Below are 72,089 nucleotides of genomic sequence, written 5' to 3' on the forward strand. Positions count from 1 at the left end.
TTCCTTCAGTTTATGATGAAGACTAAATACCAAATTTCAGCAATTTCGAAATACCGAAATTCGGGAGGTACCGTTCTATGGGGGCTATATCAAAATTTCGATCTATACCGACAAATGTCTGTTTAGACTCAAAGAAGACTAAATATAAAACTTTGAATATTTCCATATGATAATGTGGCTAAAACCTTCAAAATACCGAAAATCCAGAGGTACGCTTCTATGGGGTATATTGGAAAACGTGGACCTATACTGATAATACTCTTCGAAAATCGCTATATCGAAACGTGGAAAGGTTTTTACATTTAACGTAGACTAAATACCAAATTTCAGCCCTCCGAATTACGAAAATCGGAATGTACCGTTCTATGGGGGCTATATCGAAACCTGGACCATTTCGGTGGCTGATTTTCGATATTTTGAAAATTGTGGCCACAAACCTTCAAAATACCGAAAATCGGGATATACCGTTCTATAAGGGCAATATGAAGGCGTGGACCTATACCTAAAAATTTCAGGTGGAACGTTTTGTACCCCCAACGAAGATTAAATCCAAATTTCAGCCATTTCTATGGCGGAGATACCGTTCTATGGTGGATTTATGACGGCGTGGCCTATACCGACAATATTCTGTGGGAAAGTTCTATACCCCAACGAAGACTAAGTACCAAATTTCAGGCATTTCGAAATACGGAAAATCGGGAGGTTCTATGGGGGCTATTTGAAGGCGTGGACCTATACAGAAAAATTTCATATGGAAAATGTTATACCCCAAATGAAGACTAAATACCAATTTTCAACAATTTCCGTGGAATATTGATGCCACAAACTTTACAATAGCGCAAATCCGGAGGTGCCATTCTATGGGGGATATATACCGACAAATGTCATATGAAAAGTTTTGTACCGCAAATGAAGCTTCAATACCAAATTTCAGCCATTTCAGTGGATTATTGTGATCACAACCTCCAAAATACCGAAAATCGGAGATACCGTTCAATGGGCGTAGACCTATACGTACAAAATTCTGGGGGAAAGTTCTATACCCCCAACAAGGACTAACAAATTTCAGCCATTTCGGTGTGATAATTAATCTAAAACCTTCAAAATACCGAAAATCGGGTGGTACCGATATGGCCCATTTGCAATGCGAAACATCCTAGGAGTAATAGAAACTTCTGTAACAAATTACAAAGCTCTATCTTAAAAATTGCGAGCTGTATCTTGATTTCAAAAGATGGACGAACGTCTTAATATTTTTTATATACTATATAGGGTCTCCGATTAATATTTCGATGTGTTACAAACGGAATGACAAATTTAATTATACACTCCATAGTCTATATTGCAACCTCATCTATATCTGGTAGACATTTTACGATATGGAAAGTTTGGACCAAATCGATTGCTTCCTTCGAGTGTTATCGTTTAGACCATTTTAAATAAAAATTTTGAATTTTGTAGGGAAGGTACCCAAAGGAGTGGACCGATATGGTACATCTTCGAACTTAAGTTTGGGACAAATATTACGAAGTGCAAGAATTGGTTCGAATAGGTTGAGCCATTCGAGAGCTATCGCGCGCACCAGCCAGATAGGCAGACGAACGGACATGGCTAAATCGACTCGAAATTGTCTGAAACTGATTTCGTCCAAACGTATTTGGGATGAGACACATTTTTGGTCGTATCACAGTGTATGTGGGAAATGTTGCCAATTCCTTCGTATTCCATTTCCAAAAAATTTAAAAACTCCCCAGTACAAATCAGCTGGTGAGCATATTTTTGATTGGGTAACAAAAAATAAATGTTCCCAGTAGAAAGTGTCTTTAAGACAACATTAATGACTCGTGCACGACATTTCCAATTCGTTCACGACTCTTTGCAGACAGCCCTTTGGGATCGTTGACGACTTTTTCACACAAGTGTCCCAGTATTCATGCACGACAACATGGGCGACAAGGTAAGCGAAGCTGTCGTCGACGACGACTTCGAAGACAAAACCCCTACATTTCGTTAACGACCCTTTGCAGACAGTGTCTTGCAATTTGTCACCAACGACCCACAAAAGATAATTTCATTTACATATGTATGTTTTTCAAATTTTATTAACATAAAAAATATAAATTTTATGTACATATAAAAATAAACTACATAATATAAAAGCATTTCCGCGGCTGTGTAGTCTATAATCCAGAACGGCCCAAGACTCTCTTGAACAACAACTCCTAGGACGACAAGACTTTTAAGCGAATTCTACAAAGAATAAAACATTATGCACAATCATGTGAAATATAAATATACATATGTATATATGTCATTTATACACTTCCCTTTAATTGCTTCCAGGATCGCGTTCCAATATATGAGACTCCAAATAAAAATTCCAATTCTGATTGTTCCATCCTGTGTTAAAGAAACAAACAAAAAGCATTGTTTTAAAGATAATATGTATGTCAGCCATACTATTTTTCACTTACCTCCCGCTATTTAGAAAAATGTCGCGAATTTTTATTCAAAACATAATGTTTGAACGATTTCAGTCGTATTAAAATATTAACAATTTCTAGATATATGTACAAATATTTCATAGCATATTTCGTTTGAGTATTTTTAGTTTTTTTCTGGTGACACATTGCAAGAAATTGTCATGCATAGTGTCGTGCACGACAATTTCGGAAATTTCATCAACGAATCGTCGACGAAAATGTCATCGAAGACTCGATTTTCTATTGGGTTGGTTTCATAAAATAGTTTTCACATGCATTCTAGAGTTGAAAGTATTGGAAAAAATCTGTAGGAGTACTTCTTTTATTTTTCTTGAAACTCCCAAGAAAACGGGCGGATTTTGCATTATCTACATTTACATTGAAGGTTTCCCATTGAGGAAAGTTGTCTGGCTGTTGAGATAAATCATTAAGCTTCTTAAGCGGAAACAGAGTTCAAATAATGCATTATTAAAATATATGTAAACCAAAATCATTTTTTGGAATTATAATTTGGACGCTAAGATGTATCATCGGCTGCATCTTAGCATTAAAAAACCTATAAAACATCGCTAATTAGCGCACAGTGCATACAATTTTTGTCCGCATCCACTGTCAGTGTCACCATGAAAATCTACATCGATATACATATATCTATTTAAAAGCAATCAAGAACCGTGGATGTAGCATCACATACTATTTTTTCGGATAAAATTAATGTAGCCCCTTTATCAGTGAAGTTTTCAATCTCTGCTTACACAAAAACGAAGATGCTGTAACAGTTTTTCATTGCAGTGGAAAGGACCCGCAGAAAACGCGATAAAATACAAGATATTTTCAAAAACAATTTTAGGCGATTTTCCTGCTTTGGAATTTCTCGTATCTCGCTTTTTTGTAGATGTATTTTCACGAGTAATGATTTATTTGATCCGAAATAAAGTACGAGGAAATCGAATGACAATTGTAAAAATTAGGCCCAACACATATATCAAATAAATCAAAATCGCGAGTTCTACTATCCTATATATGATTTTTTGAAAACCCTGTTCGTGGAATGAAATCAGAAGAAAATTTCAAAAAACATCTAAAATCTGGCTTTAAAATGTCTGCATCATTTAATGGTAGACGCAGATCAAATTTTGAAAAGTTATACATTGGTGAGATCGTCCTTATTTAGTTGGCTTCTATTTTTACTTCGACAGGAAAAAATGAAAAGTGTGGTTTACTCACAAATCGGGAGAAAACAAGAAAAGACAAGTTGGCTTCAACCCATTTTTACCCATTTTTTAACATAAATATAGCCACAGCTTCTACGCAAATTAACTTTTAAGGTCGATATTTTTTGCCAAGTCTAAAAACATTTTATTTTATCCAAAAGCATTTAATTTTATAATATACAACCACAATTCGCGAGTTATAAAATGGTAAACTTTGGCTTCAACCTAGTAAAATTTTCAAAAATATTGGCCATATTCCCTATTTAGCCTAAAGGCTGAGAGTGGTACAATAACAGCTCACTACTTAAATTTATAATCAACGACGTCTAACGTCAATATTTCTTTTTTATTATTTTAAATGAATACATTTCTTGCTAATTTTTGCCTAATTGTTAATAATATAGCAAAAAGATATTCATTTTGAAAAATATTATTAGTTTTGCAAAAGTGATACAATTATGAGTTTTCAAAATACTTTGGCTCGTTAATTGCCTTTTTGCCGAGAACTAAACGCAACAACCTCAAATGTTAGTTTACCATTACCTTTTACAGGAAAAAAAGTTCTTGACAGAACAATTATGCCGAAGACTATACTTATGACATAAACATTCCAACTGTTTTATACAGACTGTACAAGAACATTATTTATGCACATATACCAACCAATACCCTCATCAATACCAAATTGCCCAACAATGATACCCGGCTTCCAATCAACCACCTAAATGTAGAGCAATGCTTTGAAATTTATTATGCTGTTGCTTCTACAGTCCATAATTCATTCCTGGCAATGAGGATGTACATATTGCCCGGAAAACAAATGAACATATTTTAGTTTACATTTATTTCCCAACCGAGCGAGCAGGCAGTCAAGCATTTTATTGAGTGCTACTTTTATTAAGTAAGCTCTCCGTTGCTAAGATCTGCCGTTTCTACTTTGCCTCACCTCTGTCGTTGCTGACCAAAATATGTCATTTACCTTTTGGTTCCAAGCAACCAAAACACATTTTGGAATGGGGCGCACACTCCAGCAATTTGTTGGCCAATGACCATTATTGGTCTAGTTCAAGGTCTATGTTTATGTTCATTGAGTGTTATGGTATATTATTTATTTTTAAACAATACGCATATAAATACACTCACAAAAAATTAAACACATAAACAGTAAGCATAGGGCTGTGGAAAAATTTGAGTTTTTGAGTTTTTGTTACAATTTTAATTTGTTAAGTATAATTTTGCAAGCCTGTCATTTTGAGAATGTTGTTAAAAGTTAGACTATAAATACAGGAAAAAAGGCCTGTCCAACATACGTAGGTCCCAAACATATATATGTTTGCAACAGTCCCAAACATAACATATGTTTGTGTCCTCAAACAAATATATGTTTGTTTGCAAACAAACATTTGTTTGGGTGTAAACAAACATTTGTTTGGGTGTAAACAAACATTTGTTTGGGTGCAAATAAATATATTTTTGGGTGCAAACAAACATTTCTTTAGGTGAAATGTAAATACAAACCCAAAATCCACAAAAACCTACATATACACACATTTATAAATGGTGGTGGTTTTTCTTTTATTGAAATGCATAGAAATACTAAACACAAAAGCAACAACAGACGCGTAGATACACGCAGAAAAATTTATGTTAGAAATATGTTTGGATCCAAACAAATATATGTTTGGGACCGGTTGTTTGGGTCCAAACAAATATATGTTTGCAACATTTTGTAACATATCTAAATTTGATATGTTTGGGTAAAACATACTTTTTATGTTAGAACATTTTTTTCATGGGTGGAGAGAGGATGTTTGTCAACGAGAGTAATAACAGTGCTCTCGCGGCTGTGGAATGCTGCTTTATAATAAAGAGTTGTGTGTATTGTATAATAGAAGACGTAGAAGCGAAGAAGGGGGCTTTGGTGGCATGTATGCGTCAAACTCGTGTGTTTCTTGTTTTGTTGTTGTTAACCAACGAAGAAGAAAAGAAGAAATGATATGAATTATATTTTTTTTCTTTCTTCAGTGTTTTAGTTGCCTTTGCAGAGTCAAGACGGTAAAGTGCGTGAATAAATCAGTGTTTTGTGTTTTCTTAAAGAAATTGTGTTTTTATTAAATTAAATGCCCAATACATTTTATAATTGAATCGGAAAGTTGAATGATATTATTTTATTGGACAAGGAAGAAATCGCATTTAATATTGGTAATTACATACATACTTATGTATATTTGAAATATGGCACATCCATATTTATTTATTACATTACATAATCATTTGATTCTAGATGCCGATTCCCCGCTGATGATTTCAACTAAGAGGACAATTTGTTTTATTTCACAACTAAGGAGAAGCGTTCAACTACGTTTCTATATATTTTTCCTTTTTAAAAGTGTGACTAGAAATTATTTCAATCAGTTTTCTTTTATTAAAGTGTGTTATGTATTTCTTTGGAATTTTGTATGTACCTATGTGTTTGTTGTTCTTTTGCCTTTTAATAAAAAACCACAACATTTGTGTGTATACTATAGAGATAGCCAGTGAGCTCTTACTGAGAGCAAGTGAGCACACATTTTAAAGTGTTTTACATTGAATTTTACGCTCCCTTGCTCTCAGTAAGCGCCCACTGGTGCATGTGTTTGTTTTTTTTTGTGCCTATTGGGTTTGTATTTTTTTGCACCCAAACATATAAAATGTTTGCACCCAAACATACAATTGTTTCCACCCAAACATATCTTTGTTTGCACCCAAACATATATATCTTTGCACCCAAACATAAATATCTTTGCACCCAAACATATATATGTTTGCACCCAAACATATATATGTTTGCACCCAAACATATATTTGTTTCCACCCAAATATATATATGTTTGCAGACCCAAACATATATTATGTTTGGGACTGTTGCAAACATATTTATTGTTTCGAAAAATATGACAAAATATTTTATACATATTAAAACTCAATCGAAATGAAAACTGGGCTGCCCATTCATTTTTTACGTTTTTAGTTAATGATCCAACAAATCAAATAAACAGTAAACCTATTGCATATTTATTTATAGTAATTCTGAAAGAAAAAGCAAATACACCCAGCCCTTGTTTTTCACTATTTTTTCGAACCTGATCTACCTTCATTATTGTACCATGATAATACTCCAAGTGTAAAAAATGCTCGGATTATCGAGACTATACTGCATACACTTTACGGATTATCAAACAAATATTTTGGGTAAGCTTAAAAATGCCTAAGATCGGGGCTACCTCTTCTATTGGGGGCTTCATCATAACAAAGATCTGTACCGACCATTCTTAGCGAGAATATTTCGTGCACTAAAGAAGAATAAATACTGCTAAAATTCGGCCATTTCAGTTTTCATTACCGAACATTCTAGGAGTAACAGAACCTTCTCTACCAAATGATAGTGCTCTGTCTTAAATGTTGCGAGCTGTATTTTGATTTCAACGGACAGACGGGCATGGTTATGTCGACTATGGATATGCTGATCAAGAATATATGTACTTTATAGGGTATCCGTCGAATATTTATTTGCCTTACAAACGGAATAACAAAGTTAATTATACTCTTCATATTATGGGGGAGGGTATAAACATAGTAATTAAATATGCTTTTTCAACCTGGCAACGACACTCAGTTATTTGCTCGAGAGTACTAATACAAATATTTGAAAGAACTTTTTCTTTTAACACAAATTCGAGTTACATAGAATGTAAATGTGAATAAACTACCAAAAAACATGATAGACACTTTATTTTCACTTCACTACTTTTAACACACATTTAATTTTGTTGTTGTTTTGTGTCTCAGTTAGTCTTGATTGGGAGCTTCGTCGTGACATAGTCTTGCCAAGAAATGTCCCATTACCGAAAGTTAACAAAAATGAAAGAGGTATCTAATTATAGAAAAAATTAACTTTTATCTAAAAAAAAGAGTATATAAATATGTGTGCATATAGTTGTGTGAAACTAATTTGGGAGTGCCAAAGGAGCTCATCAGAAATTCGTATTTTGGAATAGCATGATAATATTCATGAATCGCGACGTTTTAATGGTATATACTTCCGTGTTAAAACAAACTACAGACTTTTCCTTCGTCCATATGTGGGTTGGCCTTTTATTGTGAATTGCGTGAATATCATGTGCGTGCGTCTGTTCGCTGGCGTTATTTAAATTTTAATATCTCTTATAAAAGTCGTAATTAAAGTCATATTGCTTTTAATTGCTATTTTCTCTTACTGGATTAATTTTTTCATACTATCGCCTGAAACCAACCGATTCGAATGCAGTTCAATGTCATCAACATCAAAGGAGAACTTTTGTCGTTTCCCTCAAATTTATGAATCCGTTAAGTGCATGACCAAAAGTATGTAATAAATAAAGTGAAAATATTTGTAGCTGCGATAGCTTTATACGCTCATGCATATGTGTATACAGACATACATATGTATAAGTACATACGTGGAAATTAAAATACCAGTGCACCAGAGAGTTGTGGAAGTTGTTGTTTTAAAGGACAAAAAAATATACTGACAAGTATGATATACTTTTTATAAGTATGACAATGTCATGAACGAACATACTAACATGCTTTTAATACCTCTGCTTGAAACTAATCAAATGAGAAATAACAGTGATGAGATGCAATGACTTCTCTGATTCATTTCATTAATTCAAAAAATCGAAAAAAGTATTGTTGCTTATTTTAAAATATAACCAACAAAATTGACTGAGATATGAGAGTATAAAGTGAAAAGATCATTATGATTTGTATGTAGCATGTTTCTCGAAATAGCATTTTTTGATGTCGATGTCCATAAAGTTCGTAAACGGCTCTAGCGATCATCATATATTTTTGTGAACTTATTAGATACCCAAAAATGATGAAAAAACGCCTCTTTCAAAACAATGTTTCGTAAACTGCCATTTGTCACACAACTATGCTATAATTGTCAAAAGAAAAATTACCAAAATTAGATCCAGATGTGCCTTTCCATATCCATTTTTAAAAGCTTGTAAAGCAAAACGACCTTCTGATACCACCGAATACAGGTATTGGCTTCTCGAATATTTGGTTTGGTGACTTTTAGCTGTTGTTTTTTCTTCGATACGATTTGTACCAAATAAAACAAAGGTTCGTTTTGGATTACGATTCTACAATGCTTTATTTACGTTATTCTCAACTAAGCACAAAGCTTATCTCTAGTAACTAGTAAGCACACAACTGATTACTTCTTTACTCTTTAGATTACACTGACGATTTTAAGTCGCGCTCCGATATACTACTCCATCGCCCAGCCGTTCCTTTCCCGTATTTATACTTGCCCCCCTGAAAGGTAGACTGCACGCAGAGAAAAAATATGATTGATCCAACAATATTCGAACAGAAAAATATGTATTGCAAAGAAATTGTTATATTCCGCACGTAGTATTGTGAGTCCAACAATCGTTTTTGTTAACTACAACAATTGTTTTTGTCATATCCAACAATAGTTGTTGTCATATTCAACAATAGTTTTTGTCATATCCAACAATAGTTTTTGCTGCTGGACAATATTATTCTCTTCTCTCGGCATTCGATGCCGTGGTGAAAAAAAAAAACAATTTTGGTGAGTTATCTTTGTTTTTTATTTTATCCTTGTTCTTTTTTTGTGTATCTACACCATGCGATTTTTGTTTATTTGTTTCTTCCCTCTAGTTCTTCATTCTGTTTTGATAGTTGAGTAAGACCACAATCTGAGAAGCGTTTTTGGTCGTAATTTGTGCTTTCTTTTCATATTTGTTGTGTTTTTCAGGCCAGTTTTTTTCACGACTCCGGGTCGAATCCGAGTGTAAATTCCTATACCACTAATATCCATTTTTAAAAGCTTGTAAAGCAAAACGACCTTCTGATACCACCGAATACAGGTATTGGCTTCTCGAATATTTGGTTTGGTGACTTTTAGCTGTTGTTTTTTCTTCGATACGATTTGTACCAAATAAAACAAAGGTTCGTTTTGGATTACGATTCTACAATGCTTTATTTACGTTATTCTCAACTAAGCACAAAGCTTATCTCTAGTAACTAGTAAGCACACAACTGATTACTTCTTTACTCTTTAGATTACACTGACGATTTTAAGTCGCGCTCCGATATACTACTCCATCGCCCAGCCGTTCCTTTCCCGTATTTATACTTGCCCCCCTGAAAGGTAGACTGCACGCAGAGAAAAAATATGATTGATCCAACAATATTCGAACAGAAAAATATGTATTGCAAAGAAATTGTTATATTCCGCACGTAGTATTGTGAGTCCAACAATCGTTTTTGTTAACTACAACAATTGTTTTTGTCATATCCAACAATAGTTGTTGTCATATTCAACAATAGTTTTTGTCATATCCAACAATAGTTTTTGCTGCTGGACAATATTATTCTCTTCTCTCGGCATTCGATGCCGTGGTGAAAAAAAAAACAATTTTGGTGAGTTATCTTTGTTTTTTATTTTATCCTTGTTCTTTTTTTGTGTATCTACACCATGCGATTTTTGTTTATTTGTTTCTTCCCTCTAGTTCTTCATTCTGTTTTGATAGTTGAGTAAGACCACAATCTGAGAAGCGTTTTTGGTCGTAATTTGTGCTTTCTTTTCATATTTGTTGTGTTTTTCAGGCCAGTTTTTTTCACGACTCCGGGTCGAATCCGAGTGTAAATTCCTATACCACTAAAAATGAATAAAATGTGTACAAATTTTTAACATTTTCCTATGTTTGGGTTTATTTAGGCTAATCTGTTGGGTTTTCCCAACATATTCCTTAGAAAGGGCAATCGTTCGAATCATGGCAAAATTACCAAGGTAGTGGCATCGTAAAATTTTGAATATGTTATGTCAAAACTTTCTTTAAGTTGTTGGGGAAATTACAACAAAAATAATTTTTTTATAAAGGGATTTAACTTTTCATATTCGATCAGCTGTTGTGATATCACTACCTGGGTAATTGTGCCATGGTTCGAATATAATATATATTTTTGTGGGCTTATCAAGGACAGCAAAGACTAGTTCTTCATCGATCGATTGTGTAAAAAGTAGTCGATTATTCATTATTCCGATGGATAGAAAAAGTCGAATTTTCAATTGTCTAATCACCTAATAATTAAGATTTTATCTAATCTTATGCAAACGCTCTACTGTGTTATGACCTTCCTAATTTCCTAGTTAGTTAACTTATACGAAATGTACCAAAATACATAAACATACGGTTTTTTGAGAAAGAAACGGTTTAAACTGGGAAGTACAATAAAAACGTGACAATATCGATATCTTGGATGTGGGGAACCTACATAAAATTTTCGGAAGAAAAATTTTTTCAGAATTTTTTTCCTGTAGTAAATCTGATCTTGTGTTACTTTTTCAATTCAAGAAAAAAAGGACATGGAAGGAACTGAGCTAGAATGACAAAAGAAAGATTCCTTATTCTATTTAGCCGAAAACATGTTATCTTCAAATTATGAAACAATATCGCCAAACAAAGATATCTAAAAAGCATTACGTCATAACTCAGAACCATCAGCTATGGGATCCTTTGGGGTTCTTAATATTCTCAATAGGGGCATTCGTTCCCAAAGAGAATTTTACACCACCAGACGTAGACTTTCATTTTGTGTCACAGTGTAATCAGTAGGACTTCCCATAGATACCACAATGTCATTCATAAGAGTCCAACAGGTCCTTTAGAGAAGTCATCCTTGAGGTCTCTATGAGAATATGACACAAAATGGAAGTCAACGTCTTTGTGAGAAGATTAGTATGTCTTCTGGCAGAAGACTTGTTGGACGTATATTGATGGCCTTAACTGTCCAATTATTATTCTTCAGTTATGCTTCAGTTCCTCAGTCACACTTCAGTGCCCGAACAATGCCGAGCAGCGCACATTCTCATAGCTCCGACACACACAATTAAGGAATGCGGCCAACCCTTTCTGCGGGGAGAACAAGACCGCCATACACCTTTACTTTTGCTTGCAAAAAATTAAGGGATCAGTTGGACCAAAAATATTCTCGACATGCATTTGGTGATGAAAAGACTAGTATACTATATGTACCGTTTTTTATAGCTTTCTTTTAAAATAAGTAATGATTCGAAAAAGTGTACCGAATTTAATGTTATATTCCTATAATATAGAAAAAATTTTTCCTGGAGTCGAATAATTTGTTTTCGACACAGACTCCGACTCCAGCAAAATTGCTCCACTCCGACTAGAAACCCTGGTGGTTTTATGGCAGGGGTGAGCACTCCTGTGTGCTAGCACACAGGCAAATTGTGAAAACGTACTGTTAGTTTTTTGTGATCCATAAACAATTAAAAGTTTATGCAATTTTTATTTATATTTTTTAATAATTTGCATTGTGGACGATTTTAGACAACATTAATGTTTAAAAAATGTTGAAATAATTAATGAAACATCAAGAAAAAGTAAATATTAATTCTCTCTTAAATTTGCCTCTCTCTCGATTTTGCTCAGATCTGTATTAGAAACATTGTGGCGTTTTTATTTTGGGATAGCGTTTGCAATTTTGTTTTTTCAAAATAGTCTGGCTTAATCCCATTGTTGTTGTTTCAATATTTTAAAACAACTAGTTTATTAGTGGACAAGATTTAGCATTGTTCGCCAAGGGGTAAGGCAGGGAATACTATAGTTTCGATTCTCGCCACAGAATCTCATCAGTTCCCTTATTTTTTGTTTGTGGATATTCTCCACCGAAGTTATTTTTCAATAACTTCTTCAACAAAAAACTTGTTATACCCAAACATCAATCGTCAGTTCGAAGTATAAAGGTAAGCAAAGAAAAAAGTTCAAGAAACTAGTTGTTTTAAAATATTAAAACAACAACAATGGGATTAAGCCAGACTACTTACTTACTTACTTAGTTGGCCCATTACAGAACATTTGTTCCATAGACCGAACTAAGAAAAGATCTCCATTCCTCTCTGTTTTTCGCTTGACTTTTTGGAATACCGCGCCTTTCCATTTCTTCATCCACTTGTATGCGCCATCGAAGCTTAGGCCTACCGATTCTGCGTGCACCGCCATGTGGCATGCATTCATACGCCTTTTTAGCGGGTTCATCGTCGCTCATTCTCATGATATGGCCTAGCCAACGCAATCGTTGCATCTCGATACGTTTAACTATATGCATGTCTTTGTATAGCTTATATAGCTCGTGGTTCATACGACGTCGATATTCACCGTCAACGCAAATCGGCCCGTAGATCTTTCGAAGAATTTTCCTCTCAAACACACCAAGCACTGCCTTATCTGCTTGCGCAAGTACCCATGCTTCGGAGCCATACATTAGCACGGGTAGTATCAGCGTTTTGTATAGTGTTATTTTTGTTTGACGAGATGTGGCTTTGTTTTTAAATTGCTTACTTAGACCATAGTAGCATCTGTTGGCCAATACAATTCTTCTTCTTATTTCACAACTGATGTTGTTTGTTGTGTTTATGGCAGTGCCGAGGTAGACGAAGTCTTTAACTACCTCAAAATTGTAGGTACCAACTTCCACAGTTGGCCCGAGCTCTATGGACGCTTTGCGCGTCGACACCATCAATTTGGTCTTTTCGCCGTTTACCGCCAGACCCACTTTCGCAGATTCTGCTTCGACCTTCCTAAAGGTATCAGTTACTTCCTTTACTGACCGTCCCATGATGTCTATGTCATCAGCATAGGCAAGTAACATGTGGCTATTGGTGTAAATTGTGCCATTTCTTTTGACATTTGCATCTCGTATTACCTTTTCCAGCAAAATGTTGAATAGGTCACACGAAAGGCTGTCTCCTTGTCTGAAACCTCTTTTGGTACAAAATTCTTCGGAGAGGTTCTTTCCAATTTTAACTGAGGACCTAGTATCAGTTAAAGTCATCTTACAAAGCCGGATGAGCTTTGCGGGGATACCAAATTCAGACATTGCGTGGAATACCTTTGATCGGAGGGGACTGTCGAATGCTGCTTTATAATCGACAAAAAGGTGAAATGTGTCGATCTGCATCTCTTGGGTCTTCTCGAGGATTTGCCGCAGGGTAAATATCTGGTCAATGGTGGACTTGCCAGGTCTAAAGCCACATTGGTATGGTCCAATTATTTCGTTGACCATTGGCTTTAGTCGTTCGCACAATATCCCTGACACTATCTTATAGGCAATAGGGAGAAGACTTATGCCCCTATAGTTGGAGCATACAGTCTTATCTCCTTTCTTGTGGACGGGACATAGGATGCTCAGGTTCCAATCGTCGGGTACGCGTTCTTCCTGCCAGATGGTGCTAACTAGCTGATGCATACACCTTATCAGCGCGTCGCCTCCGGATTTAAACAGCTCGGCTGGTAAGCCATCGGCTCCTGCTGCTTTATTATTCTTCAGCCGGTTGATTGCTGTTTTTACCTCATCTTGGCCGGGCGGTATACATTCTATACCATCTTCTGTGATTGGATCTGTGGTATCATCGTCTTCGCTACTATTGGATACCAGCAGATTTTAGAAATGTTCCTTCCATATCCTGAGCACGCTGTCTGTATCTGTTACCAGATTACCTTGCTGGTCTCTACAGGAGGATGTGCCTGTACCAAATCCATCTGTTTGATGTTTCACTCTTTGGTAGAATTTTCGGACTTCATTCTGTCTCCTGTACATCTCGATTTTTTCACACTCCCGCTTTTCCATTTCTCTCTTTTTCTTGCGGAAAAGCCGTTTCTCTTCTCTCCTTTTCTCCCGATATCTCTCTCGTGCGCTACGCGTTGCTACTGATTGAAAAATAGCTCTATATGCAGCATTTTTCTCTTCGGTAGCAGCACGACACTCCTGGTCATACCATGAATTCCTTTGTGGAGGTCTCTGGAATCCAAGTATGGATTTTGCGGCTGTTTGCATGGAGTGGGCAATATGTTGCCATTGTGCTGTTATGTTATCGGGACAAGGAGTGCTCGCGTTAAGCAATTGGGCTAGTTGAGTGGGATATGCTGTGGCTATCTGTTGTGTTTGCAGCCTATCGATGTCCAACTTCCGCGTTGTGTCTGTTCGTGCTTTATTTGCAACGTTTAGACGGGTACTTACCTTTGCTGCAACAAGGTAGTGGTCCGAATCAATGTTTGCGCCTCGGAACGATCGTACATCCAACACGCTGGATGAATGTCTTCCATCTATTACAACATGATCAATTTGATTACTTGTTCTTTGATCTGGAGACAGCCAGGTGCCCTTATGAATATCGAGATGATTAAATCTGGTACTGCTAACTACCATGTTTTTTGCAGCTGCAAAGTCTATCAGCCTCATACCATTGTCAGATGTTTCACTGTGGAGACTGAATTTCCCGACTGTTGGGCCAAAGATATTCTCCTTTCCAATTTTGGCATTAAAATCGCCTAGAATGATTTTAATGTCATGGGCAGGGCAACGGTCGTATGTTTCTTCTAAGCGCTCGTAAAATATATCTTTGGTCTGTTCGTCCTTTTCTTCAGTGGGAGCATGAGCGCAAATAAAGCTGATGTTGAAGAATTTAGCTTTTATTCGAATTGCAGCAAGTCTTTCATTCACTGGGGTGAAGCTGGATACCAGATGTTTTAGTCTCCGACTAACTACGAATCCGCAACCAAACTCATGCTTTACGTCATGGCAGCTATAATACAGTGCGTCACCTTTAGGTGTTGTTGTGACGCCTTTCCCAATCCATCGTATTTCCTGTATGGCAGTAATATCGGCCTTGTACTTTTCAAGTACGTCTGCCAATGCGAAGACTGCACCTTCTCTATAAAGAGTGCGAACATTCCAGGTGCAGATTCGCAGATCATGGTCCTTAAAACGTTTGCGGGGTTCGTCAACTTTAGAAGGGTTTGTTTTTCTTTTCTTTCGTTTTTTTCATAGTAGGATGTTTTTTCTAGGGGAGGGTTACTAACCCGACGCCCAAACCCAAGTTTTTAACGTTCTTATGGGTGAACGCGCGGCACATGTTAGCTCACTACCTTTAACGGGTGTTAAAGGCAGTTCCCCAGGTGACACCACGGGGAGGTCAGTGTCCACTTGAGATGAAAGAGGGACCAAGATAAATCCTGGGCTTTGCCATGTTAAAGCCGGTCAAGACCGTTGCTTGGTATCATTCATCCCCTACGTCACCCTATTTTGGAAAAACAAAATAAAATTCTTATTATTATGATAGTTCCTACCATAGGTATTGTCAATGATTTTTACAATATTGAGGAATTTCACAGGTTGTTTTTGTTTTGTATGTTTGGAGCAACCGATACCTTTATGAAGGTCGAAGGAGAATCTGCTAAAAAGGGTCTGACTGTAAACGGCGAGAAGACCAAGTTGATGGTGTCGACGCTCAATGCGTCCATTGAGATCGGACCAACTGAAGTGAACAAACGACATCAATTGTGAAATTGTATTGGCCAATAGATGCTACTTTGGCTTAAGTAAGCACTTTAAAAACAAAGTCACAACTCGTCGCTTTACAAAACACTGATACTACCCGTGCTGGTAGTTTCGAAGCATGTGTACTTGCGCAAGCAGATAAGCAGTGCTTGGCGTGTTTGAGAGAAAAATTCTTCGAAAGATCTACCAATCTGCGTTAACGGTGAATATCGAAGTCGCATGAACCACCAGCTGTATCAGGTATACAACGACATAAATATAGATAAACGTATCGAGATGCAGCGGTGCACGCAGAATTGACAGGCCAAAGAATAGATGACGCAAACAAGTGGATGAAGAGATGACAAGGCGCGGTATTCCAGAAAGCGAAACACTAAACAGAGAGAATTGGAGATATTTTCTTAGTTCGGTCTATGGAACAAATGTTCTGTAATGGGCCAGCTATGTAAGTAAGTAAGTAATTGCAATGCTTGATCAAAACAAATGAATTGTTGGAACAAAAATAAATATTGTTGTTCCAACAAAAGCGTAAAATACTTTTCTCTGCGTGTGTTCTAGTCTCCTTAGCGTAGAATGTTCTACAATGATCACGCGACATGCTAGTGGATTCGCAAATACGCATACCCGTATACAAACATACGAATTAATGTAAACAACTAATGTGGCAGTGCCAATAAATCCGAGGGAGTAGGAGGGGTTACAATGAATGACCTCATAATGTAGAAGCATAACTGTATAGTCAAAATACATTTTTGATATGAAGAGCTTACCGACGAAAAATGGTTTCCACTGAATCAATCATAGTCGCCGATTCTATCGACGGAAAATACCCAAACTGATTAGCTAAACTCGAAACATCGAAAAATCCTAAGGTCGACTTTCGCCTTCGATTACATTACAGACGAAATAAATTTGACAGATTTGAATATAGCTCCAATACACATTTTCGGCCGATTTCATGTCTTTGATTCACCAAACACGCTATATACATTAGGGATATGACTTTTTGACATTTTTTCTCAAAAATGATTTCCTGTAGCAGGGATGAATGAACTTTTGCCTAATAATCACTATGCTATCGTTTATTCCATTGAAATATAAAAAAATTTCACGCACAAATCGATTTTAAAAATATAATTTTTTGAAAAAATGTATAAAATGAAAAAAAATTTAAAAAATTATTTTTTGTTGCACGAATGAATAAATATAAGCCTACTAATAACTGTAATAATGTTTATTTCATTCAAAAATTGAAAAAGGTCATGCACAAACCACTTTGAAAAAATTTTAATTTTTTTTGTTTTTTGTTAAAAAATTATATCTTTAAATAAAAGCGTTTACGACATTTTTACAATTCTCAGAATTGAAGAAAATTAGTGAGAAATAAATATTATGTCAGTTTAATTATCTAATGTGACTCTAAAGTTTATTATCAATTGTATATCTGCTTACAGTGACTTCAAAAAATTGTCCATAATTTTGATAAATTCAAATTTTAAAATCATTTTGTGCGTGAGGTTTCTTCACCGAATCACATTATAATTATGATTTTATGTAATCTTATGGCAAAACTCATCACGCTATGATACAGGGATATGAGGTTGTAAAAAAGTCATAAACCTAATATACATACATACGTCCGATTTCAGTAAAATTGGAAATGTGTAACGGATTCGTAAAATTTAGTAATAAATTCGTAAAATTATATTATTACAAAATTACATATAGTCGAACCCGCCCGACTTGGCTGGTGTTTTATCAATTAAACAAATATTGTATAGTCATACAATGGTTTAGGTTTAGACACGCGTACAAGAGGAAATAGCAAAAACTATCACAATGCTAAATTTTGGTAGAGAGCTTCTGTGAGGCCCTCGAAGAGCTAAGTCCGTGCCTTGCGTGCAGAGCTCCTTGGGGTAGACCATTTTGCCTTCGAAAGATTCCTAGCTAGGCGAGCTAGAAAGAGCTAATTAGCAGTAGATTGGTTACTTTTTTCTAATTTAGCACTTGCTGTGGGTAACCTTTGGTTAGCCACGCCATGTTAGTGTGAAGGGTATCAAAAAATGTTTCTTTATATTTTCCACAAGTTCGAGGTAGCAAATACATATTATGTTTTTGGAATGACAAACATCTTTGGGGTTGTTGGCGGATTTGATATTTCCTGAGCTAAGCACACATTCTTCCTGGGAATGCAATGCCAGGAGACTTTGTAAAATTTTCAGCAAAAATCATCCGCACGAGACTCCATCCTCCATGAGTAAATTCACATATTATTCCAAATAGGGATATGTGAATTTATTGGGAGTGGTTGGTCCTGCTCGCCAACACATAGATGATACAGGTATACAGAGAAAAAGGGAAATATATTAGTAACATCTAAATAATGTATACAACTAAGAAATAAATGTCAGTCAACGAGCTGTGAATTAGTGTCATTCACAAAGGGGGATAAGCGAAAGGGGGTGGGGTTACCAACCATGGAATTAGGGATACGGTGTTATAGGTACAGTTAAGTTCTCACTTTTTTTGAGTGAAACCATAAATGAAAATGGCTATAGAAAGAGACCACACCCAGAGAGGCGACAAGGCTAGGAAATGACCCCCTACAACACGGCATGTAATAGAGCTAGGATTTGAGATTAGAAGTAATGTCATTAAAGACTCCATCGATCCCATGTGTGCCAAAGAAGTTATTCGGGCTTAAACAATTATTCGGAGGTCTTATTCAGTTTTTTTATTGTTCTTAAAAACAGTAAGACTTATCAAAAACCTAAAATGCTAAAATTAAAGTTTAAGATTTAAAAATTATCTACAAGAATTGTCTTCATGACTCATTCATGACTCATCGAAGGGTCAAATATCACATATGAGGGAATATGCCGCGTAAATACATTTGAGGCGAACCGATTAAACTGCCTAAACCATGTGACAGATATTTCCATAAGCTACCCACTTTGTAGTAATCGGTTCAGTAGAACCGGGTCAAATAACCGGACTCGCCTTCTATGAAAATTATGCATTTCCGAAATCAGCGCAATAAACCCTACCTTTGGTCAATAATTCAAACAAATCCGGAGAGTTTTCATTGGATTCGTTTCGTTTGGGCTTGGGGTTTACACACGTGGCTTTACTGGGCTAATTTGGCATAAAATGACTCTTTCGTTGAATAACTCTACTTAACACTCTCTGATTTTGTTGGAATTTTTTAAAAGGTGGGTATAATCGCGTTTTTGAAGAAAATTTTTCCGCCTAAAAATTTACAGCGTTACCTTGTTATTTCTACAAAATGCATCAAACAATTGGACATACTCAACTTTAATTCGGTCCTTAAATTTCAGGTGCATAGATCGTTCTAAAAATAAAACAGTGTAGACCCCATTTATGATTAGTATATAACTAGACATCGGATTTTTGCATATTTTTGAAAGTTATATTGCAAATAATCCGTTAATTAAAAAATAGAAGCTGGAGCTTCGTACGTATTATTGATTATTTTCAATATGACATGGAATTTCTATCATTGGAACGATATATTTATGTATAATATCCCAGTTATAATTGGTTGAAATTTCAAAAATATGCAAAAATCCAATGTCTATAAATAACCTGCATAACGTTTTTTATCACATTTTCTGACCGATTGTGGTGATATGTGTTGATATCATTTCTCTGTATAATATTTTGTGTGACTACAAAGAATTTTGTATTGCTGAAGTTTCAAGGGCATATACAATTTAAAATTCTCTTCACAACACCTCATAGTGGTAAAGTAAATTGTTTTGTTTCTATTATTGCAACTATGTACGTAATTATGTCTGTTTAATATATTTTCATAAATGTAGTTAAAATATTAAGTTTTTTAAAACTTCAATAGGCCTATTCTTTAACTTTTATCGATTGAAAAGTTTTTAAAATTTCTTTTGTCTTTGTAGCAACTACAAAACAAACAAATGAAATTGTTGTAAAATAAACAATGAATAAAGTTGTTAAAAAGTTTCTGAATAGGGGGGAAGGTATTGCAAGAGTATGCAAAAAAATATTATAATATTAAATAAGTAGAGCAAGGACGTGGTCAGAAATGCATCTTGACACCATTTCGGGTGGACAACGGACAAAATTTGAGGTTTTGTAAGTAAAACATACCAAAAAATATCTAAAAATTTTCCACTTCGGGGCGCCCGGCCCCTTGTGTACCTATGTAGGTGCCATACAGTATTCTGAACTAAAACTGAAATCGGTCGGTACCGATGTATTATAGGTGGAGTATTTTTTTGTCCACAGTAAATGTATCTAAAAATTGTAATATATCTTAAACATGAGCCTATGCGATGAGACAAAATTGCAGTAAAAAATTGTTGGAGCCCAAATAACACCTAGACATCTTCACGTTACAACCAATGCGGTGGGCAAATTTTGTCAAGACTCTCAAATAACTTTAATCGCTTTATATGGAGCCTTTGCCAAAACGTGGAGTTATATACACAATTTGTTGTACATTTTTTAATCTCTGGAGACACGAGATCCAAATGGCAATTGTGAGTTATGCCTTTAAAATTTCTTAAAGCTGGTATTGTTCGGCTACAGGCTTAAAGCGTCAACGTTTCCCTTTATATGAGTGCTATTCCAAAACGTGGACCTATATAGTCTATTTTCAATACCAAAAGTTTTACGGACATACAATACATTTGACCAAAATTGCATCAACCTACTTCAATCCGTTCGGAAACTAGAGTTATTTCACAGACGGACATGGCTACATCGATGTAAAATTTCTCGCTGATCAAGAATATATTTAGTTTGGGGAATCTAAAACGATTATTTCGATAAGTTAATTGGCAATTGGAATGACAAACTCAATATATCCTTCATTATATAGTGGGTATAAAAAATATCCATCCTTGGGAATAATTATTGCATAACCGTATATAAACTGAAGTGTTTCGCTTTCAAACACTAATGTTACTGAATTAAAGCAGACTTGTTTATTATAAGTCAATTGTGAAGTACATTTGTCTTCAAATGTTTCGTCGGTAGAAATACATATCAAAGATATGTCATTTCTACCGATATATCGTTATAAACGATGTCGTAACAAGCAATACTCTTTTGAGTGGGCTATTACGATTTGGATTTCGTGGCTATAATCGATTCCGACCGCATTTGAATATCAACTCTCCTTAAATTAAAAAAACTATCTACATTACACCCCGTTTTCACTTAACCGTATTTAATAATCTGACTGGGTTTCAAATGCCAATTCCATTGGGCAAACGTCAAATAAATCCTCATAAAGAAGGTTAACCCGGAAAAAGCTCTAATGCAAATGTCGTTTTAAATTGATAATGGTCCCATTACACTTTTTCTAAAGCGCTCCCCAATAACATATAAATAATAATGCAACAAACAACAAAATTGTTTTGCCCAAATGACCGTATTATATCCCTATGAAAGAATGGAGTGTATATCAAGATTTTTGTTCAGTTTGCAACTCATGAAGTACAACATATGCAGTACTTCAATCCAGTTGGTTATTACCTTATAATAAATTTACATATGCCAGTCTATGGCATTCGATATACATTTTTGAAAATATTGATATAGATGAATAAGATTATTCAAATCCAATGCAATTGACTTTTTGGGAAGTCCAGAAAAATGCCACCCCATAACCAAAAGAAATGAGAATAACTTAGCATTCATGTATACAAATACATGAAGTTAAAATACTGATTTGTGTAACAGGTCAGTAGTTTATTATACTAAAGAATTTGTGCATTAGTATTATTGTCAAGTCTTAGAACACTTACACATTGGCATCTCTTTCTCTCATGTAGACATTCAACCTTACCACACACACACGAGTCACAATAACACATGTTTTAGATGGTGGACTAATTACATATTGCGAGTTTCCATTAACTACAAAAATAGGAGAGAACGTTGGCCTGCAACTTGCCCCATTATCTGATTGCAATGGCAACGATAAACAAACAAGGACACACAGTGTTTGAAGTTGGGACATGGTGACATAAATCGATACCTTAAAAAATGTATGAAGATAGATGTCTGTGATTTATGGGTCTTTCGATTACACTATCGGGTAAAAATGAAGCAATTCTCCAAAAAGTAAACAAGCGGTTTTGTATAAAACGTAAGTCCAATTATCGAAATATGGCACATTAGCAAGGACGGCTGTGGAACACTTTCGCCAAGAGTTTGTTTAAAAGAGTTTTGGTTTTAACTTCATTTTTTTTTCTTTCATGTACATGGATTTTGTTAAAGCTTTATCTTAACGTTTTCATAACAAAAAAAAAAAAATTTTGTAAGTAACAACGAATTGATTTTATAATAAAATATTATTTTTAAGATACTTACTTGCTTAGGTTGATAGATTTTCACCTTCCCCAATCTCTTCCCAGTTAGTGGGAATACCATGGCCTTCGATGCCATATGTTTTTCCATCGAAGTTTTGGCCTACCAGCTTTTAGTTTGCCGCCTTGTGGCTCATGTGCATACGCCTTTTTAGCGGGGGCATCATAGTTCATTCTTATGACATAACCAAGCCAACACAATCGTTGTAACTCAATACGTTTAACTATGTCGATGTGAGTATACATATATCTGGTATAGCTCGGGGTTCAATCGACGACGATATTCATCGCCAACGGAGATTGGGCCTTATATCTTCCGGAGAATTTCTCTCTCTAACACACCAAGTACTGCCTTATCTGCTTGCGCAAGTACCCATGCTTCGGAGCCATACATTAGTAAATTAAGTTGTTAACTACCTAAAATTGGATTCAGTGGACGCATTGCGAGTACCATCAATTTCGTCTTATCTTCGTTTACTGCAATCCCTACTCTAACAGATTATTCTTCTATTCTTACAAAGGTGTTAATTACTGCTTGTTCCGATCGACCTCTGATGTATATCGTGTCATTTCTATTTGCCTCAGCATCTGGTATGATTTTCTCCAACAGTATGTTGAACAGATCACACGAGAGACTATCTCCTTGTTTGAAATCTCTTTTGATGGTGAACCCGCGTATCCTTTAACCAGCTTTATAGTCGACAACAAATGGTAGGTGTCGATATGTTTCTCTTGAGTTTTCCGAATTTGCCGCAAGACGAAAATCTGGTCAATGTTGAATTTGCCAGGACTAAAGCCGCATTGATTTGGTCCTATTACGCCATTGACCATTGCCATTAGTCTTTCACATAATATGCGGCATATAATTTTATAAGCGTTGGGGAGCATACTTATACCTCTATAGTTGGAACACACAATCTTATCTCCTTTTTTATGTACTGAGAATAGGATACTCAAGTTCCCATAATAAGGCATGCGTTCCTCCTGCCATATGGTGTTAACGAACTGATGCATGCACATCATCTCTCGTCTCCTCCGGTTTTCAACAGCTCAGCCAGTAGCCCATTAGCTTCTGTTGCCTTATTATTTATCGATTCCGTCATCTGGGATTGGTGCTGTGGCCTCGTCATCATCGCTACTGCTTGTTAGCTATAGCTTAGAAAAATTATCTTTTCATGCCTTGAGTACGCTTTCTGTATCTGTTACCAGGTATCCATGTTTGTCTCTACAGGAGAACGTGTTTGTACCGAAGCCATCAGTTTGATGTTTCACTCTTTGTTAAAATGTTCTGTCTTCACTTTGAATACTGCACATCTCGATTTTTTCAAACATCCAGCCGCGTGCCTACCTTAGTTGAAACAAGGTAGTGATGCGAGTCATGCGCACGAAGCATGCTCTCCATCTATAATAATATGGTTAATTTGGTTTCTTGTTTTATGGCACCAGGCCTTCCACTTATCCTTGTGTATATCGGGATGTCTAAACCTGGTGCTGCTAATTACCATGTTTCTTGGCGCTGCGAAATCAATCAGCCTCATTCCGTTGTCGGATGTTTAACTGTGGAGGCTAAATTTACCGACAGTAGGGCCAAAGTTATTCTCCTGTCCAATTTGGCATTAGAATCACCTAGAATGATTTTAATGTCAAGGGCAGGGCATCGATCATATGTTTGCTCAAGTCGCTCATAAAAAATATGTCTGGTTTGCTCGTCCTTGGGGCATTGGCACAGATCAGACTAATGTTGAAGAATTTAGTTTTTATCTGAATTGTTGCTAGTCTCTCATCCAGTGGTGTGAATCAAGAGACTAGTTCTTTAAGGCTCCGGCTAACTAAAAATTCACACCCAAAATCGCGTCTGGTGTCATGGCAGCCATGGTATAATACGCCACCTTTAGGTATTGGTATTGGTTGTGTGGCTTTATGTTTTGTCTATCGTATTTCTTGTATGGCAGTGATATCGCCTTTGTACTTATGAATTTACACTGAAAGAAAAAGCTTCATAATATAAAGGAAATTTTACGTTCCATCAATGAAATTTTTCATTGATTTTGAACCAAAGTAGAGTTTCATTGAATGAACTAAAGAAGTTTCATTGAGTTTCATTGAAGTAAAATTAACGAATTTGTTTATAAAAGCAATGAAACCTCTTCATTGATGCACTGAAACTTCTTAATTGATGCAATGAAACCTCTTCATTTCATTTCATACTCACGTAATGAATAAAAATTAAGTCATTGATAAATACATTTAATTCATTTCATTGCAATTATGTTTGACCATGGATACAACACTTCATTTTTAATTCCTCAGCTGTTAGCTAACTACATTAATGATACATTGGGCGTTGTCGTCTGTAAGTAAAATTTAAAGAATAAACAATTTGTTAACAAATTAACTGGTTTTCTAAACAATAACTTACCTTCATATTTTGCCGCTGCGTCATTACTAAATTAACAACCTATAAGAAATAGTTTACCCAATATTTTTGCCTAATCGTGTTTTCTGCTTGTTAAACGCACGCACATTCACACACACAGCTGGAATTTACTTCATAACAACAATGAAATTAATAACAAAGAACAGCTGAGAATAACATACAGATAGAATAAGTCTTCCCAGCAAACCAAAATCGGAATAAACATCAGAGTTCGGACCGAATTCGATCCGAAAGTCGGATGAAACGTCCGAGTTCGGATCCGAATTCGGTCCGAACTCTGACCGAAAGTCATATGGCGTGCTTGACGTGTTCTCTGACCGAAATTCGGATGAAAATCGGATATTTTAGCCGACTTTCGGACCGAATTCGGTCCGAACTCTGATGAAATATCGTATAAATTTCTGATTTATTTACCGACTTTTGGACAGATATTCGAAAGTGTTTGCCCACTTTCGGACCGAATTTGGTCCGAAGTCAGATGAACTATCGTCTGAACTTCTGATTTATTTACCAGCATACGACTAGAATTTATTTTTAATTATTAAAAGATGTTGAAAATACATAGTTAATTCATGAAATATCCAAATCCTATTAAAGCTTATCTACTATAAACATATTAAAGGTTTCAATATCATATTATGCTGTGTTATATGCGCGACTTGGTGCAAACACGAACTGTGAAATATGTAAAACAGTTGTTACTAATATGCATATGAAAAACTACATGTCTTCACATGCAAAAAATTTTGAAACACATTAAAGTGTTAACAAACTTAACATTGGCCATATACAAATATAAAACATATGACTTTCCACGGAATAGTGGTGAAGTTTGACGAAGAAAATCTTTACTTTCATTACCTTTATAAAAATAAAGAATATGTATGCAACCGATCACTATGAATAACATTTAAACACTATCATGCATCAACATGCATAACAAAAATAAAACAAATTTTTTCTCCGATACAGAAATTAAAACCCGAGCACTCCATTTTTCATTCGTACTGCATCAACGTCGGCACATCAACAATTACACATTTACAATGTGCGAGCGAAACATGTACAATTCTTTTCTCTCAGCTTATTTACACTTAATTCTGCCAAAGCAACACAAGAGAAAATTGAAAAATTCCCTTCAGAGAGGGAGAGAGAGGACGGGAAAAGTTCGTCAGACTAGTCGGGCAGAGTTCGGACCGAAGTCGGTCAGACGCGTCTGAAAAAACTTCCGACTTTGAGCAGACGCGTCGGACGTCAGACATTGTGTTTGCTGGGTTGATACACGGGTAGACAAAATGAGACAAACATATTTTAATGAGAATGTGTATGTATATTAGGGATGTCCACCATCATTTTCTATTGCATATTTTACGGGGTGTCATTGTGTGAGTGCATGCTTTTGTAATTGGTTGGATTGTGTGTGTGGAGAGAAAAACGTTCACTGAGCGCACACGAGCGCCCAATTGTGCGACGCTGATGTTCATACATATATCAAAGCCAATCGGTGACCGTAAAGAACTTTTTACAGTTACGCTGTTAGTGACGCTTCAGCTAGGTTTTGCAAATATTCATGCATACATGTGTATGTATGTATGTATGTGATTCCATATACACATATGTATGTATGTGGCAAATTTATAAAAGTGTTCTGTTTATGAATGTGGAAAATTTAAAACATTTGTTTAATAAAGACAAAATAATTAGAAGAAAATTGATAATATAAGAGTGATAATATAGATAAGACTTCATTACAACAGACCTTATTTTCACTCCGCAAACTAGTATTAGGGACTTCAACAATGTTTCAATTATTTTATGAAACTGTTTCATTTATTTAATGAAAATTTTCAAGAGCATGTATCTTAGGCTTGTGTATTATATTCAATCAGAAAATTAATTTTGACTTTTTTGGAGATACGATTTCGGGCATTTATGGTGACAAAACAAGCTCTAAAGCTACACGGCATAACCAAAATGACATTAGCTTTTGTTTCTCACCAAATTTATCACCATATCATTACATACATATTTTATATCATATATAACATAATATCATATATCCTATCAATTGAAATTGGTTTGTTCGTGACCTTTTTCAATATTGTGAAATAAAAGTGGAATAAAAGTCATTTTTGGCATTAATTGGTAAAAGTTCAATTATTATCGTTACAGGAAATCATTTTTGAGAAAATGCGTTAAAAAGTCATAACCCTAATGTTCATCCTAACTCGTATTTACCCACTTTGAATCACCATCTTGGACCTGTTCACTAACTAAATTTGTATATGTATAATGAGTTATGGTTTAATAGAAAGTATGATCCTATCTTGTATAATATTGAGCATTTATTGACAGTTATTGCACTTTATAAAAAAAACATAGCTGACCCGGTCCGCGTTGCTGGCCCGTTTTTAGTTTTCCGTGTAAACATTTATAACCCATCTACATATTTATATATCTACACCTTTTCAGATTCAATTCGAATCATTTTAGTTGTAATTCGAGAATTCCATTTTTAATTCGTAACATTTTATTTGTAATTCGATAATTGCATTTGTAATTCGAAACATTTCAATTATAATTCGAATTATTCCATTTGTAATTCGAATTTATCTATTTGTAATTTGAATTATTATATTTGTAATTCGAATTATTCCATTTGTAATTCGACTTATTTTACTTGTAATTCGAACTATTTTATTTGTAATCCGAATTATTCCATTTATTCCTTTTTGTCCATTTGCTTTTTATAAACGGAATAATTCGAATTACAAATGGAATTACAAATATAATAGTCGAATTACAAATGGAATAATTTGAATTACAAATAGAATAATCGAATTACGAATGAAATGTTTCGATTTTCGAACCGAATTGACGTAACTTTGCATTCCTCTTGAAACTTCATAAAATAAAATTTTTAGCAAAACTCTCATGTAATTGTATCTCCAGATTTAAAATAGAAATTCTTTTAGTTATACCCTCCACCATAAGATGAAGGGTATAACTAACTTTTTGTTTCCCTTTCTAACACTTCGATTTTTTTTGATCGGAATAAAAATAAGCTGATACAGCCCACAATATTTAACATTGAACTTTGTAATAAATTTCTCCTAGGATGTTTGGTATTGAAAATGGGTTATACCACTTTTGATATAAACCCCATGGAACTGTACCACCCGATTTTCGGTATTTGCCATTAAATGGGATTTAGTCTACCTTGGGGTATAAGTATTCCCATTCTGTGTCCAGTTTTTGATAAAACACCGGATGCTGGGTATTTGCAAGATTTATGCCAAATTATTAAACTGAAATGGCTATAATTTGGTTTGTTGGGGGTGGTAAATACTTCTGCAGGGTATTGTCGCTACAGGTCCTCTTTTTGATAAGGCTCCCATAGAACGATACCTCATGAATTTCTATAGTATAGAGGTTTTGCCTAATTTTCCCACCGAAATGGTTGTTGTTGGTCTCCGTCGGGGGTCGTAAACATACCTGCAGAGACTTGTCGGTATAAGTCAACGTTCTGATATAGGTACCATGGAACAGTTTGGTGGTTTCCCACCGTCATGGCTACAATTTGGTATTTAGTCCCTACTTTCTGCATTACCAGTAAGATGAATAATAATGGTTTACTTCTTAAAATTTTTAAAAGGAAAAAATACATTGTGATTAGGGTTTCGACCTGCTCACCTAGGGACCTAGCTGACCCCGTTCCGCGTTGCTGGCCCGTCGCTTTAGATTTTCATGTAATCATTAGTAGTCTATCAACAATTTATCTATCTAATATTGATACCTCTAGATTCTCGAACCGAATTGACGATATGTCGATATTTTGGTATAACCCTCATACAATGGTATCTCCAGATGTAGAATAGAACCTATAAAGTATGTATAAATTTGTGATCAACATAAAAAATAAGTCGATATAATGTCTATCTGTTGAAATCATGATACAGCTTGCGATATTTAACATAGAACTCTTCAAATTGGTACAGAAGTTCCAATTTTTACTCGTAGCATGTTTGGTATTGAAAAGTTATTATATCAATCCACATTTTGATATAGCCGCCACACCACTGGCCGCCCGATTTGCAGTATTTTCAAGGTTTTAACAGCATTATCTTACCGAAATGACAATAATTTGGTATTTAGTCTCCCTTGGAGGCATAAAATATTTCTGTAATAAATTATCGACATAGCTCCACGTTTTGATAGAGACTCTAAAACGGTACCTCCCGAGTCTCGATATTTTGAAGGTTTTAGTCTCGTAATCCCACAGAAATGGCTACAATTTGGTAATAAGTGTACAGTGTGGGTATAAAAATATAGAATATTCAGTACAGGTCCAGGTTTTGTAAATAGTCACCGCTATATTTCTAACTTCGGTATTTGTATGTGTATAGCCACATTATTCATACGAAATGGCTATAAATGGTATTTAGTCTCCCTAGGTGGCATAAAACATTTCGGCAGAGAATTATTGGCATAGGTCCACGTTCTAATACATCTACCATAGGACTGTACCTCCGAGTTTCAATATTTTGGAGTTTTTAGAGTCATTATTCCACCGAAAAGACTACAATTTGGTGTTTAGTCTCCATTATGGGTATAAAACATTACCGGTACAAGTTGTTATGTGGCCTACATTGAACGGCACCTTCCGGTTATCGGTATTTTCGAGGTTTTAGCGGCATTCAACATTATTTGGTATGTAGTCTCCTTTAGAGGTATCAAATATTTTAGCAGAGAATTGTCGGTAAAATCCACGTTTCCATATAGCCCCCATAAAACGACACCTACCGATTTTTGGGGATTTTTTTTCAACCGAAATGTCTGAAACCTGATTTAAATATAATTTATGCTGGTGGGTAACGTCGTTTTTACTTGTTGTTAGCAAAGTGCTGTTTCATTGAGCACGTTATTATTTTACACTTTTAAACATGAAACATCGGTGATTCATAAAAAATGACTTCAAAATGCTAGTTGAATTTATCTAGACTCTGCTGTATTTCAAGCCCTAAAGTTAATGTTCTCGGCGTGTTTGCTTAGTTTATTAAATTAGTGAATCTGATCAGAAAGAAAAAAGTTTTAAAAAAATTGACGCAATTGCGATATTCTGATTCAAAAAACCTATTGTTGACAGAGGCCATAATTACAATTGTTTTTACTAATACGTCTAATAATCACTGAGTTTCGCGATTTGTTAAAACTTGTTATGGCAGAGGTCCCCCATCCGCTCCTTTTTTTTTATTCTACCACCTTATGAATCAGTCTTAAAGAATTTATATACATTTAGATAGATCATAGCATAGTTTACCCATCGCTTTAGTGACCATTTCACATTTTTAGACGTTCCAGTTATTTAACCATCTTTGAAATTACGTTTTGCCTGATTTCTCAGTCAATTTTTTTGGAATTTCGATCACGCAGCATTATACATTATCGAGGTTGTACTGTATTCCAAAATGTTGGGTTGATCGCGCTTTCCCACTTATTGAAGCCAGTGTTCGTAGGGTTTGTGTAGTCACGCTTACTAAAATTAAGGATATTATCTATAATAATAAATTTTTGAAAAATTGGGCTGACCGCGATATTCCACTTCCGAGATGACCATTCAGGATCGAGTCAGTATTTAACATAATTTTGCAAGTAATTTTTAAACAATACGTTCAAAAATGTCCTTAATTTCACGTTTTCTTAAAAAATTTTGTGGGTGAGGTACCCTGGTCACTCCACTGACCCGTATGAAAAATAGCTAAATATATATAGTTTGTGGGGTCTACAATGATTTTTGCAATATATTGGTATCCTACGTCTTTTACATTAAATGTTATTAGTAAAGTTCCACTAAAGTGCTCATATTTCGCACTGTGTGGCGCAAGTGTCCAATAAGCTGAGCAATTTTTGCCTTTTTGTTTGCTTTATAAATACTGAAAAAATATCTGCAAACTAATTCAAATTCATCTCAGTTTTGTCTTCTAAAGTTTGTTCCGGATTTCGCTAAACACCGTCATCAGTTCATTTCTATACCCTCAATCATAATATGGAGTTTGCAACACATTGTTGTAATCACCCTAGCGTTCGCAATAATTGAGCTAAAACACTATTTTCGGCAGCCGAGTGTACTTTTTCCACAGTCAGGCCAAGTTCGAATATGGGCTATATCAGTCCCCATATAAAGATACCGCTAGATTTTCAGACCAAATTAGCTACAAATTGGCACTTACGGTTAAATACAAAACTTCATCACACATTGTGAACATAGGTCCACGCCATGTAATAGCCCCCATGTAACGACGGTACCAGGTATTTTGAATGTTTAACGTTTTAAGGTACAAATTCCAGAGGTAGAAAAGAAACAACTTGGCTCAAAAACATACAGCAATGGACAGGATATCACAACACAAGCCAACTTATTAACGCATCACGAAATAGAGAACTCTTTAGTCAAATCATAAATAACAATTAACATCAATCAAATGTAAAGAAAAATATGTGATTTTAAATGAACATACAAATTATGTATTTGTAGGATTGCTAAAATTCGAAAATCAAATAAGCAAATAAAGAAGAAGACGTCTTAGCTACGTTTTTGGACCGAATGCGAAATTTAGGGTACTTAGCGGTCAAAAAAAGTAACCACAAAAAATTGTGGACACATGTAAGTCCACGTTTTGGTATAGCCCCAGTATAACCGTACCACCCGATTTCAGTTAGCTTCAAGTTTTTAGCTGACTGAATTAACTTTTTTTTAATTCAAGTTTATTCATTATTATTTCTTACAATATTTAATTGTCGCCCCGGCGCCATCAAGGCCTTATAGGAGCTAACTGTTTACAAATTTTCAAAGAACGGATGTTATGTACATAATTCGTATTTGAAAAATTTACAATTTCAAAAAATATGTGGTAGCAATTTACATCAGTAATGCGATTCTGTAACTCCTTAACGACAGAATTAACGACGAATGTCGGTAGTTAACGATAATTACCGGTAAGTGCTATTCTCTACACTTATTTTACCGATTTTTTAGGTAAGTAACGTCGTTAACTACCGTATACCGGCAGAAAATACATTCATATTTCCACAAATCAATGCAATACCAATCTTCATATCTTGGCACAAGAATGCGGTCAAACAAATTGTTTTCACGATAATGGCCGGCCAATAGTCATGAAAAAACATTTTTAGCCGATTTTGTAACTACTCTGTAGGTCGCAATAAGAGATGATGTTCAGCTAATATTTAGCGGGTTATATGGACCTGTGAAAATGTTTAATATTCTGCCTGAAAGACATATTCCCGCTAAATAAATTATCTTTTAAAGAGGAACTACCGGTCGTGTAATATAAATATGGATACACAGGGACAAAAATGTCCTTTCCTTGAAAATACGAATGTGCGACATGCTGCCTCCGTATTGAAAATTCACTTAGACAATGTCAACTTGCAAAGCTGCATGAGCTTTTCAGGGTAATCGAAAGTATCCGGCAGAAAGTAATTTTTTAGCTGGGCTCAATCAGTTGCGAATCTTTAAACCAAAGAAAAAGTAGGAGTAATCTGTACAGATGGTTGCTCCTCGGATATGACATTTCCATCCACAACATTAGTTTAGTCTCTCGCAACTCGTTCTTTGCGGCCGAAAAGTCTAACCGCTAACTATAGATGCAAATTTGAGTTATGTCAAAGATATTTCCCATTAAATTTTTCGCAATAAAATTTGCTGCATTTTAATATCATTGTCAGGACAGAGGTCTTATATCATGTCAGCCAACTCGTGATGTACTGCCGGGTGGTGCAGATAAGAAAAAAATTCCTTTCTATCCGAAATTAATTTGCCCTAAGTAATATGAAAACCAAAGATATGAGCCATAGTTGTTGCCTACTTTTAATGCGTGTTTCAAGTAGATTAACAGGTAGCACCACGGAAAGTTAGAGGACATTTGAGATGATTCTGATCAACCTGAATTTTCACATGGTATATAAAATATCCCACGTAGCTACTTTTATTTAGATCACAGCATTAATAGAAATAAAATAATACTTTATTTTCAAGATTTCATGAACAAGATACACAATCGGCCACATGTGAAATATCCTTCAAAACAGCCAAATTAAGAATGGTAAAACCGAATGTCTTGAAATTTATGCACAATATTCATCCCAGTTCTTTATCGGGACAGAGAATAATTGCAATTGCGTACACTAACTTGCTTTTCCTTTTAAGACAGTTGCGCAATAGTTTAACAAAGTCTTCATCTTTGGAAATTTTGAGGACGATACGCGATATACAATCGGGTTTGTTAGCAACTAAAAATAAGTAAATTTTAGTAAAACCTCCTGAAAGGATAAAATGTTCCATCTTACATTCTTCAGTCATTAACTAATTGAAGGGAATTCCCAGAATTCATAGAACATAATTTTTGAACAAATCCTTGGAAATATTATGGCTGTGACCGGCCTAGATATAGACAATGCCAGTGGTCCTGAAACAATCGCTATTGGGAGAGACAGGTATAACTAGCTTTCGGTCTTTCCAAATTCTTCAAAAAGGTCATATCCATGACCAAAGCATTTATACATGCATATGCATCGTCACAAACAAATAAACACATCGCGATTCTATTTATCTTTTATCTAAAATTATTAAAAATGTATTATTAGCTCTATTCGGGCTGAATACTTACCAATATTTTGCGTTTTCTCCCGAAATTATTACCATTTTTGGCAAAATGTTCTTTAATTTATTTTTTGACATTTTATATTTATACCGATATTTGTCGTTATGCCGGGCATACACTATGGGCATGCAGGACAGCATTTGTAATAGTATTAGTAATGCCGGGCATACACTATGGCCCAGTCAGCATTTTTTGAAAATTTTAATCAAATTCGAGTCTTTTTTGATCCGACTGCACGATTATAAAGCTAGAATATGAGCTAATTTTCTGATCATAAATGACTCCTTTGTCGGTAGGAAAACATAACCTCAGGCGACTCTTCTAAACAAATCACAAATGAGTCTTTTTCGAGTCGTATTTCAATCATTTATTGGTGTTTTGTTGATTAATTTCGGACCCTTTTTCGAGTCTTTTTAGAGTCATGTTTATAATCATTTATGAGTCTTTAGGGAGTCATTTATGAGTCTTTTTGTTAGACGAAATAAATTAAAAAAATTTTCTTTTTTTCTTCTTGTTGTTTCTTTCCTTTGTTTTATAGTCTTTTCTGCTTTGTTATGTCTTTCAATTATCCTTTATGTTGCTTGGTGGTTAGTATACTGCTTCTTCATTTCACTTGGCAAAACCTGTTGTGTTGTGTTTGTCTGTACCTTTAATATTATACGTTACATTTATATCAAAATTTTGTAGAAAGTGTATATGAGAATTTTATTTTTTTATTTACAACCAAATAAAAATAAAACAAAGCAATCAGTTTTTAATCACCTAACTGTTCAAAATATGATCAGAGTATACATAATTATAATCACTTTTCAAACACCTGTATGACCCTTTTTTGATTAAGCATTTTTCAATCTTCCAGATGATCAAAATGTGACAATATATAACAAAAAAATTGTCACATTTTAAACACCTCAATGATTTATTTGTGATTGCTACACATTTGTTGTTGTATTTTAAATTGAACTCTTTTTAATCATTACAGGGAGTCACTTTCGAGTCCCTTTCTGATCACAGAAGCGACTTAATCAATTTTTGATCACCAAAAGGACTCTAAAAAGACTCCTCAATGTGATTTTTGAAAAAACAGTCTTCTAAATGCTATCTGGGGGGCATGCACGACAGCATTTGTAATAGTATTAGTAAATTTTGAAGTTTTTGTCAATGTATTTGGGAGTAGTTTTGGCAGGATTGAAATCAAAATAGTTTTGATTTTGTAAATGAACCCCTTTCAATCCGATGAATTTTGTTTATTTTCCAAGTAACCAACAAATAATTTTTGAAAACAACAAATATTATTTGTGAGAAAATTAAAAAAATTGGAAAACTTCAACCCAAAATCGAGTTTTGGAGGAAAATTCATCATTTTTGGAAAATGGATTGAAGGAATGCCACACACTATTCAATCACACACGTACACAAGGGTTCATTTGGCAGTGCAGTTTGGCAGTATAGTGTATGCCCCGCATAAATTTTGAAGTTTTTGTCAATGTATTTGGGAGTAGTTTTGGCAGGATTGAAATCAAAATAGTTTTGATTTTGTAAATGAACCCCTTTTAATCCGATGAATTTTGTTTATTTTCCAAGTAACCAACAATTAATTTTTGAAAACAACAAATATTATTTGTGAGGAAATTAAAAATTTGGAAAACTTCAACCCAAAATCGAGTTCTGGAGGAAAATTCATCATTTTTGCAATATGGATTGAAGGAATGCCACACACTATTCAATCACACCCTTACACAAGGGTTCATCGGTTGCTGTTCTGCATGCCCATAGTGTATGCCCGGCATTAAGACTTACCGATTTTAACTATCGGTAAGGTAGAAATACAGAATAACAAAATCGTTATTGCAACCGAATTTTTTCGGTAGTTAACAATGTCGGTTCGGTAAATAAAAAAGTTACAGAATTCCACTACAGAAGCATTTCGATATTATGTGAAAAATATAATTTTAGTTGTCTTTTAAACGAAGAAATTAAATTCTTGGTAGAATTTTAATTTCATTGGGAATGTTGTTAAATTCTATACAACCATTATGTTCTATTCGTTGTTTAGATATTTCGAGCCGACATCTTTTTAACCTTAAATTGAGCTTAAATTAGGTATTTGGGGTTCCCAGTTGTCATAAAACTTTTCAACGTAAAATTGTGAACATTGTTATTTCGTAACAGGAAGAAAACTAATTATTCAATATTAGCTCAAAATATTTCATGGTGAAGGGTTTAAAAAGTTCGGACCAGACAAACGCTTTTTACTTCTTCTATTTTGATGGCTTATCGGGAATTCGTTTATTTCGTCTTTCAAGCCGAAATTTAAACGTGGCTTGGGTGATTTTATGTTTTTATCAGAAGCAGTCTCTACTCAACAATGACAAATATTTTCTTAATAACGAATCCTCTACTAAACTGAGGTACAAAATAATTTGTACACCACATTTCAATATGAACATGAAATCCAAGTTTTGCCACAAGTTTGCCCTATTTCTCCATTCCAGCTTTTGGGTTGCCAGCGATGATTATATCTTGCTCAAGTTTTATTTTTTATTATGGTAGAGGGCATAACAAGCTATGTATCTCTTACCTTAATGACGATTTTACTTGCTTTTATATTTTTTATTAATCGGTGGATTTGATCTGTAACAACCATACTGGAACTTAATGTACTTTGAAATTACCAACCCGAATCAAAATGAAAAAAATCACTCTAATGCATTTATATCACCATATAAGTACATATTCTCGTTGTACTAGCACCCCACTCTTGGCCTACTACAGTTTAAACTCAATATTTTGCTATTCAAGAGTCATTTTCCTTCCTTCCAGGTCATGGTAAATTAACCATATGGAAGTGTCCTGTCTGAAGGGTGTTTTTGTTATAACCGCACACACATACATACAATTACATTGTGTGTTCATATTCCGTTGGCATTCTATTCAATTTGAAATTGAAATTGTTTACAGTCTGTTGTTGTCAGTCGGTGTAGAAAGTTGAATAGAGGACAAAACCAACTATAAGTTGTCGCCAGAAAATATTTCTCAACAGCTAAAATGTCTGACGAAGAAAGTGTAAGTGTTGTGGCGTGATAACATGACCAAAGTAGCAATCAACCAACATAAATTGTAATTAAAAGAGTCCACAAACTAACAAAAATTGTGATTATCCTTTTACAAGATGCCAACAAAGACTAATTGTTTTCAACACGCAAACTTTTTTGCGATGACCCAAATTGAAGGGAAACAAACGTGTTGTCATGCACCACCCTGGCCGAACAAATGGATTTTATTTGTATTAAAAATCCTTATATTAAAGTGAGATTTAAATTGATGTACTGCCCCTCTGTGTTACTCGGTGAATGAAATGGAAACGAAGGCAAATACTCGATTTCGAATCAAATATGGTTAATCGTTCTACTTTCCTGATTTGTTTAATAAATTCAAGTTTTCAAATAAAATAAATTAAAGTTTTCAAATAGCGAGCTAAAGAAACGTATTGAACTTCCGTACTTCCTCATCGAAATAATGGGTGGCAATTTGCTGTCGATTTACCCATTTCCGTCCGTCTGTCTAGCGGCAGCAGACGACAACGATAGTTAAGACCTGCTCTGGAATAGTTTTAATTTCTTTTTGTTTTTGGTACGATGGTACAAGTTGTTTGCAGATGCAAGTCCATACTTCCTGAGAAAATTGGCCGAAAGCTGTAAAAAACACTTACGGCCACCATGTGTATTATGTGTATTATTTTTGCGAATCTTAAAGTTCAGAGATGGAGCTGGTGCCTCTCCCGCAAAAGTTCACAAATTTTCTCTAAAATGTTACTCGCGATATCTTTTGAACGGAGCAACCGATTTGTTCCAAACTTTGGATCTCATAATATTTTTCCAAACTTAGTTAAACTTCGAAAATTGGTCATATTGGTCCACTCCTTAGGGTAGGTACCTCCCTCACAATAGTTCAACATTTGTGTTTAAGTGCAGTTAAAGGGCTATTCCAGAATCGTTTCGAAATTATTACCGAAGGTCCTCCTTGTGGTTGCCATTGGTCCACGTTCATTTTATTTGATTATATTTGTGGAGACAAAATATTTTTTTTACATCATGTCAAAATGCCGTGTAGCAGATCACCATATATTATTGACATAAAAATGCCTCACAACTGATCCATAAAATATAATTGTCAGCCTAATGACTCACTCAAGCTAATAAATAAGAAAATCAACGTTAAAGTTGATTTTACATCTAGTGTCCCCAATTAGCAAGGCTAATATGGAGTGTGGTAAATTAGCATTTGATTAGCTTTTTAGAACTTTTCAGGTTTATAGTATCCCGAATTTCCAATGATACCGCTCGTTCTAACTTCAATAGACCAGTACTAACCATTCGGGTAAGGGTCCAATCCCTACGTTCTTATGTTTTTCGAGACACCCTACTTTGACTTTTACTAATAAACGATATAACTGCACTCTAAACTCTGAATTTTATTAAATCGAAAACTTAAAGTTGAAAAAAATTGACTTATTTTACTTTAAAAAAATTATTTTAAATAAAATTTTCTAAAAACTGAATTTCTGTTGGAAATATATTGGTCACCACTGTAGTCAATATTCAAACGATGTGCAAAGTTTGTACCCAATCGATTGCTCCATTCGAGAGTTATCGTCCACACCATTTTACAGAAACAATTTGAAATTTTGTGAGGGAGGTACCCGAAAGACTGGACGTCAGACATGCGTATAAGGGGGAAATAGCAAAAATTCCCACAAAAAAAGCTGAATTTTGGTGGAGAGCTAGGGTTTAACATTAGTAGCAATGTCCAAAAGGTCCCCATCGATCCATGTGTGTAAAAAATTTATTCGGGATTAAGGGTAATTTTCAATGAACGGAAAGAAACAAAACGATTCCCGTACCAATCACACAACGCCACAAACATTTCAGCTTCTCTAAATCGTTTCATTCTCACAACCAAAACAAAAACACAAACTTTTCAACGCAAAAAGATGGAAACCGTACGATTGGTGAAATGTAACTTCGGCTATGCTTTGCCAAGTTGTTTCATTCACCACCGAAACGACAAGTATTTTTGGGAAACGTTTGCCGTGCGTTATGGTCAATGACACACTCAGACACACACACACACATGTGATTGCTTAACAACCCTATATATAACTTATAAGTTAGCATCAGCATACCACAGTGAATTTTATCAACCACCAAACGTTTTTGATTTATTCACATGTGTTAAGTACTATTTAGTTTTCTATCTGTTGTTGTGGAGTTGAGTACTTTTCGCTTTTCGTTTTGTTCGTACTCACGAATGTAAACAAAACGAAACTAAACAGCGAGCTCGGCCAACGAGGGTTATGTTTCGTTTTGTATTGTTCCTATGGAAAATACGAAACGAAACGATTGGAAATTTTATTTAAAGTATTTTTACGTACTCTGGTAATTTTGGAGGCCTTATTCAGTTTTTTTGGATTTTGCTCAAAAATGGCAAGACTTTGCAAAAATCGGCTAAAGTAAAAGTTGTAGATTTAATAATTGTCCACAAGAATAGTCTCTACAATTAAAAAAAAAGACTTGCTATTTTTGAGTTATCGCGATCTAAGTGTCAAATGAAAATAAGTCTCGTAAATACCGGTAAAAATAACCACACCATGTGTTTGGTATTTCCATAAGTTTTCAAACGATATCCACTTTCTCAGTAATCGGTTTAGTAGAACCGGGTCTAACCCGATTTTTAAATCTAGCCTTTCGGGTCGAATAACTTTCGAACCGGACCCTGCGCCCATGAAAATTATACATTACCGCAAACAGCGCAACAAACCCTACCTTCGAATAAAAATTAGAACAAAATCGGAGAGATTTCGTTGGAGTCGTTCCCGTTGGGCTTACGATTACACATGTGGCTTAAATAGGCTAATAACTCTACTAAAGATTCTCCGATTTTATTAGATTTTTTAAATGATAGGCAGAAGTGCGCTCTTCAAGGGAACATATATTTTTTGGGGCAACAGAACCGGTTGTGCGAATATGTGCTTTTTTTTCTTATATGTATGTGCATAAAAATATTGTGTTTTTTAGAACAGCTATATCTCAAGAATGGCTCCTTCTAGAAAAATTATAAAGACAAAACTTGTAGATAATTTTTCTCTTTACAATATTTACTCTAATCACTTTTTGAGTAGAACAACCGTTTTCAATAAAAAATCTCATTAAAATTTAACCTTTGACCTTTACACGTAAATTGTAAGTCGTACTCACTACAAAAAAATCAAATGTTCTGACTCTTGGAGCTATTCTTAAGAAGAACGCGTTTGGATGAGACGAAAACTAATATCTTTTTAAAAAGTTCTACCAAAAATTTGACGTTCAGTTTTTTATTTTTGGTCTATAGCTGGAACCACTTCGCAATGTTGTCGTGTCAGTAAAAAAAAACTCTTTTCGAAAATTTACGAATGTGGGACGCCATTCTTTATAATCCTAAGCCATACCTCCCTATTAAACAAATTTTATAATTATGAGTGCTTCCTTCAATTTCGTTAGGGGCATAAAACTATCCACCTGAAATCTAAATAGTACAAAAACTATAAATCCTATGAACATTTTTAAACGATTCTCAACAAAATTTCTTTGGAACACATGTGGAGGCCAGACATATGTACTTCCCATTGACGATTACTGACTACTCTATGTTTGAAAATTATAAAGGTTTCCAGGGACCTATTGGCTGAAATTTGGTACTTAGTCTTCGTTGGGGGTATAAAACTTTCCACCTGAAATTAGGTCCATAGAGGTCCACATCTTCGTATAGCCCCCATAGGTACCTTCCGATTACGTTTTTGCCCACTTCGTCCCTTGAATATTATTATTATTTATAATACCCTCCCCACATAGTGGTGTAGGATATAATCCAAGGCCCACAGAAGGTCGGCCATTCAGTATTCTGTTAACAACTTTCTACAACAAACATAATAGATTTGTCATTATTGTGATTTGAGTTTCTTTGTACAAAGACATAAATACAACAAGATAAGACATTTTTTTGCTATCATTCTTCAGTGAATGGCTTTTGAATTTAACATAATGTTATATTACGATATGGTGATATAACATTTTTTTCTTTTATACATTTTTACGCATTTAACCGAATTTACCGATCCAATTGACATAGAATTATTCTTGAATAGACCCTTGAATTCATAAATTTCGTTTCTGATACCATTACATGAAATGTTCCTCCTTGGTTGCGATTTTGAATTAACTGCAATATGTTAAGGGTAATGTTTCTATACAAAGTTTCGTAAACATTTTTTTGTTGCATGCATTTTGTCTAGTCTTAGTTGTATTTATGTCTTTGTTTGTATTTTAAATCACAATAATGTTTTTGACAACAAACATAATAATCAGGTAGGCTTAATGGCCGACCTTGTATAGGCCTTTGTATAATCAAAACTCAAAATTATGAATGAAAAGTATGAAAAAACGTTGGCAACACCGTTGCTATCCGTAGGACTTTATTTTGGTTGCTAACTTACCGACAAATTTCGTTTATTACAGAAATCATAAGCATTTTAATTCTACCGATTTTTGTCGGTGCGTTAGAGAATCCCACTGCACTCCAAGTATTTATTCACAAATATATAATTTAAAATTGTGGTTTGTACGGAACGTTTTTAATACCTAAATTGATCGAACGTTATTTTAGGCATTAATAGGCAAAAGTTTATTCATTCTCGCTACAGGAAATCATTTTTGAGCTGTAATATTTACTGGAAACATGAAAGACAGCCAATAAATCCACTATAATACTCCTCCTAGGAATAAGCCATGACGTGAAGGGAAACTATGTAAATATTCAATATTTTATACATATTTACTGTGGTGTAGGGTATCATATTGTCGGCTCCGCCTGACTTTGATTAATTATATTAGCTCGTCAGTTCTGTTACTATGGAAATTTTAAAACATTCAATAGTCCCATTCCATCTCTTAACAGTACATATTCATTAGGGTTATAACTTTTTGCACTTTTTTGCAAATATCAAAAATACCACCACATAGCCGTGTAGAGCATGGAAAACTATTATGAAATGCGGCGTCAATTTTTCTCTATCGCGAAAAAAGTTTCCGCACCAAATGCATTTAAGTTCAGTAATGCATTTTTTAATTTTGGCTGTTATGACAACATATTTGCTTTTAAAATTTTTATTTTTTTGTAATCTAATTTAAAATCATTATCAAAGCGTTCTGGACCAATTTGTTCTCAAATCGCGCCATTTCGGAGCATTTTAGGAATTTTTGACACTATTGCAATTTTTGTTTTTTCTTTATAAACTCGCGAATTTTATGTTTATATTTATTGTACCTATTGGACAAGAGAATATGGTGTCATTTGCAACAAATTCGCGAATGTTACAGACAGTTTTTAATGACTTTGCCTGTGAGAATTGTATTTTTTCCTATGAATATTTATTCAAACAAAGCAAATTTAATATTATAAGTAGAAAAAATATCAAAAGGATTTTAGTAATTACAGACGGCGCGGAAAATTTTTTCATCGAATCGATCATAGAAACGTGTTTTCATTATTAGGACAAAATTCCCCACGTGGTACTGGTGTTGTATTTTTGTAAAAAACATATACGGTTCTCAGGCAAAGTCAACAAAAACAGCCTGCAACTTTCGCGACTTCGTTGAAGTTGAAGTAATAGGGGAAAAACGCCGGGACACGTGTCTTCTTATTTTCGGTCTTCTATCTCGCTGCGGTGTCATAATATGGTTAATAATTTTCGTGTCGCACAGTGTTATTTTCCATTTCTATTTATTGCTTATAAATATTAAAAAACTGGACACCACAATATTAATATAAACTATATATAAAAGGAAATGATGTTAGTTACTACGCTTATAACTCAAGCTGGGGCCTAATTACGTGATTCGACATCGAGTTGTTTCGACCCGAGTACTCAAAGTTGGGATGACAACATTCGTTATCGAGTAAAATTATCGAGAAATTGAGCATAAATTTGCGAGTAATTTCTCGTAGCCAAATGGCCTATCGTAAACAAACAAAATGAAAGATTTCTTATTGTATTTGTGTTTAAAATGTAAAAAATTGTTGTTTATTGACGGTTTATAGAGGAAAAATGATATTAGTAAATAATTGTGAGCATTTTTTACACAAAATAAGAGAAATTGGGAAAAGTCCTTTTCAGTCGTTTTAAGAAATTGTGATAAAATTATAATTAAAATAAATACATATGCATGCTATCATTAACCAAAAATTAGTGTTTGCAGTCGTTAAAATATAAGTTGAAAAAATAAGCATTTCTGCAAAACAAAAAATTATTTAATATTAATAGGCTTTATTTTATAGGTGTACAACTTTTAATAAAGTGCATTTTAAATAGTTCATCCCCCGTTGTTTACCAAAGGAAATACTCTCTCAGAGAGGCTAATGCAAAACACCCACCAAATTCTCTCATTTATTTTGAGAGAGAATTATTAAGGTAGATGTATTAGCAATCTGTAACAAGAATGACAAAACAATTTTGCAAACATTAATAAATGCTCATATTTTCTTAGCACAACTTCATTCCGAAATTATTATTCAATGTATTGTTCAAAAAATTCCACAAATATTTACATTTTTTCATTCATAATTTTGTTTTTTAGTTTTTGATTTGAAATAAACACATTTTTTGACGTCTACCTTCATTACTTTCCCCCAAAGAACACATAGTTCGATTACCGGTTACTCTCGAAACATTCGATCAGTGATTTCGATCGAGTCTTATCATGCCGTTTTTTTCTCGTGTCGAAACTTATTAACGAGTAAATTCTCGATCGAATCGAATCACATAATTAGGCCCCTGGTCTGTTTTATACAATTTGCGCCAATTTGGAATCGTGTCATGGCAAAAAAGATAAAACCTAAAAAAACCGCGAAAATCCGAAAAAATTTGCGAACAATATTTTGAGGAGAATTTATTCTTTCACACATTTCTTTTGAGCTTTGCTATATGTCGTGGCATTTTTTAACAGTTTTTGGCGAAAATTGTACATGCACCAATTTTGAATGACATTTTTGTGCTTCTGCTAAGTCAATTTTGAAAAGTTATGTAGACATTTTTTTACAATTTATTTGAATAAACTAAATAAAAAACTGTGTTTAAAATTAGTTACCCAGATTTGAAGTAAACAGCCAGACAACACAGCAAGTTAAAAAATAACTTAAAAAATTAAGATACAGTGTTTTATTTATAAACGCACCAAAAACTAGAATATAATTTTTCTCTTAGCTTCGTTAGTTATACCTATAACTTTCTTCATGATGGTGTCTCGCAAAAAAAAAAAATAAGTAAATAAATAAATAAAAACGTTTGCCGTTTATTTGCATTTAACTTTGTCACCATTTTTATTTAAATGCAACAGGTTTATTTGAGGGATCTCACCATCATCATTTCTTAAAAGTCTCCCTTGTTCCGTCTGGGATGTAAGTGGTGAGCGATATCGAAAAGCGTAATAATTTTGTTTTTTTTTTTTCAAAATAGTCTGGCTACAACTAATTTATTAGTGGAAAAAGTTTGGCATTGTTCGCCAAGGGGTAAGGCATATAAGACTAGTTTCGATCCACGAAACTGGATCTCATCAGTTCCCTTGTTTCTTGTTTGTGGATATTCTCCACCGAAGTTATTTTTCAATAACTTCTTCAACAAAACACTTTTTATACGCATCAATCGTCAGCTCGAAATATAAAGGTTAACAAAGAAAAAACATCAATTAGAAGAAACTAGACTTCCCTGCCTTACCCCTAGGCGAACAATGCCAAACTTTTTCCACTAATAAATTAGTTGCTTTAAAATAAAAAAACAACAACAAATGGGATTGTATCAGCTATCCCAATAAAAACGACGCAACCAATGCACAGTGCGAAATATGAGCACTTCAGCGGAACTTTGCTAACAACTTTCAAAGGAAAGGGCGTAGATTCCTAAAATTTTGCAAAAATGTCTCTTATCTTAGTGGATAGTGTTTGGCTCAAATTGGGCCACATAGGCCCGCGGCTTCCCGTAGCGTTCATGTAACGCTGGCTGCCGCTTTTACGTTTTACATTCATTTTTCAATCGATTTTGCTGCAAATTGGTATATTCAGGTTTTAGCGGATAGAAAACTTATGTACAAAATATTTTCAATATAGGTTCGCGTTTAGGTATAGCCCCCATTGAACGGTACCGGTAGATGGGACCTATTTTAAATGTTACAGACACATTTTCCAATGTATTTGGTTGTATTTCAGCATTTTATGTTCTTCGTAGATAGAAAACCACTGTGCGAAATATTAGCATCGTAGATACGCGTTTTTGGTATAGCCCCCATATGACGGGTTCCTTCATGTTAGGTATTTTAAATGTTGAAGACAAAAATTGCAACAGATTTTGATGCAAATGCGCATTTTAAGATATTAGCGAATAAACATCCTCCTCACATAAAATCTGTCAACATCCATTAAGGAGTAAAACGTCAATAATTTTTTGTTTTCATTTATAGCTATAATGTTTATTGGTCTATTTAGCAGGTCTGTACCATTAATTTTATTAATAATGTCTCTCAAAGCAAGTTCAGGTTGGAACTGTATTACAATTTTTAACGTATAATGGTAAAAACTATGAAAAATTGCGAGAGGATTCCTAATTTAACAGAAATCAACATTTGTTAGAATTAGTGAGTCCATTTCTTCAAAACACAGTCAACAATGGCGTTCATTGCCTTCCACTTTGGAAAATGCAATTAAATGAAATTTCCGAAGACATTTAAAAAAATTTGATTATCTCCGAAGACCGCACGTTACAGCAGCTGTTTTATGGCTTTGCGAACAGAGGAGACCAGAAACACAAAATATTTGATTCTATACGGCACATTAATCATATTCCGCGTAACATTCGTCCAAGAACAAAAATGACTGTAGTAGTTGCTTCATCAGAAATAGCGACCACCTATCTTGAATATTACCAATTCTCTCATTCGGTATTAAAATTAAAACACATGTTCCTTATAAAATTTAATCATTGAAAATTGAACAAGTAAGAAAAGCGTTAAGTTCGATCGGGCCGAACTTTTTATACCCTCCACCACAAATTTCAACCATTTCGGTGGATTAATATGGCCACAACCTTCAAAATACCGAAATTCGGAAGGTACCGTTCTATGGGGGCTATATGATGGCGTGGGCCTATACCTAAAAATTTCTGGGGGAAAGTTGTATACGCCTAAAGAAGACTAAATACCAAATTTCAGCCATCTCGGTGTGATAATGAGGCTAAAACGTTCAAAATATCGAAAATCGGGAGATATCGTATTATGGGGGCTATATCAACACGTGGACCTATATAAACATTTTATGATAGAAATGTTTCTTAGCCTCTGGAAACAAAAAATACAAAGTTACAACCGATTCTTTGGTCAAATGGTCTAATACATTCAAAATATATTAAAATGACGCGTACTTTATAAGGGGCCATATGTGGGGGCTATACCAAAACGTTGACCTATATAACCCAACTTTGGTAGGAATGTTTTCTGGCCTCTGAAGACACAAAATACCAAATTACAACCAATTCGGTGGTAAATTGGGCCAAATATCTTAAAAATTCCTTAAAACGACGACGCGTCATTTTGTATGGGGGCTATACGAAAGCGTGGACCTACATAGCCCGCTTTCAATACCAAAAGTCCTACGTAAATATAACTTATTTTCCCAAAATTTCATCAACCTACGTCAATCCGTTCGGACGCTAGAGTGATTTCCACAGACGGACAGACGGACGGACGTAGCTATATCGACGTAAAATTGCACGCTGATCAAGAATATATATACTTTGTGGGGTCTACAATGATTATTTCGTTACAAACGTAGTGACAAACTTAATATACCCCCATCCTATGGTGGAGGGTATAAAAAAAACTTTTTTAATCATGTGGCTCAATTCATCATTAATTAAAAATCTCATTAGTAATGACTTCGCCCTAATAGGGCAAAAATTAAATAAACACAAAATTTACTATTTACTCGGAAAATTTCTCTTAGTACGTCAAAGATTCTAATACTATGTTTACATTTACGAAATCCACTCGATTTAAACTGCCAATTCCATTGCTCAAACGTCAAATGAAATCCAATCGAATTCAGATGAGTTTTCATTTGACGTATACATAAAGGAATTGACAGATGAAATCGAGTGGATTTCGTAAATGTAAACATAGTATAAATCGTATTTAACACAAATATCTAATTGTAATGTTCAATTGAAATCGGAACTGAACTGAAGTCACCAATTCGAATTGAAATCATCAATTGCGAGACGAAATTCGCTAGGTGCACTAGTAAATAATGATTAAAAGAAAATAAATAAAATCACAGTTAAAATTAAAAGCTAAAATCACAGAACCGTTTCTAAGTAATTGGAGTGGAATAAAATTTTATTTTATATCGTATCTACACTAGCGTCAGTATCCTTTCAGAATGCAGAGTTTAATTTGGACTTACAACATTTAAATTCTGAAATTGAATTTGTGTCATAAAACCAATAAAACTTATAACTCGAAATAAATCGCGTTCCCGACTATAAGTGTGTACATAGCTTAGATCGATACGACTTGACTCTGATATCAATTCCACTTCGTAGACATAAATATTAATTGTATGATTTCTCATGGTTGGTGGAATCCTATTCGTTGCAGCCATAAAATATATAATTTATATCTTGTACAGATTCGTACAAAATGTATGTATGTCGAGGCATACAACGGCATAATGAAAAATAACCATAAAAATCCTGTTGAATGTGGAATCATTAAATTACTATGATATTCGTAGGGGGCTAATGTATTATTTGTCCCCCATCCCACAGTTAGACAATCTGTAACCATTTCGGCTACGATGGCTACTAATTAAAACATTTCTCTTCATGTTTTAGAATAAAACCAAAAATCTCTATTCACATGAAGCGAAACTCATTAACAAATCGCAACGGGAATTGACCGATGGTACTGAAAAGGACACATTAACTAAATTGCGTTTATTATGCTTTAGTCGTGGAGCAACCGGCATCTCAGGCCTTGGCAGGTATTTGTCCTATGCCCACCATAAAATTGAGATAAATTTTTTAATACTTTTTCATTTCATTACGTGTGCTTCGTTGCTGAATAATTACAATGTTGGCAGGGCTTTTCGTAACATGGACGATGATGGCAGCAAAGCATTAAACGAAGAAGAATTCGTCAAAGGTATACGTGATTTTGGGCTCGACTTGAGTGCCGAAGAATTGCAAGAACTGTTCCAGCAGTAAGTTCATCATCAACCAGTTATGGCATCATTGAAATGAATAACATGAATTTTGTCATGATTATATTACAGGTTTGATGAGGATGGCAGCGGCTCCATTAATATGACAGAGTTCTTATTAAAGTTACGGGTGAGTATACATAAAGTTGAAGTAATGACACTGGTGATTAATATTTAACTTGGTTCAGTTTTATGCTACACATTGTGTGTACCATGAGAACAATTTGTTTGATCATATTTCGTATTTGTTTCCTCAACGATTTTACTAAATTGTATTTAACATTTGAAATAGCCACCCATGCCGCAGTGCCGTCTAGACATCATTGATCAAGCCTTTAATAAAATGGATGCAGATAACGATGGTGTCATTACAGTGAATGACTTGAAAAATGTTTACTCTGTAAAGGAACATCCCAAGTATGAAACCGGTGAAATGTCTGAAGATGAATTACTTACAGAGTACTTGAATAATTTCGAAGGAGGACGTGGAAATAATGATGGCGTAGTGAGTATTTTTTTTCTTTTTATTTATACTAAATATGCTATGGACAATGGTACACTTTTACGCTATCGTCGACAAAGAAAAACAAAAACTTTCCTAAGTATGCAATTTCTTTGTCGGTACCAGTAATAAAGCTGAAATTTATTGTCTAATTTTGTAAATGAAAATAACTTATGCAGCGAGATAAGTACTAGAGACATTTAAATTCTAAAAACCAAGTTTGTCATTTGTATCTCCTCGAACGATTCATCTCAGACCCTAAGATGTACATATCGCCCATTTACTCAAAGAGTGGCATAACTCAAAAACTGGGTTTTCTGCGTAAGCAATTTCTATTTTTTCTACGCCTTTATCTTGTGTCAAATTTTCATGAGTTACAGCTCATTTACTAGGAGTTTATCATAAATGAAGCGCTAGAACACTTCAAACATGCTTGATCATGCACAGAAATTTAGCACTGATATCTGGCTCGCTCATTACAAATGATGGTCCAAGTAGTTATTTTATTTTTGGTGTAATAATCTTTTTATGTTTGGAAGTCAGTTTTCAATAGTCAATTTAAAACGCGTTTTACTAAAAACTATATTTTTGGAGATGTGACACTCTGTGAGTATATTCTTGACATATTTGGTTAACTTTGCTAGGATTTTAAAAATATCACATCGCTCCAATTTATTCAAATATATTACAACTAATACATATTTGTTTAATTTATTTTTCCGTTTACACCAGATTACCAAGGAGGAGTTTATAAACTATTATGCCACGATTAGTGCATCCATTGATAACAACATGTACTTTGACTTAATGATGAGACGTGCTTTTGCGCTGTGAATACCAATCGGGAAGTATCTAAATATAATTATTGATTGCCTTTATTTTAACATACATTTTAAGAGTTTATAAATTTAAAAATTATCTGTGTGTGTTTTGCTTATATTTCCAATAAACGATTTTAAACTATTTTATACTAATTATTTCCATTAATCATAATATTTTTCACTGGTGTTTAAAGTTGTAAAAAAAAAACGTGAACTAATCTGTGTTCAAACTCTGGGTTAATATAATTGTCTGTCCATATAAAGTCTTGTTAAGATTGTCTAAAATACAGGATAAAATAGATGAAAAATACAAATTTGTTTTAGAATTGTTGGTATATGAAAATAAGATATAAAACTCAATTGTTAACAATTGTCAATAAATGGAGTTAAGCTCTTTTGTTACGATACGGTAGTTAATCATTTCAGGCGAATTTAACTGCTAAGTTCATACTCAATGAACTAAAAACAATCCTGAGTCCAAATTTTTGCTTTCCTTCAATTTGTATAAGCCAAATTGCGCTTTAATCAAAGACATAGAACTGTAAAGACTGGAAAAGATGCATAATGCACAAATGTTTATGAAACAAAGTATATAAACATTTTACCAACAACAGGGGTATGTTAATGATAAAAAGACCACTAATGCGAAATTCGGCTTATACAAATTGTAGGAAAGTAAAAGGTTGGACTCAGGATTTTATTGCATAGCAGTTTCCAGTTCATTGAATATGAACTTGGCGGTTAAAACCGCCCGAAATGGTTAACTACTTAACAGAATGTTGTTATGATATCGTAACAACAGAGCTTAACTCCATCTATTGACAAATGTTGACAATTGAGTTTTCCAATCTTTATGTATTTAAATCTTTGCTTTAATTTGTTTTTTTTTAACATTAACATCATACCTCTGTTGTTAATAAAATGTTTACCATAGACTAATGAATGTATAGACAGATAACAAAGACAATTGTCAATTGGAGACATTTTCATTTTTCGTCTTTTTGCCATTTAGTTTTAGCTTTCAAATCTTTCATGAATTGGTAGTAAGTGGTATTAATTGAGCAGACTTTCAAAAGTTTTTTAGACCAAAGGGCAAAAATGTGCATAGAAGGGTACTTTTCCAAGCTAAATGTATCGGACACTCTTTGAAAACCTAATAGAAGTTCTAGCAATGAAAACTTTAAGTCAGATATACGATGCAACTCATTATTTTGTAGCAAAATACTCTTAATCTCATTCTGGACTTGGTATATGCTCTCAAGCATAATATATGTTGAATTTCAACGTGTTCTTATATCTTGTTTTAACATTTTAGACAATTTGTTGTTTAGCTCCGAGTGTTTAAAATATCTTACAACGTTTTTTGGGCAATCATTCAGATTTCTCAATTCGGGAAGAGGATGTTTTTCAATAACATCATCCATAACAGATAATACAGTCAGATAAACATCTGATTTGCAAAGATAGTATATTGCGTTAACCCTCAGAGTAGTTTTTGTATTTGCTTCTCTCATGAACAAAACAAATGGCAAACAAACATCATCTTTTTTCACTCATACTATGGCCTCTCCATAACAAAACGGCAATAAGTACCAGACTACAAAAACAAAGCAAATAATTTTAGGAATGTTTTGGTCGGTTTTATATTCTTGTTCGATGTTGGTGTTTAGTAAGGTGTCTTGCACGACTTCTAAAGGGAGACCAAAAATTTAGCACGATCGTGTCACATAGTGCAGATCGTGTTTAGTCGTGTCGTGCAAAACCGTGTCGAACAAAAAAACACGATCACGCACGGCCAAAAATGCATTCCGGCACGACACGCACAAACACGGCGTTTTTCGAGAAGGCACGAACACGCACTACTCACAGCACGACAGGCGCCCACCTCTAATATAGAACCGGACAAGATTACCCACATAATGTCTTTTACCATCATAAATAGTTCAAAAATGGATAGTTATTGCCATTTTAAAAATTGAGTACCTCGTAAACTGACTAAATTCTCATTGAGTTAGAGAAATTTACTGAGAGGATTTCTTGGTCTATAGTATAGATTCTATACTATAGACCAGAAATCGGCACACAACAACAACAATTTGAGCAAACACTGTTGTCAGTGCATAGTTTTTCAATTAGTTAGTGGAGAGAGAAGCTCTCTTTGCTTGCTCGTGAGTAAAGGGCTGCGGAATTCTGCTATAGACTATAGGCCAGGGGTGCTCAGAATAGTTGGTGTATTAGTAGTGGTAAGACATTCTCCAAATCAGAAATAAAGAGGGAATACGTGTGGTTTGTTTGTTCTCTACACACACAATTCAACTAATTGAAGAAACATGAACTCACACAATGATACCCCCAAAAGTATGCAATAGAAGTAAATGGTGCCTATCGCTGCTATAGACTCTATACCCAGCAAACACAATGTCGGACGTCCTACGGGACGTCGGAAGTTTATTCCGACGTGTCTGACCGAAATCGGTCCGAACTCTGTCCGACTAGTCTGACGAACTTTTTCCCGTCCTCTCTCTCCCTGAAGGTAATTTTTCTATTTTCTCTTGTGCTGCTGTGGCAAAATAAGCAGAGAGAAATGAATTGTACATATTTCGCTCGCACATTGTAAATGTGTAATTGTTGATGTGCCGATGTTGATGCAATATGAATAAAAAATTGAGTGCTCGGGTTTTAATTTCTGTATCGGAGAACAAATTTGGTTTATTTTTGTTATGCGTGTTGATGCACGATAGTGTTTAAATGTTATTTATAGTGATCGGTTGCATACATATTTCTTTATTTTTATGAAGTTTATGCAAGTAAAGATTTTCTTCGTCAAACTTCAACACTATTCCGTGGAAAGTCATATGTTTTATATTTGTATATGGTCAAAGTTAAGTTTCTTAACACTTTCATATATATCAACATTTTTTGCATGTGAAGACATGTATTTTTTCATATATTAATAACAATTGTTTTACATATTTCACAGATCGTGTTGACGAATTTGTTCTCCACAGTTTGTTTTTCCACAAAGTCGCGCATTTAACATAGCATAAGATATAAGATGATATTAAAACCTTGAATATGTTTATTGTATATAAACTTTTATAGGATTTGGATATTTCATGATTTAACTGTGTATTTTCAACATCATTTAATATTAAAAACAAATTCTGGTCGAATGCTGGTAAATAAATCAGAAGTTCATACGATAGTTCATCTGACTTCGGACCAAATTAGATCCGAAAGTCGGCAAACACTTTCGAATTTCAAAAGATTTTACTTCCGAATTCGGACCGATGTCTGTCCGAAAGTCGGTCAAAATATCAGAAATTTATACGATAGTTCATCAGAGTTCGCACCGAATTCGGTCCGAAAGTCGGCTAAAACATCCGATTTTCATCCGAATTTCGGTCAGAGAACACGTCAACCACGCCATATGACTTTTGGTTAGAGTTCGGACCTAATTCGGATCCGAACTCGGACGTTTCATCCGACTTTCGGACCGAATTCGGTCCGAACTCTGGTGTTTCTTCCGATTTTGGTTTGCTGGGTAGTTACTATAGTCTATAGCTACTCAGAAAAGTTGGTGTATTAGTAGTGGTAAGATACTCTTTCCATTGCTAAACAGTGGCAAATCAAAAACAAATAAGCCAAGGCTATAGTCGGACGGGGCCGACCATGTGATACCCTACACCACTGCACCTGGGAATTAGCTTTCCACAAATCAAAATTTCTTTATGGAACAAATAAACTTATTGTAAGAAATAACTTTGTGGATTCTGGTACCGTCTCGCACCTAGCTGAAATAATAATATAATAATTGTTTCACAAACATCCCAGAAGGGACGATGGAGACTTCACTCATATCAATGAGTAAGTGTACCCCGATACATATTCGCTCAATTATATGAGACCCACAGCTTATCTCCGAGTTCGAACGACGTATCCTAAGACACTACTTGTATAGAAGTTTTACATGGCTGAAATACTCAGGAAATATCGCCAACATTACTGAAAGGTATTTTTCCACCGTTGAAAATTTGATGTTGCCCGACTGGGGAATAGTTTTAAAAACGGGTGGCAAAGCGATCCATGCTGCAATGAATACATAAAAATCCAAATGGACAATTATAACGTTAGCGCGCCATGTAATTTGCAAAAATGCAAAAACTGGGAATAAGAAAATGTGGTTCTATATACAAAACACATTATATATTAAGCAGTAGGCCCGTTATCTAGCAGACACGTTATTGCAGTTTGCGTCAGGGGGAAAGGTCAGTAGTTCTTTATCCATATGTAGTCTACTTTGCCGGTATATGTCCTCCAGGAAATAAAATATAGGCCAAACATATATTTTTATTTTTCATACAAAAGTAATGGTCCTTTTCACCCGCTAATTAATATCAGATCATCATTGAAAATTAAAGGCATCTTATTCTGCCTAAACTCTTACCTCGTGCAAAATTTCGTGATTATTGAGCTATAATTGCGACCTCTAGCGTGTTTATGATTACACTACAAACAAATAACTGGGTATATTAGGCTGTAACTCTGTTATCTTATCATGTATACCCACACAATTGACATCAATAGAAAGGTCAAGCGTTCCTCTTCCAAGTATAGCCTACTTACCCGGGATGTCTCTTCCAGGAATAAAGATATAAGCTGTATATTAAAAATTTTCATAATTTCCTTTAAATATTACCTAGTCGCCATCTCAAATTGCAAGCTTTTTCTCTGTCATAAACTCTTACCTTTAAAAGTTCTCGTTGATCGGATTATTATTGCGACCTACAGAGCCGCTACAAAATTGGATAAATATTTTGTTTTTGGTCCATTTCACCCGCTTAATATTTCACGATCATCACCAATAAAAATAGGGATCTATTCTGGTCTCAACCCGACCTCCATACAAAATTTCATGACGATTGATTACAATTTATAATGGACAGACGGACGGACACACATCTCAAAATCGCTTTATCTAGTCGAGATATGATACCACATTGGGGGTCTCCGACGAATATTTCGCGGTGTTACATGAATTTTTGCCAAAACAAACTTATAATACCCTTTCCAGAGAATACGTGTGGTTTGTTTACACTTACATACATTCATTAGTCTATGCCATAGACTCCATAGAGTCTATGGTTTACATACTTTTGCTCTGTTCCTTTACGTACCTGAGGCTACCATTTGTAATCTGCAAATCGTTCCTTTACTTTAAAAGGTATACAATTTATTTTAGAGCAGTTTTAAAAGTAAAGGAACAGACCATTTTTTTCATAAATATTTTTGCATTATGCATCTTTAGTATTCTTTATAGTTCTATGTCTTTGTCCATGTTTTTAATAGGGTTTCGGAGTCGGAGTTTGGCAAATTGTGCAGGAGTCGGAGGAGTGGAAAAACTAGAGTGTGGGTAAATTTTTTTCTATATATATAGAAATATAAACATTAAATTCGTGACACCAAATTTTAAAGTAAGTATAGTAAAATTCTATGACAAGCGTTCAAGTTTTTTTTAATATAAGTCGTACAAATCTTCTGCCAGAAGACTCTTCCTGTTTCCTATGAGAAGTCATTCTGGGAATGACTACTGAATGCACTGTGACACAAAATTGATACTGTACCTGCTAATTTTCGGTATTTTGAGGGTTTTAACTACAATTTTTAAGCGAACTAGTTGTAATTTTACATTTGAGGTTTTCTGTGATCACGACAAATATCCACCAAAACTCGAACTAGCTGTAATTTGACATTTGAAGTTTTCAGTGGTCACGAAACTTCTTCACAACATAGCCCCATGTTTTGGTATAGCTCCCACATAACGGTACCTCCCGATTTTCGGTATTTTGGGGATCTTAGCTACATTGTTTGACGAAACTACCCGTAATTTGACTTTTGAGGTTCCCTGTAGTTATAAAACTTTCGAGCCAAAGATTTTAAAGATAGGTCCACACTTTGATATAGCCCCGTAGATGGTACCTTTCACCTGGCTGTACACATTCTTTAAATTAGATAATTTAGGCAATGTGGTCGAAAAAGTTTTCTACCTAAAATTGTGAAAGGAATGGTGGAGGGTATAAAAAGTTCGTCCTGGTCGAACTTAACGACTTTTTACTTGTTAATAGTTAAATGGAATGAACGTTATTTTTGGCATTTATAGGCAAAAGATCATTCATTCTCGCTACAAGAAATCATTTATGAATTGGTGTTTGCAATTTGGTGTTTACAATAAATTTTGCAAATTTTCTATTTTCAAAATTAATGAGAGAAAGGCCTGGCAAATTAACTTTTTGGTATACAGACTTACAGGCTGACATTTGGTTTTAGTTTCTAGATTTGTGCGCGAATTCGAAACAATGGACAACAAATGTAACTGAAATGAAAGAGAAAAAAATTTACTGTGCTTTGAATGTATGCTAATCGTTGAAACGTTCACTTTTCATTCATATTTTGCAGTTTTTCTAAAAATGTTTGTGTTTTTAATACATTTTTAAATTTTGTATTTTGCCTGTGATAACACTGTGCAACAAAATGGAGGTGAAAGTCTGGGGCAAGGAAAATTCCTCTTGGGGAAGAAAGGCCTTAGTGGGTATATTAAGAACCCCGAAGGATAGATCCGCCGTGAGTCGAACTTCCGCGTTATGGCGTGATGAATTTTTTGCTAGAGACCCTGTGAGCCATCAGGAATTAGCGTTAAATCTTTGTTCACCGTTGCTTTAGCTTATTTTTGGGATGGTCTTCAGTCAAATCGAATGGGGATTATTTTCGAAGAGAACTTCGACCTTCTAACTCGCTTTCTTCAATGTCCATTTCGTCCTTTATTTTAAGAGCCGCTATAAAAGTACCACAAGATGACGTTTTTCAGCTTCGAAATGTTCTGCAAAAATGTCGCTCAGAAATGTCGCTCATTGACAACTAAGCGATTTTGTCGCGTTTTCGTGTCGTTTTGTGCATTTACCCTCTTTTTGTTGTTTGCAATAACACAACAATCGATTCTTTTACTTTTGCTTAACAAAACAAGATGTTTACCTGTTTACGAAAAGAATGACAGAACAAAGTTGACAACAGAGCCATTTAACTTTTTACACGCCACCGTCAGTCTTGCTTGTCTAGGTTTAGCTTATCTTACAAATAGTGAATAGTAACAAAAAAGCAAAAATACTGATAGGAGCACGTATTTATTCGATCTCCTCCTTTGTGGTCTTTAGAGAGCGTCGCGGGACAGGTATTGGTCTGACCTCTCCTTTACGTCCCTCACCAAAGAGTGCTGGCCAGTGTGGCCATTTTAGCATTTTCGCATTTAGCTTTATTTTTTTGTATTTAGCCGCAAAATTTCCATTTGGCATTTAGCATTTTTCTTAGCATTTTTCCATTATAAATTTAGCATTATTCTATCCACGAAATCTGAGATATTTTAGTACCTTTTTATTAAAAAATCTGATTTTGGTTGAATTGAATAGAACAACTGTTTTTCTTTTTGTTACCAATGGCACTATTTTAGGTGGAGAAGTTTTTTGACAATTAGGAACCCCAAATACTTAATAATTCAGTAATCTAAAAACTTGAAACTACCTGCGATCGGGCGGTACCGTTATATGGGAGCTACAGCAAAACTTGAGCCTATGTACTCAATTTTCGATGGAGCAGTTTTTAACCACAGGGAACTTTAAATACCAAATGATATCCAATTTTGCCCGAAGATGTAAATAGCAAAATAAAAAAAAAACCAAAAATTGGGCATGTGTCCTTGATTTATGGTGAAGAAGTTGTTTAACCACTTTGAACCCAAATGACACCCAAAATAAATTTAATTAGCCGGTACCTTTTTATGGAACCTACTCCAAAACGTGGACTCTATGTCCACATTTTGTGGTGGAGAAGGTTTTTGGAACCTTAAATACCAAATCATAGCTAATAAAATGTAAAATGTAACCGTTTTATAGGGGATGTATCAAAACATGGACCGATCTAGTCCATCTTCGAACTTGACCCGAATGCAAACAAAAGACGCATCTCTTCAAAAATTCAGTGCCCTATCTCAAGTTTTCAGACATGCATAGATCGACTAAGAATTTTATACTTTATGATTAGTTCAGTGCGCTACAAACGGAAACCAACCTTATATACATTCTATACTGTGGTGGAGGGTATATTTTATTAAAAAATAAGGTTTTTAAATTTAGCATTATTTTTTGGCATTTTAATATTTATTTAAGTATTTTTTAGCATTATTTTAATGCTGATTTAGCTGCAACACTTTTTCAAATCTGGTCACACTGGTGCTGGCTCGAACAATGTGTGTTGGATAAGAATTTGTCCTGGTCGTCCAATCACGTTTCCTGTTAAGATCTAATGTGCGACGTCACGGCCTAAAATCATCTCATATTAGGAAGGGTGATCCCAACTTCGATCAGCCACCTTAGCACGGCCTACTATCGGATGGTCACGCTTCCATGTGTCGTCAAGCGGGGCTGATGGCGTTTTGCCGTAGCGAGTGTCTTCTACAACGCACCTGAGCTGTTCAACGTCACGATCATACTCACGATGGCGTAATTCCAGTGAAGTGTATCCTCGTCGTATCTCACACTTGAATGCCAACGCTGCGTCCATGGTAATGGATGATCGATGGCCACCCGAACAAGTTCGCACCACTTGTCTTGTTTGTGGTACATACGGACGATAGCTGTCATGGGGAACCACACGTTTCCTGCATCGACTGGCTGCAACAGTGAGTGATGATCCCTCGGCATCTTCGACATCGTTCAGCGCTAGGGCAGTCAAAGCGCTCATTGGATTGCGCCAGACAATTTTTACACAACTCCACCTTATGGCGTCTGGCTGCTATGAACAGAGATAGGAATCGGGAACAATCGCTTATTAAATGGAAGCGTGTGAAGCTGGAACACGGGTGATTTTCATTAAAATTAGCAATCCTGTTGAAGAGAAACACAAGGGGAGAGAAATGAAGGAAAATAATATTAGGAATTACTAGAGACATGAGAGAGCATCATAGGAGTAATGTGACAGAAGACTCATTTTGTGGACCGGCGAGCAATTATGCCATCTTGTGTTTTAAGTTCCGCCACTCGCACTCTATCATCTGGACCCCAGAATACCTTTACTACTCACCCCAAGCATTTTGTGGACCGGCGAGTAATTATACCATCTTGTGTTTTAAGTTCCGCCACTCGCACTCTATCATCTGGACCCCAGAATACCTTTACTACTCACCCCAACTGCCAGTCATTTTGACCCAGTGGCTCGTTGCGAATAACCACCAAATCGTTTACTTGAATAACTGGTTGAGGGTTTTTCCATGTATACCTCTTGTGCATTTCTCGGAGATATTCTTCCTTCCAGCGTAAGCAGAACTCAAGTTGCAGAGCCTTCAAATATCACTATCTGCTTGGGACACTTCCTTCGGTTACGCCAAGGTCTGTACCGGACCACCGATAAAAAAACCGTCGTCAGGGCAGATAAATCTTCGCGTAGCGTAGAGAACTCTTCGAATCTATATTTTGTCTGACCATTGACCTGACAAGAAAACCCTTTGTGATACGGCAATATCTTCCAGAGAAACTTTTTATTTCAAACGGCCCTACGAAATCAACTCCTGTATTGGTGAAAGACCGACTGAAACTAGTTTTTTCATCAGCTAACGGAGCCATGATTGGATTTTGAAACTTTCCCTTATATACGACGCATTCCTTACAGTTTCTAGTGTGGACTTTCACAAGGTCTTTTGCGCGCAGAATCCAACATTCAAGACGTATAGTGTTTACAGCAAGTATGAGACCTCCATGCTTACAAAGTTGGCCTACGAAGTTCACATACATTCTGGCTAAACGACTCTTATATGCCAAAATTATGGGATGTAGCTCCAAGACGTCACGCCGGCGTGGTTCATTTCTTCACAACGGAGGTCACATCAGGGTGACTTCCGCGACAATCGCCACGACTATTTTCATCGCCATGGACGACACGCCTAAGCCACTTCCGCGATCGTTTTTGCTTGCAGGGTTATACCGAAGACATGTTTATGTTGGAGAACATTATGAAACAACAACAGATGTTTAAGTTATACATACATTCTTTTCCTTGTTATTTCGATCACTTGCATACGATTTCTATTAACTAATAATAGACAAAATGAAATAATGCACAAAATTTGCAAGAAACATTCGGAGATTATTTTTATTTAAGAAGTGAAAGACAATTAAACACAACTCAGGCACAGATATATTTTTGTCACTTTTTGATTTTTCTTTCTACACATTTTCATATCTTTATTCACAAATAAATTGTAGTCATTAATACCGTCAACAAATACTCGAACTATTTCATTTTTTATTTGAAATCTGTTTTTACTAATTTTATACCATTCTTTCAAATGAAAATTAAACAAAATTTACAACCTTTTTACTCAGCGACAGAACAACTAATGAGAGAATATTTGTTTTTGGCAGTGAATAGACTTTTCGGTCCTCGGACACACTCAATTATCCTTCCAACGTGAGACCCCTCGACCCTCTGTCAAACACGAAAGCCCCTGTGTAACGCGACACCTATCGGCACTCTCGTTATGAACAAGCTATTGGATACCTATCGGCCCTCTATCAAACGTGAAAGTCCCTTTTAACGCGAGACCAATCGGACCTCTCGTTATTCCCCGCTATTGTAGACCAATCGGCCCTCTGTCATACACAAAATGTTTTAAACTGAGAGTCCCTCTCGTTATTGCAACTATTGGAAAACTTCTCAGTCCCGGGGTTAATTTGAAAGTGATCTAGATTGAACACTTAATTAGTTTTTGGGAACCACAATTGGAAGGGAATGTACTACGAATAAATTCATATGAACAGGAGTACTCACCTTTTACCCCGCACTGGAACCACCAAAATCAAGCCGCTTGCCGATAAATCCCACACCGGAACCTCCAACGAATTAGTCACAGTGCTCTCCGCCTATATCGCACAGGAACCGCCAACAACTATATCACCCGCATACCACACACTTGGTCACTTACGATCCGCGATTTATCACTGCTCGACTGTTTTTCGGATCGCACGTCTCCTTTAAGCTTTTGCTGCCACGGGCAATTGGCAGCTTCTCCCTGTCGACCACTCTCTCAGCTACGTAACTCGCGTCATCGCTGCAACGGTACCTTGTTTACATCGTCTGCCTGTTCACTTTGTTTAGAAATATTTAAAAACCACAATTTATTCCCTGTAATTTATATCTTTCAAATTTTGAAAAATGTAAAAATAATTCTTCATTCTAATAAAATGTTTGAACTGTGAACACATTGCAATAGGTTATGCGCCTATAGTTCTTAACCTTGCGTACAAGGATTAAGGAAGATTTTCGCAAATAAAAAGGATTACAATGGGTGACAATATATATTTTTTTTTGGAATTGAAAAGCTCAATCAAGAAATTATTATAATTGGATCTTTAAACTTAAGTCTTTTACGCCAGAACAATCGGAGGCTTGGAAGAAACGCGATAAAGAAGCATTATAAGTTAATGTGTAGAGGATAATCAGTTGATAAACATTCGGAATGAAAAAAGTGCAAGAGGCGCTTGGAATTGTTTTATGGCTCAGCATGAACGGTAGAGCTGGCAAACCATTGATGGAAATATCGATAGTATCGATACTTAATTTTTTACGCCAATATCGATGAATAATTTTTTATATCGATACTATCGAAAACCTTGGCATCACTAAAGATCACCCGTAAAACAATAGCCAGCAAATTGTTAACAGACCATGGCACAATTATACAGGTACAGCGGCAAAAACAGCTGATCTTCATACCAGTTGTCAAATTGCATTATTGTGGATAAAAGCACATACAATATGAAAACAAACAATTCACAGTAATTCATTATTGTGAGCAAATTTGACGTTTGGTATGATTTCATGTAACACCTTCTAATTCCACCATGTAACAGACGCGATTGATTCTACCTGTAACATTTTTGTGTAAGCGAATAAAAAGATTTCATAAAGCTTTTTAAAAGAACAAAGTATATGGCATGTATGAGATCGGTTAAGATACGGCCAACATTTAGTTAGTTTGATGGGGTAGCTGCTGTATTGACCGCAAATACGGTCAGATTTGATGAGTAAACCAATACGGAAACCCTGGAAGTAGATTACGAAGGCAAAGTTGGGCAAGTTTTGATGGTAGAATGCGTCACGCAAAACACGAACCTTTTCGTTACGTGTGGCCAAGGCAATAACAGCACCTTTTTTTGTGGAAGGCCCTCTCACAAAAAGGTTTCGCAAATGTTGGAACAATTTGTCCAAAGACAGCACAATCAAACCGGCGGCAAATGATTGGATGATGATCAACAAACAACAACACCTATTTCAGATGGATCACCATATATGCCAGTCATGACATAAACAATGGCTTGACCGATGGTAATAATCATACCAAAGAGTTTTTGGGCACCATTAAACAAAGCATAATCCCTGGGAGTGTCACCAACTTCAATGAATTTGGCACCAGCCAATTGCATCTTGGATCTTGCGTTCGGGTTTGGCAATTACTGGCATACTGCAGATGGGCTTTATGACCTAGAGGAATTTAATTCAAATGATTATTTTGTTTCGTATTAAAACACTTTCTCTATTTTTATACCCTCCACCATAATATGGTGGGTATAATTGCTAAACTCATCTCGACACTCCACCGACCAGTCAGTAACAAAATGATTTCGTCAAATCGGACTGGACCAATTCTCTTCAAACTCCACCTCGAGAGCACGCAAACTTAAAGTACCGACGTTTAAAATTGAGTTTTAGAAGATACTTCAATGACATACGAAATGTTAACAAAACATGTTTGTTGGCCATTTTGGATTGTAAATAAATAGGGGTGGCAATTCCACGATAGTATAGATTTTATTGATATTTTGAAACGGAAATATCGAAAAAATCGAATGGGGCCGATATGGATAGTTTGCCAGCTCTAATGAACGGGTAACATTAAGTTCAAAGGTTACCCTTTTGAGAAAGATATGTAATATGGATATGAGCGAAGGGGGAAATATGCAATCACACATAAATGCCATGATGGAGTTATTCGATAAATTGCAAGCTGTTGGATCTCAAAGCATAAGTGAAGATTGGAAAGTATCAATGCTACTAAGCAACCTGCCATCCAGCTACGATGGCTTAATTACAGCTCTAGAGGTAAGACCTGACAAAGATCTTTCATTGGACTTGGAGAAAATCAAATTAATGTAAGAATACCGCAAAAGGTGCGAGCGTGAGATTCCACATCAAATTGCAGTTCTTAAAAGTTTCAAATATCCGAAGAAATTAGATTTAAAATCGTGTTATTTCTGCAAGAAACCGGACCATATTAAATCTGAATTTGCGAAATATCAGGAGTGGTACAAGAAAAACAGAAGATATGCCAATTAAGTGAATGTATGCAAGAAAATTAAGAGGCAGAAGAAAGAGACGATGATAATGTGTGGAGTATAGACTCTGGAACAAGTTGCTACATATCAATATACCAAAAATAATTCAATGAACTGAGTTTCAACGACCAGTTCTCTGTAATTTATATCTTTTAAATTTTAAAAATGTTAAAGTAATTTTTCATTCTAAAAAATTTTCAAACTGAGAACACATTTTCAAACTGAGAACACATTACAATACCCAATTTAACGCCACCTATGCAATAAACAACACATAACAAATAAATTCAATATTTATATATGAGAACAAAACTAACTGAAGATAACGAAAAAAAAAACAAATACCACAACTTAATCAGCCTTCACGGCCTTTCGTCCTCCGTGTTAAGTGTAGGGGTTTTGTGTGGGGGAAATGTGTGTTATGGTGGAGATGTAATGGTTTGTCCTTCAGCCTCCTCTCTCGTCTCTTCGCCAACCTACAAGTAAAAGAAATAATTATTCATAAGCCTACCCACTTGAGGGGGTAGAAGGATTAGGATTAAAGTGGTGCTTGAGTTCGGTGAACATTCTTATGGTCGCCGGTGTGTAGACACTCCGCGTGAACTTTAACAGGCGACGGAAAATCCATGATTAAGTATAGTCCTACATACTTGGGTGCTAACTTTGCGGCAAAGTTGTATATAGCCTTGTTCTAGCTAGATGGTTACGTACAATCTTAAAGATCTCCTGCAACTTACTTTCGGGACCGGATCGCTTTGGTTCATGCCAGTCCCCAGTTCCACTTCGTCAAACAGCGCAGTTGGCCGCGGCTCTCGACCTTGTACCCAGTACGCTAGGCTGTAACTCGTTGAGTCTGATGTGCTGACATTCAATGCGCGAGTCATAACCGGGATCCATTCGTCCGATCGGGCCATCATTGTTTTAATTGTTGGGTGTGACCTTTCCGTTGGGTTTTCTTGTTTAGTGTATGGGGCGTAAACTGACGGCGCACTCCAATACTCTGCATAAATGTCATTAAAATGTGACTGTTAAATAGACTTCCATTGTCCGTGATAAACACATTTGGGGTTCCAAAGCGAAATAATATCCGCTCTCTGAATTACCTCACTACTCCTTGCGCCGTAGCCTTTCGCAAGAGTACTAATTCCTTCTACTTCGAGAACCTACCATGTTTCGTTCTATGCAACGGTCCAACGAAGTCCGCACACACCGGTGCCCATGGTTCCACCGGTACACTAACTAGGATTTGGCTTGCCTTAAATTTTAGGTATAATTTGCAACTCCGTACACAGTTTGCCACATCTCTGGGCATATCCGACCAGTAATATCTGCCATAAAAACGGTTCATAGTTTTTACGATTCCTAAATGTCCTGCTGACTGTTGGCAGTGATTTTCAATTAGTACGCGATCCCGTAGATGTGTTGCTACGCAGAGTTTCAATGGCGTGGAATCATCATCATGTGGGTGCCTCGCAATGTGACGAAACAAGTGGTTATATATGATGGCGAAATCTGAGATCTTCTGTGGGTTGGCTTTGAGCTCCTCCATTTTCTTCTCAGCCAAGGACACGATTCAACTACCGCGCTTTGTAGCACATCCAAGGATTGCCGAAATAACGTTTCCGCGACGACATTTAGATTACATTTCCGGTACAGAACGGTCAATTTATACTGCTGTAATTCTAATGCAGATCTTGCCAATCTCCCCGTATGGTTATCTATCGAGTTTAGCCACCTTAATAAGAGGTGATCCGTCACCACCAGAAATTCATACCCTTCCAAGCACGACTTAATCTTCTCGGTAGCCGTATAGTTCCGTTCCGCACCGTTTAAAGTCCTACTCGCATAGGCTATAACGCGTTCCCCTTCCTCAAAATCTTGTGTCAGTACGGCACCTAATCCATGGTCACTGGCATCCGTTTGAAGTTTAAACGTGCGGACAAAGTCAGGACATGCTAAGACCGCCGCATGTATCATTCTGGCTCTCAACAATTCAAATACCGTTTGCTGCTCCTCTGTCCATCTCCAATCCTTTCTTTTCTTGAGCTGTGACGTGAGGGGATATGCCAACGTAGAAAATTCCAGTACAAATCTCCGACGCCACGATACAACCCCTAAAAACCTACGTAGCTCCTTGATGTTTGTGGGGGCTGGCATCTCCTAAATGGCGGCAACTTTGTCGTGGTTAGTATGAATGCCCACACCGCTGACGACATGTACGAGGTACATAGTTTCCCGCTTAAAGAAGTCGCACTTTTCTGGGTTAATCCTTAGATTGGCGGCTCGTAATCTGCGGAAAACTTCGGCCAGATTTTGCAAAGTGTTCTTCCTATAACTATTATGTCATCCAGGTACGCAAATGCATGTGGTTTCAATAACGCTGTCGCCACTGGTAAAGTCCCCTCCCGGCGACGGTAAAAGACGTATATTTCTTGCTTCCTTCGTCCATTGGGATCTGCCAGTAACCATCTTTCACGTCCAGGCTAACGTGCTTTCCTTATTCTATCCAATATCGAGGAGATACGGGGTAGCGGGTAGGCACCAGGGTCGGACTTCCTGTTTAATTGCCGAAAATCCTTACATAATCGCCACGTGTCATTCCACACCACTCTCCTAGAATAACACAATTCTCTCGTGTACCACCCCGAACATTTCGAATCGAAACCAATGTAACGCGAGACCAATCGGCACTTTAGTTATGCCCCATCTATTAGACACCTATCGGCCCTCTGTCAAACGCGAAAGTCTCTTTTAACGCGAGACTAATCGGCTCTCTCGTTATTCCCAGCTATAGGAGACTTATCGGTCCTCTATCAAGCACGAAAATCTCTTTCAATGCGAGACCAATCGGCATTCCCGTTATTCCCAGCTATAGGAGACCTATCGGCTCTTTATCAAATGGGAAAGTCCCTTTAAATGCGAGACCAATCGGCCCACTCGTTATTCCCAGCTATTTTGAACTGAGAGACCCTCTCGTTATTGCAACTACACTCATACCTCTTTATACGGCCCCTCTTTTTAAGGCATTTCTCTATAACGGCCTGTTTAAATTATGGAACACCTTCGCTTTACGGCGCTTTGTGCCTCGTTATACGGCCAGAAGAAATCGTTAATTTACCGCTTTGCTATGGATTGTAAACAAAAAAAAGCATACATACACTCAGCAAAAAATTATCCAAACGTTTTGAAAGAGATTATACGTAATGGAGGATATTGTCCCGAACAGGTTTTTAATGTTGACGAGACAGGGTTGTACTGGAAGCGAATTCCGGAACGAACTTTTATTTCAAGAGATGAAAAATCTGCATCTGGTTACAAGGTGTCCAAGGAAAGACTCACATCGGTGGTAATGCTTCTGGAGACTTCAAACTTAAACCATTGTTGGTTTATATGTCCGAAAACCCGAGAGCTTTTAAAGGATTGAACAAAAAGCAGTTACATGTTATATGGAAGTCTAACAAGAAGGCTTGGGTGACTAAATATCTTTTTGAGGAATGGTTCAAAATTAATTTTTGTTCAGAAGTGAAAGCCTATTTGCAGAAAAAATTTAAGTCACAAGGCATTATTCCTAATAAAGAATGCTCCAGCACATCCCGCTAACTTATCCGAAATATGCGTTTTTCTTATTCAACCTATGGATCATGGAGTCATTGCAAATTTTAAAGCATATTACTTACGAAGAACTTTACAGCAAGTTATAAACAAAAGTGATGACAAATCTTCAATGAAAGAGGTGTGGAAAAATTATTCAATCAAGGATGCCATTAAAAATTGTGAATTCAAACCTTATTTTTATAATAAATCGGAACCGATCTCTTACTGTTAATATGGATTTGTATGAAATGTATTGCCTCGCTTTACGGCCGACATTTTGGGAACGTATCTATGCCGTATAAAGAGGTATGAGTGTATTGGAAGATTTCTCAACCCAGGGGTTAATACGAAAGCGATAATTATTTTTGGCGATCACAATTGGAACGGAATATACCACGAATATACTCATATCAACAGGAGTACTCACCCATTACCCGCCACTGGAACCAGCAAAAAACAAGTCGCTTGCCGACAAATCCCACACCGGAACCTCCAACGAATTAGTCACAGTGCTCTCCGCTTATATTGCACAGGGACCGTCAAGAACTATATCACCCGCTTACCACACACTTGGTCACATACGATTCACACACGATTTCAATGATCCGCGCTTTATCTCTGCTCTACACTGACTAACTGTTTTTCCGTTCGCAGGTCTCCTTTAAGCATTTACTGCCACGCCTTCCCGGCCTTTCGTCGTCCGTTTTAAGTATAGGGGCGTTACGAATTTCCACCCTCAAACTATAAAAACTTATTTTTATACCATAATATGGAGAATGTAATTAACTTTGTCAGTCCGTTTGTAACAAATCGAAATCGGCGACTATAATGTCTGATTTTTTACAAGGGATGTTTTTTTACCTATAATAATGTTTTTACCGCAAACAAAGACTAAAACAAAATTTAATTGTTAGTTGTTGGAATAAATGCCCAAGGATGCCTCCATCTCACGGTATATAACACGGCGATCTTACATTATCGGTTCACTCACGGCTTAATTATCGGCCACGATTTAATTAATTAAACCAGTTTGCATAGTGTTCTTTTATCGACATACAACGATTTAATTTGATCTATGCAGTTTTGATAATTTGTGAAAAATTATCGATCGAAAATGTTCACAAGTAAATTCCACTTTTCGCAAAGTGTTCTTTCAGAAACTGTAAACAACACAACGCATGGTCGTATGTCAAATTGTCCTGAGCACGTTTGTGCTAAAAATGTCAAGCTTTCCAATAGAAATAGAAAAAGGAGTCTGGCAGCACATAGCTAATAAATGGTAACAAACCTAGTTTTGGGCCATGTTGACGATTATCCAAATTTTGTTGACTATTTTTTTTTTTGACGATTTCCGATCAAAAGCTGTCGGCCAGACGATGCTGTTAACGCGTTCATAAACCATGTTTTGAAAGTATCTCATTCGGACTGAAAAAGGTGCTTCGAAAATTGGTTTGAGTGCACGACAAGGTGTATAAATCATGATGGAAAAAATTTGAAAAGCAATAAAAGATTCCTGCCAAGAATTGTATTCTATAAAGACCTTTTCATATAATTGTAGAGTTGAGTAGTTCAGGAATGAACTAGTTCCACGAAAATATTCCGGACAAGGAACTATTGTAACTATATCCATCTCTTGCGCTCATATAGTTCCTTAAGTTCATATAGTTCCCTTCATGATGAAAGAGAAATATTCATTGCACTATATCGGTCCCGAAACTATTTGGAACTATGGAACTATATTAAGGAACTAGTTCCTTTTGGAAAAAGGAACTAGAAATATTGATCCGCTCGGGGAACTAGATTGCCAAACTATATATAATTCCCATAGAACGGTAACTTCCGATTTTGGGATTTATTATGGTTTTAGCCACATTATCCGAAATATATGAAATTTTGGTATTTAGTATACGTTGGAGGTAAACTGAGCTGAGAATTGTAGGTATAGATATAGCGCCCATAGAACATAACTCTCAATTTTGGTTTTAACCTATTTTGATGAATCACAAAAATGATATTTATTAACATTTTCACTTTAGTTAAGACTTAACCATCTTCATGGTGATTGTTGAAATGGAAGACTCTTACAAATTACATAGCTGGCGCATACAATACAATCACACTCATAAAAGAATTAAACAAATAAAATAATAAAAAGCGAATCATTTAAGCGGGAGTGTGAGTGCGTTTTATTTATCTACTATTCCTATGTATACGAATATTCATTTTTTGTTACATTTTTGTGTATTGTTTTAGTTTAAATTTCATTAGAACAGTAGTCGAGAAACAAATTACGATGTTACTCTTCAGTTGTGGATGCTACTGCTAACAACATCAACTTACTGTTCAAACTTTTAATTTACTATATTTATGCCAAAGCTTTAAACAAGTTATGCATATACATACTTATATAACTTAATATTTACATACATACATCTATGTGTGTGGCTTTTTATATTTTCTGTTCAGCATTATTTTGTACATCACACTCTAAAGTTGTATAATTTTAGTTCGTGAAAAAGCACATTTTTCATGTTGTCAAAAAGAAAAAATGAACAAGACTAAATAAATTTCTTTGTTTCAAACGCTTGTGTACATTCTGGTGTTGTTTTTTTTTTGTAGATGTTGCCGTGGTTGTTGGTGTTTTGATGTTGAGTGAATGATAAAATAGCGCAAACTTTTAGATGTGAGTGTAGTACTTCGTCGCAGTTGGATACAGTTTTTAATTAGTAAACTTTTGCACTTTTGTATGCAATTTTCCACTTATATCTATATACTCCCTCTCTCTCACTCTGCTATAGACAGCGTCAGTTTTATGAGAAATATATATTGATAGCAACTGTCGTGAGTGATATGAGGACAATTGAATAGGTCTGACATTAAGTTAAAAATAGGTTTTATGCTTTATTGGTTTCACAACGAAAAACAACTTTTTCGTTGAAGCCTTAAAACAGCCGGTGGAATTACATACATATTCTAAATATGTTGCCCGTTTTCAATGCATTAACAAACATCCCAATGATATTTTACTTTGTAAAAAATAGTTTTTTTGTTTTTTTTTTCGATCGTTCCCAACGCCACACTTTCCAGCCCCTGCCGAACGAGAGGGCCACCTCGCCTTAACGTAGGGAGCGCGTACACCTCATATTCCGGAATATGGGGGGTTAGTAAAATAGGGAAAACCAGCTAAAGCAAAACATCAGCCGGTTACAAAGTTTCAGTTTAAAGACAAACACAACAAGAAATAAATAGGTCTAATCTAACATATTGCCTGGCAACTGTTGCAACAATACTAAGAACGTAAGATAAAGTTTTTTATGACATGCAGAGGTTCAGATAAAGACATCCTATTATATAAGTTGTTATATTCATCACATAAAGATCGGAGTGGATTACTTATTTCATAATTAGATTTCGGTAACGTTAATTTAAGTGGTATGTAGCTTCGAGTACTACGTGAAGGTACATTAAAATTTGTTTCGCCTATTAAAAACTGTGATTCAATATGTCCACGCAAGAGTTTAATAATGAATATATTTCTGAGCATTAAACGTCTTTTCTAAATTAACTTGAGACGGTTTTGATACGGTCGAAGAGATTCATTTGAGCTCCAACCTAGGCCTCTAAGAGCAAATAAAAGAAATTGAAATATTCTGGAAAAGTTCGCCAAATTATTGTGAAATCGTGGTGGTGTAGAGTAGTAGAGTAATTAAATCAATTTTTGGATCCGTTTCAATTTTTTAAAATGTAACATTTTATGTCCAGTTGTTCCCTGTTATGTATAGAGAGCTTTCAACAAGTTGTTTCTGTACTTTTTACCTGGATGGGATAATAATCACAACAATATTGACTGATCCTCGAGAATGGGGATTGCAAAACAAAAGCAACAATAGAATATTATTAAAAATTGTTATGTTATTTGTTTCTATTAGCTGTACTTTTATTTTAAATTTGTATTTTGGGGCATGGTAGTGTCATTTTAGAATGAATGTACATTTGTTATCCTAACAGGGTTGCCACTTTCTACCACTTTTCCCATGGTCTGGGGAAAATATCATAATACCCTAAAATCACAATTTGTCCCCTCATATAAAAATTTAAATTTTAATATATTCATTCGGCAGGCGGATTAATAGAAACCGTTCTTTTGTTTGCCGTATAATAAAAAAGTTAAACAACCGAATATTGGCAAACACAATACATCCTGGTGTAAACCCCTTGAGGCCATCGGCACATTGTGGCTAAAAACGTAGGGAAAACATTAAAAATAATATGAATAGGGACTTCAAAGAATTAGTTGGGGATCTTATCTCCGATATATGGCCCAGATTAAATCGCAGAAGAAGTTTTGAAAAATTATACACTGATCAAGAAACCATTGTCATACCCAAAGGAACACAATTTGTGAAACACTGGAAGATAATTCAATGTTTTATATGGTTTAAGCGACCCAATTTGATTTTTTTTTTATTTTATATTTAATAAACTATATTAAAAATAAGATTTAATAACAAAATAAATAAAAACCTGAATTATTTAGCCATATGTCGATATTTTACCCACTGTTGGTTGAAACAATGGATTCTTGACCGTTGTGTAGTTTGAGTTGGGAGCTGTATAACTTTTCAAATTGTTTTCAAAGCTTCTTCTGCGAAGTACTATAGGCCATATATTGGAAAAAAGAGGTCCCAACTAATTCTTGGAAGTTCGTATTCGCATTAATTTTAAAGTTTCCAAGACGTTTTTAGCCACAATGTGCCTATGGCCTCAAGGGATTTACACCAGTATGTATTGTGTTTGCCAATATTCGGTTGTTGAATTTTTTTATTATACGGCAAACAAAGGAACGGTTGATATTAATCCACTTTCTGAATGAATATTTTAAAATTTAAATTGTTATATGAGGGGAAAAAATTGTGATTTGAGGGTATTATGATATTTTCTCCAGACCATGGGAAAAGTGGCAACCCTGTTAGGATAACAAATGCAAATTCTTTCTATAATGACACTACCATGCCCCAAAAGATAAATTTAAGTCAAATAGAAACAAATAGCATAATCATTTTTAATAATATTCTATTGTTGCTTTTGTTTTGCAATCCCCATTCTCGAGGATCAGTCAATATTGTTGTTATCTCATCCAGCTACAAAGTACAGTAATAACTTGTTGAAAGCTCTCTGTACATAACAAAAAAAAAAGCGGAACACAAAATATTACATTTTAAAAAATTTGAACGGATCCAAAAATTGGTTCAATTCAGAATACTGGATTTGTTGCTTTTGATATGCACAACACTGTATATGTCATGCAGTTATTATTATCACGACGCAGAATACCAGTGGTCAATTGAAAACATTTTTTAGGCTTGAACTATTTATTGTGATTATATTCAATTGTAAATTCTCTACGCCGCACGGTGGTCGAAAGCACTGATCTAGCGGCGCGAAATTAATAACTTGAAATTTGGCACAAACTCAGCTTGTACCTGTGTGTAATAATGGGCCAAATATGAACAATATCGGCTGATGTTTTGGTATAGCCCCCATATAACGGTATCTTAAGATTTTCGGTACCAAGATTTTTCACCAAAAATTATGGACATAGGTGCACGTTTTGATTTAGCCCCCATGTAACCGTACCTCCCAATTTAAGGTATTTTGAATATCATGACCACATTTTTAAACCAACTTGGGTGTAATTTTGCATTCCGTGTTCTCACTGCGTATAAAATCTTTTTACAAAACATTTTCAACACGGATTTATGTTTCGATGTAGCCCCTTTTATG

General features: G+C 35.3%; 1 protein-coding gene and 1 long non-coding RNA gene across 2 annotated transcripts; one reads left to right on the forward strand and one right to left on the reverse strand.

Moving 5' to 3' along the window:
- Nucleotides 1–33,019: 33,019 nt before the first annotated feature.
- Nucleotides 33,020–33,667, reverse strand: LOC141390882 (uncharacterized). The gene is made up of 3 exons (XR_012409511.1): nt 33,619–33,667; nt 33,299–33,568; nt 33,020–33,241 (listed from the first exon to the last, which is right to left on the reverse strand). It is a non-coding gene; the product is annotated as an uncharacterized lncRNA (long non-coding RNA).
- Nucleotides 33,668–36,465: 2,798 nt separating this feature from the next.
- On the forward strand, nt 36,466–49,441 carry LOC141388211 (calcyphosin-like protein). Its single transcript, XM_073958236.1, has 6 exons — nt 36,466–36,678; nt 47,585–47,733; nt 47,833–47,952; nt 48,025–48,082; nt 48,245–48,457; nt 49,187–49,441. Exons 1-6 carry the CDS (start codon nt 36,661–36,663, stop codon nt 49,286–49,288), a joined length of 660 nt encoding a protein of 219 aa, XP_073814337.1. The 5' UTR covers nt 36,466–36,660; the 3' UTR covers nt 49,289–49,441.
- Nucleotides 49,442–72,089: the final 22,648 nt, after the last annotated feature.

The sequence above is a fragment of the Musca autumnalis genome, unplaced genomic scaffold, assembly GCF_047663935.1.
Source record: "Musca autumnalis isolate F117 unplaced genomic scaffold, ASM4766393v1 scaffold_1, whole genome shotgun sequence".
Taxonomy (NCBI): domain Eukaryota; kingdom Metazoa; phylum Arthropoda; class Insecta; order Diptera; family Muscidae; genus Musca; species Musca autumnalis.

Excerpts from the sequence above, each read along its gene's own strand:
- LOC141388211 (XM_073958236.1), top strand. Across the intron at positions 47,734-47,832 it reads GGCATCTCAGGCCTTGGCAG|GGCTTTTCGTAACATGGACG; the intron begins GTATTTGTCCTA and ends CAATGTTGGCAG. Across the intron at positions 47,953-48,024 it reads TTGCAAGAACTGTTCCAGCA|GTTTGATGAGGATGGCAGCG; the intron begins GTAAGTTCATCA and ends ATTATATTACAG.